The 58,071-nt window shown below is 41.2% G+C and overlaps 4 protein-coding genes across 4 annotated transcripts; 1 reads left to right on the forward strand and 3 right to left on the reverse strand.

The window, feature by feature from the left end:
* Positions 1 to 36,117: 36,117 nt before the first annotated feature.
* Positions 36,118 to 39,088, forward strand: LOC104101570 (mitochondrial import inner membrane translocase subunit Tim9). Its single transcript, XM_009609050.4, has 2 exons — positions 36,118 to 36,304; positions 38,605 to 39,088. Exons 1-2 carry the CDS (start codon positions 36,210 to 36,212, stop codon positions 38,789 to 38,791), a joined length of 282 nt encoding a protein of 93 aa, XP_009607345.1. The 5' UTR covers positions 36,118 to 36,209; the 3' UTR covers positions 38,792 to 39,088.
* A 3,621-nt stretch (positions 39,089 to 42,709) lies between these two features.
* On the reverse strand, positions 42,710 to 43,189 carry LOC138904547 (uncharacterized). The gene has a single exon (XM_070193052.1). The coding sequence runs from the start codon at positions 43,187 to 43,189 to the stop codon at positions 42,710 to 42,712; it is 480 nt and encodes a 159-aa protein (XP_070049153.1).
* Positions 43,190 to 43,946: 757 nt separating this feature from the next.
* LOC138904548 (uncharacterized) lies at positions 43,947 to 44,288 on the reverse strand. Its single transcript, XM_070193053.1, has one exon. The coding sequence runs from the start codon at positions 44,286 to 44,288 to the stop codon at positions 43,947 to 43,949; it is 342 nt and encodes a 113-aa protein (XP_070049154.1).
* Positions 44,289 to 45,282: 994 nt separating this feature from the next.
* Positions 45,283 to 48,044, reverse strand: LOC138904549 (uncharacterized). The gene is made up of 5 exons (XM_070193054.1): positions 47,275 to 48,044; positions 46,866 to 47,187; positions 45,978 to 46,754; positions 45,538 to 45,884; positions 45,283 to 45,424 (listed from the first exon to the last, which is right to left on the reverse strand). The coding sequence occupies exons 1-5, from the start codon at positions 48,042 to 48,044 to the stop codon at positions 45,283 to 45,285; spliced, it is 2,358 nt and encodes a 785-aa protein (XP_070049155.1).
* Between the last annotated feature and the right edge of the window lie 10,027 nt (positions 48,045 to 58,071).

Raw genomic sequence — 58,071 nt, forward strand, 5'->3', positions numbered from 1 at the left:
TACATTAGTTTTGTTTGGGTCCTTGAATATTGTCATTATTGTACACCATCATAACCTTCGGAATAGATCTACGTGACATTTATCATAATACCGAGAATTTCATATTTATGATATTATTATTAACCAAGATTAACCCTTATTTGCATAAATCTAATTAGTTGAACTTATCTTAGTTAATTTTTTAGTTTCCTTTAGATCTACAGCTAACGCAAGTTACTAACCTCACAAACCCCAATATCTTCTTTTTTTCTTTGTACGTACAAAAACCTACATGGTAGGTAACCAAGGAGAGAGGACCAACCTCATGAATGCTATCAACAAGAGCTGTGCAACCCTAGGCAAAGACGTGACGCCCACTACCTCCCCTAGGCGCGAGAGGTCGCCTCCTCCCCATTGTAGCATAACAAAACCCAACGAAAAAGGGGCATCCACGTCCATAGAAGAAGGGACCTTGCTAGACGTGAAAAAGCTCCTCGAAGCATGGATGACTGATGCGCTAGTAAGCATACTCAGCAAGCCCGTTCCATGCACAACTGCAGAAATCGCAAGAACCTGCACAGTACAACGAGCAGACGAATAGAGCGACTGACCAGACCCTCCAACACCAGGTATAACTCACAATGTTACTAACAATATAGGTGATAGCGCCCTTGCCGCTGTTCTTAAGAGGATGGAGGAAATGGAGAATGAAAATAAAACACTCAGAGATCGAATGAAAGAACACCAAGAACGAGTCGACAAGATACCAGGCGCCCCTAAGCTATTACCAAAGAGGGACACAGGAAGGTTTTTAGAACAGCCGTACAACGAAGAAGCAGCCCCGCATGCCATACCAAATACCTTCAAAATGTCGCCCTACCTCAGGATATACGGAATGACCGATCCCAAAGATCATGTGACTCCTTACGTCACCGCCATGAAAGGCAATGATCTCACCAAGGAACAAATTTCCTCTATTTTGCTGAAAAAATTTGGCGAAACCCTCACATGAGGGGCATTAACATGGTACTCACAACTACGAGCCCGCTCCATAGAAACTTTCGAGGAAATGGACGATAAGTTTGTAATGACACATGCCGGAGCCAAGAAGGCCGAAACAAGGGTAAACGATATATTCGCCATCACGAAGACCTTGGAAGAAGGACTGAGGGACTTCCTCGCCCGATTCAATAGGGTAAGAATGACTCCACAGAACGTGTCCAAGGGGATGGCCTTCACAACCTTTCAGAATAGGATGAGTAGAGATGGTTCGAGAGCAACTAAAAATTGTTGACTCGATTGATGAAATATCCTCCAACCATTTGGGACGAGATCCATAATGCTTACTGTGCTGAAGTTCGAGTAGATGAGGACGACCTTAATGTACCGACCCATCGGCTCGTCTCAGTACAAGCCGAGCCCAAAAAAGAACAAAGTGACAACATCAAGAGAGATCACCCGGGCTCACGACCCAACAGAGAATGACACCAGTCATATGTCAGGGCCCACGCCCCACCTTTCCTCAGCTATGAGGAAGGCCCATCCAGCCGAGGACAGGGATTCATCGGAACGAGTGAGGTATGCCCCCTTATTATTTGCGTACAATTTTTGTGTATCACCTACATAAATAGTCTACGCTCTGGAGAATCTCAAAACGAAGGTAAAATGGCCACCAAAGATGAGGTCCGACCCGAGCACCAGAAATCGGACGCCCTATGTGAGTTTCACCAAGAACGAGTGCACAAAACAGAAGATTGCATCACCCTCAGGCAAGAAGTTGTGATCATGTTATGGCAGGGATACCTCAAAGAGCTGCTAAGCAACAAGGGGAGAAACAATTTTGCCATAAGACGTGAACACCAAGGTCCTCCGAAGCCGCCATCACCAGCTCGTATTATCAACATGATCATCAGAAGCAGTGACGATGTCTATATCAATAGCATGAAATTCACCACCACTTACAAGCTCAAGCGATCTATCACCCGCGAACGGTACGACGGACTCCAAAAAAGTATCATCTGCGACGAGTCAGATGCCGACGGTTTGACTTTCCCTCATAATGATGCCTTCGTCATTACTTTACGCATTTTAAATACTTCTGTTAAACGTATCATGGTGGACGATGGAAGTGGAGCGTGCATTATCCATCCCGAGTCCTCACCCAAATGAGACTCGAGGACAAGATAATGCCATGCTGCATCACGCTAATCGATTTTAATAATACAGTTGAGCAGACATCAGGAGAAATTACACTCCCCATCTTGGTCGATGGCATAATGCTTGAGATGACATTCCACATCATAGACCAGGCCACCGCGTACAATACCATAGTGGGACGACCGTGGATACATCCTATAAGAGTCATCCCCTCTAGCCTATACCAAGTAATCAAATTCCCAACACCTTGGGGAATATTCAGCATATGCGGAGAACATCATACATCCTGGGAGTGCTACCGCATTGCCTTAGACAGCATGACAACCCAATAGAAAAAATACAAAGAAAAAGAGGCATATCAATCAACAGTGTTGAGGTCGACACAAGATGAGACCGAGGACGTCATCATGGATCCCGAAATGGTCGAGGCTGCGGACTCGACCATAGAAGACCTCGACCCCGTTCAATTAGACCCCAATGAGTGTAGCAAAAAGGCCTACATTGGCTACAAACTCCGAGAGCAGGTAAATTCCGTCAATTCTTAATAACTAATGCAGATTTGTTTGCCTTCAGCCATACAGATATGCCAAGCATCCCAAGGAGATTACTTCACACAAATTAAACATCGACCCGTTCTACCCCCTAGTAAGGCATGTCAGACATAAATTCAATCCTGCCATTAACGATGTCATCCGCGAGGAGGTGGGGAAACTATTAGAAAATGGTTCCATCAGGGAGTCAAAGTACCCTAATTGGATCGCTAACGTAGTGATGGTCAAAAAGATAAATGGATAATGGCAGATGTGTGTGGATTTCACGGACTTAAAAAAATCATGCCCGAAGGACTCGTTCCCATTGCCACACATGGACCAAATCATCGAAGCAACGGTCGGACACGAGTTGCTGAGTTTCTTGTACGCGTACTCAGGTTATAACCAGATACTTATGGAAGAAGAGGACCAGGAGAAAACCACGTTCATCGCCCACCAAGGAACATACTGCTATAGGGTCATGCCATTTGGGCTAAAGAATGCAGGATCCACATATCAAAGATTGGTCACGAAGATGTTCAAAGACCAGCTCGGCAAGACCATGGAAGTATATATAGATGACATGCTGGTCAAGTCCGTAAAGGCAGAGGATCATATCAATCATTTGAAGGAAGCTTTTGACATACTAAGACGGTATATAATGAAACTATATCTAGAGGAATGCGCATTTGGCGTAGCCTTTAGAAAGTTCTTGGTGTCACATCGGGGGATCGAGGTCAAACCAAAACAAATCAAACCTATCAAGGGGATACCGGAACTCTTGGCTACCAAGAAGCAAGTCCAAAGGTTGACTGGTCGGATCACCACTTTATCGAGATTCATCTCGCGGTCGTCTGATAGATGTCATAAATTTTTTGGCATGCTTAAAAAGGACAACGGTCTCGAATGGACTCCCGAGTGCGTCCAAGCTCTGCGAGAACTGAAGGCATATTTATCATTACCACCTCTGCTTTCGAAGCCCGAACCTGGGGAATACCTTCTCATCTATGTTGCCATCTTCGAAGTAGCAGTAAGTGCAGTCCTGATCCGAAAAAGTAAAGGTACGCAATCTCCCATCTATTACATTATCAAAACACTCATCGATGCAGAGACGAGGTGCCCGCACCTCGAAAAACTAGCTCTGGCATTGGTCATAGCTTCACGAAAACTTAGACCCTATTTCCAGTGCCACCCTATCTCGGTCGTTATAACCTTTCCCTTGAGAAGCCTTTTGCATAAACTCGAGCTATCGGGGAGGCTGGCCAAGTGGGCCATCGAGCTAAGCGAGCATGATATCATATACCAGCCGCAAACAGCGATAAAGTCACAAGTGCTCGCTGATTTCATCGTATATTTCAGTGCAAAGATAATGCCTGAAGTCGAGAAGGAAGTCGTCCAAGCTTCTCTCGAAACACAAAACCTCTGGGTCCTATATACCATTGGTGCATCCAACGCTACAGGGTTCGAACTAGGATTCGTACTCGAGGTCCCTACAGGCAAAGTAATTCGCCAGTCTATGAGGTGCCCTAATATGACTAACAACGAGGTCGAGTATGAGGCCATAATTGCAGGATTAAGGCTATCACTCAAGTATGGGGTGAAGCATCTAAAACTCTGATGTGATTCCTAACTCGTGGTTAACCAAGTTACATGGACTTTCCAAATAAAAGAACAAAGATTGCAAAAATACCATACCGAGATCTGTAAGTTGTTGCCCGAGTTCGACGAATGCTAGCTCGACCAGATCCCGCGTGCGTAGAATGGCGAAGAAGATGGCCTCGCCAAGTTTGCCGCAGCTACCAAGAGCATCGCAACCGGAGATAAAAGTGTAGTCCACCTCCTCAACTCATTACTAGACCAAATCGAGGTAAGAACCGTAATCTTAACTTTGGATTGGCGCAATTGTATTATCGCCTATTTGTAGGATGGCACACTCCCAAACGACAAAAACAAAGCCAATAAACTAAGAATTCAAGCAGCCAGATATAGTCTCCTCCACAGCGGCCTATACAAGAGGACTTACGGTGGCCCTCTAGAAAATGCTTGGGCCCAAACAAGTCCCAGCGCGCCCTCGAAGAAGTCCTTGAAGGCTATTGTGGTACTCACTCCGGCAATCAAGCACTCGTCAGATGCCTCATACGGGCTGGATACTATTGGCCCACTATGAAAAAAGGACACCTCAGACTTTGTGAGGAAATGCGAACAATGTCAAAAGTACGCCCCGATGATTCACCAAGTAGGCGAGCACCTCCACTCAGTCACCTCCCCGTGGTCGTTCATCAAATGTGGAATGGACATCGTGGGCCCTCTCCCAGCAGGGCGAGGTAATGTACAATTCCTTTTGGTTTTAACTAATTATTTCTCTAAATGGGTGAAAGCAGGAGCGTTCGCCCAAATACAAGAACAAGAGGTAATCACCTTTATATAGAGGAACATCATATGCCGATTCTGCCTACCTAAATAGATCAGCTGCGACAACGAACCCTAGTTTACGGGAAAGAAAACCGCCAAATTCTTCGAGAAATAGCACATCGGGAGGATACTATCGACCCCATATCACCCCGCGTGTAACAGACAAGCAAAGTCCTCCAACAAGTCCATATTAAACATCATGAAGAAAAAGCTCAAAGATGCCAAGGGATTATGGGCAGAGATACTGCCAGAAGTATTATGGGCGTATAGAACTACCCTGAAGACGATCACAAGAGATATGCCCTACTATTTGGTCTATGGGACCAAAGCAGTTATATCAGTCGAAGTCAGGGAGCCTAGCCTAAGATACTCCCACAAAACGGTACTAGTAATGATGAGAGTAGAAGACATGAACTCGATGAATTTGATAAACGAAGAGATATGGCGTACATAAGGATGCTAGCCCAAAAGTAGCAAGCAAAATATTATTACAACAAGAAAGCAAAGGTACAACCGCTCAAAGTCGGGGACTACGTACTCAAGGCAAAAACTCAAGCGAGCAAAGACCCACGAGCTGGCAAGCTGGGAACAAATTAGGATGGTCCGTATAAAATCACAGCCAAATCAAACAAGGGTTCATTCCAATTAAAAACAATGGAAGGAAAGCAATTACCAAACAATTGGAACATCAGCCACCTCAAATACTTCAACTTATAAGAGAAAAGGTGTCCTCCAAGCCGCACTCTTTTTCCCTCACTTGAGTTTTGTCCCATTAGGGTTTTCTCAAGGAGATTTTTAACGAGGCAGCAAAGGGAACACTTCTAGTCGAAGTATACGAGGGAGTGACTATTTTTTGTCTTTCATTGCCCGACTCCTCAATACTCTCCAAGTCAAGTAATGTAGGGACTAGATAGACCGGGACTAGGGACTGGAATGACAGCCAATGCCCAAAATATTTGTAACTCTCTCCAATCATGTAATCATAGCAACATCATCAAAGTAATAAGAAACTTACGTTCATCATAAACACCTATTGTCCCTCGGCCACAACTACGAAAATGTTATGTTCGACCCCGCTCAAACAACACATATCGTCCCTCGGCCACGACTGTGAAAAGGTTATATTCGACCCCGCTCAAACAACACTTATTGGCCCTCAGCCACGACTATGAAACGGTTATGTCCGACCCCGTGATCTCGTCCAAGCCACACTACTATTCGGGGTTGTGAAACAGTCGATTGCAATAATAATACCTAACAAGGAGTCTGGATTGAATCCACAGGGAGCTTAGATGGAATTAGTGGTATATATTTGGGTAAAGCACGTGAAGTATCTTGGTTGCACTTCCACAAATAGGGTTTTGTTTTTACTTCTAAAATTACGTTAAGGATTACAATTCTAAAGATATAAAACTAGAAAATATTATTTTTGGATGGTTTTCAAATATATAAAAAGTCCTGGGGGTATGATCTTCACCTAGGTGTTTGCCTAACGGGTTGTAAACTTTAAAGCTTGTTTTGTTGGTCGGGGTGTATTATAGCAATCAACACTCAAATACCCACTCAATACCTCTCGGTAAGACAGTGATTTTGCCCAATTTGGCTTTCTCAAGTCCAAATGGGTATTAAACAAAACAGTTGATAAAATGCTCAAGTCGGGTTTTACTATCTCTAGGTTCAACCCTTTAATTGGGACTATCAATATCTTGATTTTATCTAAAATTCTTGTTAGCCAAATTTTCCTAGATTAAGTCTCTTTCTCAAGTAGAGACCAAGTCAAATAGGCATAAACTAATGTTTGCAACCATTAATTCTACAATTAAAGGCAAGAACAAGGCTAAATAATAAATACCCAGCCATAAACAAGCCATAAATCAAATACCCATTAGGTTCACACACTAGGGTTGGGTCATAACCCTAGCTAAAAATCTAGCTACTCATAATGGGTATAGAGAAGAAAAGATGAAAAAACTCATATTGCAAGATTAAAAGATAAAAATCCAATGTTAAATCACCAAAGTAAGCTAAAGTTGCCTAAAGGGTAAAGAAAAATGGCTACAGGACTTTCAATATTCAAAACTTAACCTAATTTCTTGAAAGTAGTCTATTTATACAAAGCTGAAATTTTTGGACAAAATTGCCCTTTCTGAGGTTCTTCGACCGCACAATTATATGTGCGGTCCGCACTTCTCTTTAGATCTTGACAGGACTCTGCGGCCGTATTTCTCATGTTCTACGATCCGCACAATTCTGGGTGCGGCTGCACTGGGCTCTTCTGCAGACCGCACTTCTTGGTGCGGCCGCATTGGGCTCTTCTGCGGATCACACATTTCCTGAGTGAGGTCACATAGCTGTTTCTGCGGCCGCACAATTATTGTGCGGTCTGCATTTCTTCTTGAGCTTGAAATGAAACTCTCTGAACTTTGGCTCTTATGTAGCTTCTGCGGCTGCACAATAATTGTGCGGTCCACACTCTGCACTAGGGCTCTGTTGATTTTCCTTCACATTCTACGGTCACAAATAGAAATTTGCGGTCCGCATTTGAGCTTCTGTACCTGATTTTTGTCCTTGTTCAGATCACTCCTCCTCGAGTTGGATTTTATCATAGTGGCTCATTTTTCAATACTCCTGCAGATAAGCATATTTCATCAGTTTTCGGGAATACAATTAGACACTTTTATACTAGAACGAATGCTAAAAGGCGCTAATAAGTAGTTAAAATTCCCACTTATCAACTCCCCCAAACTTAAGATTTTTCTTGTCCTCAAGCAAATAAGGTAATTCCCACCTCCATAAGATAAGAGCTATTCCAGCTAATCGAAGGTGAATCAAACACATATCAATTGGGACCAACAATTACCCACAACACTTATAAATTATCAACAAGGCAATGATTTGAAGTTTTAAGCACAAGTAGTTCTAATGTGACACTAGAGCATCAAGAGTTGACTTTACTCATCAAGGAAGTTCGCTCTTTCATGTAGGTCATTATGGATCCCAAACTCCTCCTCATCTACTATCTGTTAGCATATCTCACTTAAGAATGTAGCACTCACTTCAAAGATTTGTGAAAAGTTCGCTCATCTCTCTCAAAAGAATATCACAAGTATGGCACTAAGTACCATATGCTTGCCCCACATGTAAATCACCACTAATGTAAGTTCACACGGCTTGAAATCACGTAGGGCTTTTTCGGAATGTAATGAAGGCTTTTGGACTAAGGTAGGAAATATTGGAATAGAACGGGTTTCTCTTTCCTTAAGCACTCTGTTTTCTCTTTTTGGCTCATGCTTTGCCGACTCTTTGAGTCATTTTCTTTTTCCTTAGGGTAACTAGAGAGACTTAACATCACTCTTTCTTGGTCATGATATTCGTTTTCTCCTTTGTTTTCTCCATGCATTGCATTTTTGCTTTTCTTTGAATCCCTTCAACTCTCCAACTTATGCACTTTCTTTTTGCACTTTGCCTTTCCTTTTCTTCATTTCTTTTCTCTTTTTGTACCTTAATACCACTTTCAAATTTCTTGTCTCTCCCCCAAACGTATGTTTTAGCCAATTGTTTCTCAAGAGTGTTAAGGAAAGCCCGGGTGCCAAGAGAGGATCACTACAAAATGGGTAAAGGCTTGTAACATGGTTATCAGATGAGAAATTTTTTAGGCTCAAAAGGGTTGACTAGGGATAACAACATTGGTGGGTCATGAAAAATTTTAAAACGAGTCAAGGAGAACCTACAATCACTTCTCAAGCCAAGCAAAACTTAGAATTTCGCCTCGAAACACATTCGGGACAAGTTCTAGACCATTCGCACGGGTACTTGGACTTGCAACAAAATATCTCACCTCTCACACAACTGGATTGTTCAAGAGGATAGAGTCGAGGGCCCACAACAACCATATTCGAGATTGAAAATCACTAACGGTTCAACTAAATCACTCGATGATTGCTTAAGTCAACACAAGAGTCAAAAGGTCACTAACTAGAGTTATTTCTCTCCAAAAACTTGTTTTTAATCATAAGCATGCATTTAAGTGTGTTAGTACCCAGTGAAGCATGCTTGACTCTTCTAGTTCGACTCAATTAGGTCCTCTTATTATTATTACTACTATTCTTACTTAAACAATTAGGTCCTCATATTCATTATTACTATTGTTCTTACCTAAACATCAAAAACGGACTCAATCCCTTAAGAAGGTTGTCACACCATGCATCATTTGGAAGAGTCACCCGGTTCACACAAAAATAACCTTTGGAAAGAATTGTGGCATTAAAAAAACTAAAGGCTTATTGACCACTTAAACATGAAAAGAAACTACTAAATTAAAAAGAAGTTATTAAAGTAAATAAGAAGCTATTAGACTAAACATTGACTAATGAGAAAACAAAATAAAGAAGCTATGAAGTAAAGTGCTGAAAGCATAAATGCATATACAAACTAAGAAAGGGAAAGAGAATATATACATCAATAGAGAGAGCAGAATATGTACATAATGAAAGTAAAAATAAAAAGAGAATGTTATCAGTTATTACAGGCCAATATCAAATGTCAAATCAAAATAGACCCCACTCCCCTGAATAAAAATAAGCATTGTCCTCAATGCTTAACAAAATAAAACAAGGAAGGGAAAGAGTAGAGATGACTCCATATGTGGTCTCAATGTCCATAGCAGCATCACCTCCCTCAGGCTCCTCCAATTGGATCTCATCATCCTCTGCTCGGGGAGTAGCTGGGTTGGTGAACATCTGTAGCACAGTCTCAGCCGTGTGGACAGCGAGGTCTGGCTCCTCAGATTGGCCAGCTAGTGCCACTGGTACTGATGGTGCTGCTGGGTCTACTGGTACAGATGGATCTGTCTCCATCAGTAAGTCAAATGGAAGATCTCCAGCAGCTATTATCTTGGTCACCTCTCGTCTCAATTTGTCAACTGATTTCCTCGAAGCTTGAGATTTCCTCATCTTCTTCACCTACTTCCCAAGCTCCTCAATTGTTCCCCCTTGTGCCACCAAGGTGTCCATGATGGTCTTCTGATTCTCCAATATTTTCTTCAAAGTTTCCTCCACTAACTGAGGAATCTAGGGTGTTAGGGTAGAAGTTTGAGCTGCAACAGCACTGGATAGGTCAGACAGCTTTGCAGTAGCTGTCTGTATCTAATTGTTGAGACTCGCTAGTGTCTGGGAGACTCGCAACGCAGAGAGTGGATAAGTAGAGGAGGAAGACACTGATACTGATGGCCTTGGAGATGGAGGTAGAGGTATGGTAACTGTATCAGTGGAAGGCCCGGCTGCTGTGGAAGGCATGGTAGCTGAATCTGCAACTACCACCGATGGATCATCAGACTCGCCTACGGCAGTAGTCGACTTACCCTTGTTATTCGGGTTCCTTGGGTCCTTCAGAGAGTACCAGAAGAAGGGCTGCTTAGCCCTAACCTTCATATCAAAGCTCTTGGGCTCCACCCCCGCATTCGTGAGATACTCCATGATAGTGTTGGGATACAGATAGGAGCTTTCACCCTGCCTGACAACCAGAGACATGTTGGCCGACATGATGGCACCCACATTGATTGGATACCCGGCCATGATGGAAGCAACTAGGACTGCCCGAGGGATTGGGAGATTGTTTTCATTCTGGCTTGGGTCTATACGACTACATACAAATGTTTGCCACCCTTTTGCTTCAAAGTTGAGGGTGTTTCGTAGAATGGGAACCCCTGCTGTGATCCATGGTAGTGGTCCTCGAGCTGCTAGTATCTCAGCTGTCCAAGGGCGAGCTACATCACCCAGTGCGGACTTCTCTAAAAACTGCACCGGCTCCATATCCTCGAGTCCCAAATAAGTGTTCAGGGTGCTCTGATCAAATCGTACTTTCAAGTTCTACACCTTAGTCACCTTAGTCCCCTTCTTGATGTGCACCACATTGGCGTAGAACTCTCGGACTAAGTTCTCCTTGGCATCCAATACGCTTTTTATGAACCACTTCCACCCTTTTCTATCCCGAAATTGTCTTAACACATTTGGATTGTACCTATCCAAGTCTTTCAAAAGAAACTAATGCTCAAGTGTGAGCAATCTCTGAGGCCACCACTCTCGAAACCTGTTGAATGCAGTCAGGCTCACAAACCTATCTTCCCAAACTTTCTTCTTCTTTGACCTCTCCATGCCTGCAACTCTGGTATCACCCCCTGACCAGCATCCGTAATATCATCATCATCATCATCAACTGTGACTGGTGCAGCGGGGGCATGAGTAGATGAGGGCTCCAAAGCCTGGTTGTTCCCTTTCGACCCCTCAGAAGTACTCTCATAATATGTAGTCTCATCTCTCAGTCGGTATCTGTCCTGAGGCAGTTGTGGTTGCGATTGCACAGTAGGATGCCTTTGCACTGAGTCACCCTCCAATGCTTTCCTAGACGGGGCATATGAACTTGATTCGGAGGGCTCCATTTGTCTACCTCGGCCTATTGTTGCCTTCTTACTGATTACTTTTTGCACGGAGAGTGGTAGGGTACCCCTGCCTCGACCTCGAGAGGGTTCACCCCTCCCCTTGGATGTATCACCTCGTCCCCGTGATCTAACCATTGTCTGCAATATATAGCAACAAGAATCAGTTATAGTTCAAATCTAAAGTATCAGACAGTTGTAGACAAACAGTATGCAGGTTGGGGAAAGTGCAGTACGCACATTTTTGGGTGCGGCCGCAGATGGGCTTGTGCAGGCCGCACAATTTTGGAAGTGCGGCCGCACTGATGGTTCTGTGGTCCGCACAATTTTAAGTGCGACCGCACAATTGAAGTGAGGTCCGCATAATTTTGGGTGCGGTCGTCACATTGAAACTTCAAAAATGACAACTCTCTAAAGACAGAGAATTGCTTGATCTGCGGCCGCACACACTTTTCTGCGGACCGCACAATTTTGAGTGCGGTTCACACAATCAATGCACACATTTGCCTTAGCCTAAAGATTTGTGGACCGTATAATTTTTTATGCGGACGCACAATTTAAACACCAACGGCAATGAACTAAGGGCTTTTCAATTTAGCATAATATAGACATGGTATTGGCAATTTAGACATGATACACAGTTTGCCCATCCCCCAATTAGCAACTAGGAAGTTACCCACACAAATTTAAGCACACACGATGATGAATTTGACATTAGGCCTAAAAATAACTACACAATCTATGAACAAAATTAAGAAAATTGAAAATTTTGAAGATGAATTGAACCTACCAGTGATGTAGTGATGCAAAGAAGAATAAAGGAAGATGAAATGAGTGTGAGATGCTTGAATCAATTTAAGTGAACTATGCTGGCCTTTGTGTTAAGTGTTTAGAGTGTGTAAAGTTTGACCAATGTGAGGGGACTGTTATTTATAGTTTGACCGACTAGGGCAAAAATGCTACGTTGAGTGCGGCCGCACAATTTTATGTACGGTACGCACTCCTTACCTGTTACCCCTTACCCTTTTGATGATCTGCGATCCGCACATTTTTTAGTGCGGCCATAGATTTTTTTGTGCGGCTGCATTTTGGCCATTTCTCTGACATGCACAACTTCAGAGAGTTTGCAATTTTTGATCTCCAGTTGTGTGGCCGCAGACTCCTTTCTGCTGTAGCCTTCAAAATTATGCGGTCCGCATGTTTTTTCACACTTAGCCATTTTCACTAAGCACAGTTCCTGCAAAGTACACCCATTCCTGCAACACACTTCAAAACCAGTTAACATAAAACAAGACCTATCTAAAGAAGAAGAAAAAGGAAAAGAAAAAGAAACATGTGTTGCCTCCCAAGAAGCGCCTGATTTAACGTCGCGGCACGACGCAGATTACCATCAATTACTTGAAATGAATCACTGCCACTACATGGCCATCACCAACTTTTCCCAGGTAGTGCTTCACCCGGTTACCATTGACTCTAAACACTTCATCATTTTTATTCTTCAAGTCCAATACACCAAAGAGTGTCACACTCACAACTTAAAATGGTCCACTCTATTTAGACTTCAACTTTCCCGAAAACATCTGTAACCGAGAATTGAACAATAACACAAGATCACCTTTTTTAAACTCCGTGTTCCGAATGTACTTGTCATGGAGGTACTTAATCTTCTCCTTGTATAAGGATGAACTTGTATATGCATGGTACCAAAATTCATCTAGCTTATTCAATTGTGCCACCCTTAAGTTGGAGGCGACATCCCACTCAAGATTTAGCTTCTTCAAAGCCCACATGGCCTTGTGCTCAAGTTCCACCGGAAGGTGACAAGCTTTCCCAAACACTAATCGGTATGGATATATCACAATCGGTGTTTTGTAAGCCGTCCTATAAGCCCATAAAGCATCATCAAGTTTCTTTAACCAATTCGTCCTGTTGGCATTCACTGTTTTTGACAAAATACTCTTGATCTCCAGGTTGGAGACTTCTACTTGTCTGCTTGCTTGAGGGTGATAGGGGGTCGTGACTTTGTGAGTGACACCATACTTGCTAAGGAAGATATCAAAAGCTTTGTTGCAAAATTGTGACCCATCATCGCTTATAATGGCATGCGAAGTACCAATCCTTGTGAAGATGTTCTTTTTCAAAAATGCCACCACACTTCTAGCTTCGTTGTTGGGTAGAGCAACGGCCTCAACCCATTTTGACATATAATCCACGACTACCAAAATGTAGGTGTTCCCATAAGAGCTTACAAACGGTCCTATGAAATCAATATCCCACACATAAAAAATATCAATTTCCAAGATGGTGGTGAGGGGCATCTCATTTTTTTTTGAAATCCCATTAGCCCTTTGACATTCATCACAACGCTTGACTAGATCACTTGCGTCCTTGTAGAGAGTAGGCCAATAGAATCCACAACTCAACACTTTGGCCGTCGTTCTTTCTCCCCCATGGTGACCACCATAGGGTGAAGAATGACAGCCCCAAGAATTTCAACTTGTTTCCCCTCCGACACACATCTTCTAATCACGCCATCGGTACAAATTCGGAAGAGGTACGGTTCATCCAATAATAGTCTAGGAAATCCCATTTGAGCTTCTTCCTTTGGTTTGAAGAGAACTCATCCGGTAAAATACCACTCACAAGATAATTTGCTAAATCAGTTAACCATGGCATCTCAGTCATTGAAATGGCTAGAAGTTGCTTGTCGGGGAAGGAGTCATTGATTTCAAGGCCGTCATGTGGCCTCCCCTCCTCCTCCAAGCGAGACAAGTGGTCTGCTACTTGGTTTTCACTACCTTTGCGGTCTTAGATGTCTAGATCGAACTCTTGCAATAAAATCACCCATCTCATTAATCAAGCCTTTGAATCTTTCTTGCTCATAAGGTACCGAAGTGCCGCATGATCCATGTGAAAAATCACCTTTGTACCCATCAAGTACAGGCGGAACTTCTCCATAGCAAAAACAATAGCAAGGAGCTCTTTTTAGGTCACAATGTAATTGACTTGGGCATCATTCATGGTCTTACTAGCATAGTATACCGGATGAAAGATCTTGTTGACACGTTGCCCCAAAACTGCTCCAACTGCCACATCACTAGCGTCACACATGAGCTCAAAAGGCAAGCTCCAATTCGGGGCGATGATAATAGAAGTAGTTGTCAATTTAAACTTGAGCAATTCAAATGCCTTCATGCAATCCTCATTGAAATGGAATTTGGCATCTTTCTCCAAAAGCTTACACAAGGGGTTCACTACTTTGAAAAAATCCTTGATGAAATGCCGGTAGAACCCCGCATGACCCAAGAAACTCCTCACTCCCTTCACGGATGTTGGAGGTGAAAGTTTAGAAATCACCTTTATTTTCGCCTTGTCGACCTCAATGCCACTCTTTGAAATTTTGTGGCCAAGGAAAATGCCTTCCGCAACCATGAAATGACATTTCTCCCAATTCAACACCAAGTTCGTCTCTTCACATCTTGTCAAGACCTTATCCAAAATTTTCAAGCAATCATCAAAATAATTCCCGACCACCGAAAAGTCATCCATGAAGACTTCAAGGAAATCCTCCACCATGTCCGTAAAAATAGCCATCATACACCTTTGAAAAGTCGCTGGTGTATTGCATAACCCAAATGACATCCGCGAGAATGTGAAAGTACTATAAGGACATGTGAAAGTAGTCTTCTCTTGATCCTCTGGAGCAATAAGAATTTGATTGTAGCTGGAATACCCATCAAGGAAACAATAGAAAGCATGGCCGGCCAACCTATCAAGCATTTGATCTAGGAAGGGAAGTGGAAAATGATCCTTCATTGTGACTTTATTGAGCTTGTGATAGTCCATACATACTCTCCACCCGGTTACCATTCTTGTAGGAATCAACTCGTTGTTGTCATTGGTAACCACCGTCATGCCCCCTTCTTTGGGACACATTGCATCGGAGAGGTCCACGAACTATCGGAAATGGGGTAAACAACCACGGCATCCAACCAATTTATGATCTCCTTTTTGACCACCTTTTGCATTGCTTCATTGAGTCTCCTTTAATGTTCAATGGAAGGTTTGGCATCTTCCTCCAAATTAATCTTGTGCATGCAAAACGCAGGGTTTATTCCCCAAATATCCGTCAATGTCCATCCAATAGCTTTCTTCCTCTTTTGTAGAAGCGCCAATATGGAGTCTACCTCCACGTTAGTCAAACAAGAGGAAAGAATAACCGGTAAAGTAGAACAAGGGCCAAGGAATTCATACCTGAGATACGGAGGCAATGGCTTTAACTCTAAAGTAGGGGGCTCCTCGATTGAGGGCTTTGTTGGAGGAGTCTTCCGATTTTCAAGATCCAAGGACAATTTGTGGGGTTCATAAGTGTACGACCTCATTCCTTGCAATGAGTTCACGCATTCCACATAGCCATACATCACGTCATCATCAAGGTTAAGAAAAATGGCCTCCAAAGTATCATCAACATTCATCGTGGCACTAGTATCATCAATAATCACATCGGTCACCAAGTCCACAAACGAACACACTTCATTGTTATTCGGTTGCCTCATAGATTTGCACACATGGAAAACTGGCTTCCACATCAATAAGAGCCTTCCCCGTAGCAAGGAAAGGTCTACCTAGAATAATCGGCACCTCATAGTCCACTTCACAATCAAGAATCACAAAATATGTCGGGAGAATGAATTTATCAACACGAACCAACACATCATCAATTATACCCAACGGTCTCTTCATGGTACGATCCGACATTTGTAATCTCATAGATGTGGGTCTTGGTTGACCAATTCCCAAAGTCTTAAAAACCGAATAGGGAATCAAATTGATACTTGCCCCAAGATCACAAAGAGCTTTAGCATAGTCGGCACTTCCAATGGTACAAGGGATTGTGAAAGCGCCAAGATCTTCCAATTTAGGAGGCATTGAGTGCACAATAGCACTCACTTGATGAGTTATCTTTATAGTTTCACAATTCATCGATCGATTCTTTATCACCAAGTCCTTCATGAACTTTGCATAACCGGGCATTTGTTCCAAAGCCTCAACCAATGGTACATTAATAGATAGACTTTTCATCATGTCAATGAACTTTTTGAATTGATTCTCTCCATTTTTCTTGGCAAGCCTTTGAGGGTATGGAGGAGGAGGCCTTGGTATTGGTGCCTTAGCCTTTGGCACTATCGGTTCCGGTATGTCAACAATGTGCTCCTTAGACTGGTTTACTTCCTCTTGAGTCTCCTCCACATTATCTTCAAGATCAATTCTTACTTCATCATTTGCTTACACCACATTGTTCGGGATCTCATCTTCCTGTACCACTTTCTCATCATCCACAATTTTCCTTTGACTTGAGGTGGGTGCATCCCCACCTTTTCCACTCCTTGTAGTGATGGCCATGGCATGTCCCGCATTGTTCCCACCCTTTGGGTTCACCACCGTGTCACTTGGTAGTGCCCCTTTAGGACGAGTGTTTAAAGCTTGCGATATTTGCCCCAATTGAACTTCTAAATTGCGAATTGAAGTGTTGTGAGAGGCTAGTTGGGCGAGTCGGCATTCTTATCCATCATTTGTTTTAACATGTTCTCAATTCATCCCATCTCACTATTGGAAGAGCTTGGACTATTGGAAGGATAAGGAGGCGATTGCTCGATTGTTGATACATCGGGGGCCTTTGAAAGCCCGACCCTCGATTTCCTTGGTTATTGTTCCACCCCCTTGTTTGTTGCCTCCCCAATATCCTTGACTATTGTCACTCCAATTGCCTTGGTTATTTTGACCATTTTAAATTCCTTGATTGTTTTGATTGTTCCAATTCTCTTGGTTGTTTTGATTGTTCCAATTCCTTTGATTACCATGAGGTCGCCATTGTTGTTGATTCGGGCCTTGAGAGTTGTTTCTTTGCCCTTGGAAGTTGTTCACATATTGTACTTCCTCCTCTTGGTCATTGTAAGATTCATCTTGATCAAACCCACTATCTTTTTGCACATAATGTTCCGCACGGTTTTGCACTTGAGGACCCTTTTGCCTTGTACTGTTTACCATCATATTAACTCCCTTCATTGTATTTACTTGCTTAGGACCTTGCACTTGTTGAAGTTAAGCCTTGGCTAATTGATTCATTGTGGTGGTCAACTCGGCAATTGCTTGCCCGTGATCATGTAATTCTTTATGTAGGTGAATCACGTTTGGATCACCTTGAGGAACATTTTCTCTACTTTGCCATGTCGATGAAGTATCCGCCATTTCATCTAAGATCTCACAAGCTTCCACATATGGCGTTGTCATGAAATTTCCACTGGCAAGTTGGTTGACCACGCATTGATTTGTAGTATTGATCCCCCTATAGAAAGTTTATTGAATCGTAGCCTCCGTCATGTCATTGATTGGGAACTCTTTCACCATAGTTCGGTACCTCTTCCATATCTCATGCAAAGGCTCATTGGGTTCTTATTTGAATGCTAGAATCTCGTCTCTAAGAGTAGCCATATGCCTGGGAAAAAAGAACTTGGAAATAAATTTCTCCGCCAATTCATCCCATGTATGGATGGAATTGTTTGGCAACCTTTCTAACCAATCCAAGGCTTTCCCTCATAGAGAGAAAGGAAATAGCCTCAACCTTAAATCATCCTCGGAGACGTTTGTCTGTTTACTCCCCCAGCAAGTGTCCACAAACCTTTTCAAGAGTTTGTACGCATTTTGATTCAGAGCCCCGGTGAAGAATCCCCGTTGCTCTAACAATGTGAGCATAACATTTGTGATTTGAGAGTTGCTCGCCCTAATGTGAGGCGGGACTATGGCACTTTCATACCCTTCATTTGGCAACACCCAGTGTGGAGCCGCTCTTGGTGGATTTGGGGGTGGAACGAGAACGTTGTCTTGAGGCGGTCGGCCTCGGCTATTTGCTTGAGGTTCAAGAGGAACCTCTTCAACTTGGTCATCTTCCACGTCCACATCCCCCAAAGGCATGTTTCCGAGAGGATCATTGTTGTTGAGATCCAATTTTTCACCTACAATTGTTTCACCAAAAAGATTAGTAACATGGAAGGAAAAGAAGACAATTCAGACACAAAACCAAATATATAGCTAAATCCATTTTTATGCTCCCCGACAACTGCGCCAAAAATTGATATCGTCCAAGTCACATCTCTATTCGGGGTTGTGAAACTGTCGATTGCAATAATAATACCCAACAAGGAGTCAGGATCGAATCCACAAGGAGCTTAGATGGTGTGATGACCCAAAAAGTCATCTTTAAATTTAATAATTAATTATGTGTTCTAAGACCTCGAAAAGTACTATTTATTATTCCTCGACTTGCGTGCACAATCCGTAAAATTTTATGGAAAGTCTTTATGTGAAAAATGGATTTAAAATGTGGATTAGAGCTTTAAAACTCAATTGAGTTGACTTTGGTCAATATTTTGAGCAGACGGACTCGGATCAATGTTTTGACAATTCCGGTAGGTCCGTATCGTGATTTGGGAATTGGGCGTATGTCCGGAATCAAATTCCGAGGTCCCTAGCCCGAGATATGGAATTTTGAAGAAAAATTAAAATGTTTAAGTTCGAATAGTGACCAGATGTCTAATTATGTGAAAACGACCCCGGAATAGAATTTTGATGATTCCAACAGCTCCGTATGGTGATTTTGGACTTAGGAGCATGTTCGGAAATTTATTTGGAAGTCCGTAGTTAAATTAGGCATGAAATGGCTAAAAATAAGAATTTAAGTATGGAAGTTTGACCGATGAGTTGACTTTTTGATACCGGAGTCGGAATCCAGTTTTGAAACTTTTCATAGCTCCGTTATGTAATTTATGACTTGTGTGTAAAATTTGAGGTCAATCGGAGTTGATTTGATAGGTTCCGACATTGAATGTAGAAGTTGAAAACTCTTAGTTTCATTAAGCTTGAATTGGGGGTATGATTCATGGTTTTGGCATTGTTTGATGTGATTTAGAGGTTCGACTAAGTTTGTATGATGTTTTAGGACTTGTTGGTATATTTGATTGAGGTCCCGAGGGTCTCGGGTGAGTTTCGGATGGTTAACGGATCAAAAATTTGAGTTAAAAAGCTGCTGCAATTTTTCCTCTTCTGTTGGGCATTCTAGGCTGTGATCAAGCCCAGATATCGAGCCCACGATCAAGCCCTGAGTCAAAGCCAGGGACGAGGCTCAGTATCAAAGCCTTGATCGAAGGCAAGGCTCGAGGGCATGATCGAAGGCAAGGCTCGAGGGCATGATCAAAGGTAAGGCTCGAGGGCTAAGATCGAGACCCAAGCTCGATGCCCTGAGCGAAGGCCCAACCTCGATGCCCTGATCGAAGGCACATGTTTGATGCCCTGATCGAGGCCATGACCGAGGTCCAGGATCGAGCCTGTGATCGAAGCCGCGATCGAGGCCCAGTTCGAGGACCAGTTCCGAAGGCTGCTGGGCAGTTTTATAAAAAGAGGGCATTCGTCCCATTTGCCATTTTTAACGAACTTGAGCTTTAGCAGAGACGACTTTTGGCAGATTTTCAAGGGAAAAACATTGGGGTAAGTGATTTTAACTCAGATTTGGTCTACATATACAAGTATATCATTGTTTTCACAATTTAATTAGTGTTTTGAGATTGAAATTTGGTAAAGTTTAGAAATCTCATAGAAACGAAATTTTGGGATTTCGGTATCGATTCGGAGTCGGATTTGAGTGAACCTGGTATGGTTGGAATCATAATTGAATGGGTTGTCGGATTTCATAACTTTCGCCGGATTCCGAGATGTGGCCCCCACGGGCGAATTTTTAATTAATTTCGGGATCTTTTCTTAAAAATGTAGTATTTCTTATAGAATTGATTTCTACAATATTTAGTGATTGTATAGAATTATTTTGGCTAGATTCGAGCCAGACGGAGTTGGATAATCGTGGAAAAGGCCTTATAGTGGATTAAATTGGAGCAAGACGAGGTAAGTCTCTTGTCTAATCTTGTGAGGGGGAAATTACCTCATAGGTGATTAAAATTAAATAATCATTGCTAATTGTGGGGGGCTATGTACGCACGCGGTGACGAGAGTCCATGCGTAGCTACTATTAATGCTAAAGTTCGGGTAGTTTAGGACTCAAAGCATGCCTTACTTGTGAAAATTATATTCTTTGATTTATTTATATTAATTGATATCTCTATGAATATATTGTGAATTGTTAGATAAAGATATTAAAGGATGGAAATCTCGCAGGCTTGATTGTTTGTTTAAATCAATTAATTATTAAAAGAAATTATTCTCTTTCCGAATTTACCTTATAAAAAACATATTCTCCTTACGGAGGCACATAAGAAAATGTCCTCCTTTCTTGTGGAGCGGGCCGAACGCCTCGGCAGGATAGATGCATCTATGGATCGTGCCACACGTCCCTCAGTAGTGTACACGACACTCTGGATCGGGCCGTACGTCCTCGGCAGAAATCGTGCTTAATAATAATAATTACACGATACTGAAGCTAATTAATAAATTGGAAAATCCTTGAAATTTAATGAATTATTATTCTTGCTTGTTTAGGAATTAATTGTTACTCCTGTAAATGAGATTTAATTGATAAATTAGAATTTATTTGAATTGAAGGAATTTAATTAATATATTGAGAATTGTTACATTTGAAGGAATTTGATTATTTTTGCTGATTAAATAAATTATTGTAAATTCTGTAAATCATGCTGATTTAAATATCCTAGTCTTATTTCAATTATTATTGACCCATAGTGAGTGTCAAGGTCAGCCATCTCGTCTCTACCACTTCGAGATTAGGCTTGATACTTACTGGGTACACGTTGTTTACGTACTCATATTACACTTGTTGTACTTTTTGTGCAGGATCTGAGACAGGTACTAGTGGAGGACCATTCATCACATACCCACGTCATCCCAAGGCATAGTGGTGAGCTGCCTTTCTGAGCCGTTCTGTAGCTACCAATGTCTCTTCTGATATTTATATTCTGTCTATTTCATTTCAGGCAGTATTTGGAGTTTTGTATAATCTACTAGATGCTCATGCACTTGTGACACCGGGTCTTGGCACACACATTGGTAGAAATTGGTATTTTATTATTTTTTTGGAATAAAAGTTTAACCAATGTATGTTTGACATATTAGTTGGCTTGCCTAGCTCTAGTGTTGGCCGCCATCACGACCTATAGGTGAAACTGGGTCGTGACAACATGGTATCAGAGCACTAGGTTCACGTAGGTCTCACAAGTTATGAGCAGACCTAATAGAGTCTTGCGGATCGGTACGGAGACGTCTGTACTTATCTTCGAGAGGCTATATGGTGTTAGGAAACTACCTTTCTTCATATTCCATCGTGCAATTGATGTTGTACTAAATATCCTTCTCTTATTCTCTCACAGATGGTGAGAACACACTCTAATGAGATTCCAGACCAGGGAAGAGCTACTCCCCCAGTTGCTAGAGGCCGAGGCAGAGCCCGAGGGAGGGCTCCAGCCCGTGGTAGAGGACGAGGACGTCCCAGGACTATTCCGGTTATGCCGCCAGTGGATCCAGCAGAGAATCCCATTATTGAGGAGCAGGGTGAGGTGCCTGTGGCAGAGCCAGCTCCGATGGACTTCATATCTGCACTAGGATTTCAGGATGTCATGGGTCGTATGTTGCGATTCATGGACAATATGACTCAGGCCGGTTTATTTCCGGCAGACCCAGCCACATCTCAGGCGGGCAGGGGAGCACAGACCCCTACCGCGCAGGCTCATGGACAGGCACCTGCTGTATATCAGTCCCAGGGTGCACTACCTGTGGGTGGAGTCCAGCCAGTGGCAGCAGCTACACGTGAGCCCAGGCCAGTTGTAGCCGCCGATCCTCAGAAACTATTGGACATATGGACTAGACTACATCCTCCTATATTCGGGGGTGAGTGACATGAGGATCCACAGGATTTCATTGATCGTTGCAAGGATAGACTGTATAACATGAGGATATTGGAATCCCATGGGGTTGATTTCGCGACTTTTCAGCTAGAGGGTAGAGCCCGTAGATGGTGGAAGTCTTATGCTCTTGGCAGACCAGCAGATTCTCCTCCCATGACTTGGGACATGTTCACCTGTATCTTCTTGGACATGTATATTCCACCCTCCCAGAGGGAAGAGTTGCGGTTTCAGTTTGAGCAGCTCCAACAGGGTCAGATGTCAGTGACTGATTATGAGGTGAGGTTTTCTGAATTATCTCGCCATGCACTAATGATACTCCCTACTGAGGCGGAGAGAGTGCGAAGGTTTGTAGCCGATTTACATACTGGTATCCAGGCCACTATTGCTCGAGAAGTTGAGATGGGTACTTCTTACGAGCGAGTTGTGGAGATAGCCCGGAGGATTGAGGGTGTACGTCAGCGGAGCCGAGAGCAAATTATGAGAGATAAACAGTTCAGGTACTCTGGAGAATTCAGAGGTGCTCCATCCGGGGGTAGAGGTCAGTTCGTGAGGGGACAGTCCAGCAGACCCCCATATCCAGCACCACCACCTCCTCGAGGTTCTCCAGTGCGGCCTTATCTCAGTGCTATCCCAGAGAGTTCTTAGCGCCCACCAGCTATTCAGGGTCCTCCCAGTGGTTATTCACGTCCCCAGGGCCATACACTTAGTCAGCAGCCCATCGCACCGAAGAGTTATTACGAGTGCGGGGATCCTAGTCACATGCGGAGGTTTTGCCCCAGGCTTCAGGGTAGACCAGTATAGCAGGGTCAGCAGCCTATGCTTACCGGACCAGTTTCTCCACCAGTAGTCCGACCACCAAGAGGTGGAGGACATGTGGGTAGGGGCCGTCCTAGAGGTGGAGGTCAGCCAGGCGGAGGCCAGACAGTTGGCGCTTCAGCTCGGTTCTATGCTTTTCCGGCTAGACCAGATGCAGAGGCCTCAGATGTCATGATTATAGGTGTTATTTCTGTTAGTGGCAAAGATGCCTCAGTATTATTTGATCCAAGATCTATGTATTCATATGCGTCATCTCTATTTGCTCCATTCCTGGGTGTTTCTCGTGAGTCCTTGAGTACTCTTGTTTATGTGTCCACTCCTGTGGGCGATTCTGTTATTGTGAACCGGATCTACCGGTCCTGTATTATTACATTTTGTGGTTATAAAACTAGAGCAGATCTCATATTGCTTGAGATGACCGATTTTGAAATTATTCTGGGTATGGACTGGTTGTCTCCATATCATGCTATTCTAGATTGTCATGCCAAGACTGTTACCTTGGCTATTCCACCCTTGCCTAAGCTGGAGTGGAAGGGTTCGCATGTTAGTTCATTTAATCGAGTTATTTCTTTTATAAAGGCTCAACACATGGCTGATAAGGGTTGTTTGGCTTATCTAGCCTATGTTCGGGATACTACTGCAGAGACTCCGGCTATTGGTTCAGTGCCTGTAGTTTGGGAGTTCCCTGATGTATTTCCGTCAGATCTTCCAGGTATGCCACCTGATCGTGATATTGATTTCTGTATTGACTTGGCTTCAGATACCTAGCCTATATCTATCCCATCGTATCGCATGGCTCCGAAAGAATTGAAAGAACAGCATGAAGAGTTACTAGCCAAAAGGTTTGTCAGACCGAGTGTATCGCCTTGGGGGCCAGTATTATTTGTGAAAAAAAAGTATGCAACAATGCGGATGTGTATTGATTATCGCCAATTGAACAAAGTCACTATTAAGAAAAAGTACCCGTTGTCGCGTATTGATGATCTATTTGACTAGTTGCAGGGTGCTAGGGTATTCTCTAAGATCGACTTGAGGTTGGGGTACCATCAGTTGAAGATTCGGGATTCGGATGTTCCGAAGACTGCTTTCCATACTAGATATGGTCATTATGAGTTTCTGGTAATGTCTTTTGGTTTAACTAATACCCCGGCATCGTTTATAGATCTGATGAACAGGGTATTCAGTCCATATATTGACTCATTTGTCATTGTCTTCATTGATGACATTTTGATCTACTCACGTAGTAAGGAGGAGCATGAGCAGCATATGAGAGTAGTGCTTCAGACATTGCGGGAATAAAAGCTATATGCTAAGTTCTCTAAATGTGAGTTTTGGCTAGAGTCTGTAGCATTTTTGGGACATATCGTATCGAGCGAAGGTATTAAAGTTGATCACAAAAAAGATTGAGGCAGTTCAGAATTGGCATCGTCCCACTTCGGTGACGGAGATCAGGAGTTTTCTAGGTTTGGCAGGTTATTATCGTCGGTTCGTGGAAGGTTTTTCATCTATTGCAGCACCTTTGACCAAATTAACCCAGAAGGGTGCTCCTTTCCGATGATCCGATGATTGTGAGGTGAGCTTTCAGAAGCTCAAGACATCATTGACTACAACACCAGTGTTAGTGTTGCCTTCCGGTTCGGGGATGTATACAGTGTATTACGACGCTTTGCGCGTTGGATTGGGTTGTGTATTGATGCAGGAAGGGAAAGTTATTGCATATGCTTCACGTCAGCAGAAGCCCCACGAAAAGAATTATCCGGTACATGATTTGGAGTTAGCTGCGATTGTTCACGCAGATTTGGAGGCATTATCTTTATGGGGTGTCTTGTGAAGTTTACACTGATCATCGCAGTTTGCAGCATTTGTTCAAGCACAGGGACCTAAATTTGAGATAGCGAAAATGGCTAGAGTTACTAAAAGATTATGATATTACTATCATGTATCATCCGGGCAAAGCAAATGTGGTTGCAGATGCCTTGAGTAGAAAGACGGAGAGTATGGGTAGTTTGGCTTTCATTTCAGTAGAGGAAAGACCATTAGCCTCAGATATTCAATCCTTGGCTAGCAGACTTGTGAGGCTGGATATTTCAGAGCCCAGCCGAGTTCTTGCATGTGTTGTGGCCCGGTCTTCACTATTTGAACAAATCAAGGCCTGCCAGTATGATGACCCACACCTGGTGGTTCTTCGTGAAACGGTACTACAAGGTGGTGCCAAGGAAGTCACTATTGGTGCAGATGGTGTTCTACGACTCCAGGATCGTCTGTGTGTTCCTAATGTGGATGAACTGAGGAAAAAGATCCTGGAGGAGGTACATAGTTCTCGATATTCTATTCATCCAAGTGCTACAAAGATGTATCGTGACTTGAGGCAGCATTATTGGTGGCGACGAATGAAAAAGGACATAGTTGAGTATGTAGCTCGGTGTCTAAATTGCCAGCAAGTTAAATATGAGCACCAGAGGCCAGGTGGCCTACTTCAGCAGATGACCATACTAGAGTGGAAATGGGAATGAATTAATATGGATTTTGTAGTTGGGTTGCTACTGACCTTGAGGAAATTTGATGCAGTTTGGGTGATTTTTGACAGGTTGACTAAGTCGGCACATTTTATTCCTATTGTGACTACGTATACTTCAGAGTGGTTGGCCCAAATTTATATTCAGGAGATAGTTCGGTTGCATGGTGTGCCAATTTCCATCATATCAAATAGAGGTCCTCAATTTACTTCACATTTCTGGAGAGTAGTACTGAGTGAGTTGGGGACCCGTGTAGAGCTCAGCACAGCCTTTCATCCGCAGACCGATGGACAGTCAGAGAGGACAATTCAGATTTTGGAGGATATGCTCAGGGCATGTGTGATTGACTTTGGAGGTCAGTGGGATCATTTCCTGCCTTTGGCCGAGTTTGCTTATAATAACAGTTACCAATCCAGCATCGAGATGGCTCCATTTGAGGCTTATATGGTCGGCGATGTCATTCACCTATCGGATGGTTTGAGCCAGGTGAGGCTAATTTATATGGTACTGATTTGGTGAGGGATGCCTTAGAAAAGGTAAAGTTGATTCAGGAGCGACTTCGTACAGCATAGTCCAGACAAAAGAGTTACGCGGATCAGAAAGCGCATGATATATCATTTATGGTAGGTGAAAAAGTTCTCTTGAAGGTTTCGCCGATGAAGGGAATTTTGAGATTCGGGAAGAAGGGCAAGTTAAGCCTAAGGTTTATAGGCCCATTTGAGGTGTTGAAACGAGTTGGGGAGGTTGCTTATGAGCTTGCATTGTCTCCCAGCCTATCGGGAGTTCATCTGGTTTTTCACGTATCTATGCTCCGGAAGTATCATGCCGACCTATCACATGTGTTAGACTACATCACAGTTCAGCTAGATAATAGCTTGGGTTATGAAGAGGAACCAATTGCCATTGTTAATAAACATGTTCGCCAGTTGAGGTCCAAGAGGATTTCTGCAGTAAAAGTCCAGTGGAGGGGCCAACCAGTCGAGGAAGCGACTTGGGAGGCCGAGGAAAATATGCGGAGAAGATATCCAGACCTATTCAGCACTTCAGGTATAATTCTAAACCCGTTCGAGGACGAACGTTTGTTTAAGAGGTGGAGAATGTGATAATCCAAAAAGTCATCTTTAAATTTAATAATTAATTATGTTCTCTAAGACCTCGAAAAGTACTATTTATCATTTCTCGACTTGCGTGCACAATTCGTAAAATTTAATGAAAGTCTTTATGTGAAAATGGATTTAAAATGTGAATTAGAGCTTTAAAAGTCAATTGAGTTGACTTTGTTCAACATTTTGAGCAGACAGACTCGAATCAGTATTTTGACAGTTTCGGTAGGTCCGTATCGTGATTTGGGAATTGGGCATATGCCCGGAATCAAATTCCGAGGTCCCTAGCCCGAGAATTAGAATTTTGAAGAAAAATTAAAATGTTTAAGTTTGAATAGTGACCGGATGTCTAATTATGTGAAAACGACCCCAGAATAGAATTTTGATGATTCCAACAGCTCCGTATGGTGATTTTGGACTTAGGAGCGTGTTCGGAAATTTATTTGGAAGTCCGTAGTTAAATTAGGCATGAAATGGCTAAAAACGAGAATTTAAGTATGAAAGTTTGACCGATGAGTTGACTTTTTGATACCGGAGTCGGAATCCAGTTCCGAAAATTTTTATAGCTCCGTTATGTAATTTATGACTTGTGTGTAAAATTTGAGGTCAATCGGAGTTGATTTGATAGGTTCCGACATTGAATGTAGAAGTTGAAGACTCTTAGTTTCATTAAGCTTGAATTGGGGTATGATTCATGGTTTTAGCATTGTTTGATGTGATTTAGAGGTTCGACTAAGTTCGTATGATGTTTTAGGACTTGTTGGTATATTTGGTTGAGGTCCCGAGGGCCTCGGATGAGTTTCGGATGGTTAACGGATCAAAAATTTGAGTTAAAAAGCTGCTGCAATTTTTCCTCTTCTGTTGGGCATTCTGGGCTGTGATCAAGCCCAGGTATCGAGCCCACGATCGAGTCCTGAGTCGACGCCAGGGACGAGGCTCAGTATCGAAGCCTCGATCGAAGGCAAGGCTCGAGGGCATGATCGAAGGCAAGGCTCGAGGGCATGATCAAAGGTAAGGCTCGAGGGCTAAGATCGAGACCCAAGCTCGATGCCCTGAGCGAAGGCCCAACCTCGATGCCCTGATCGAAGGCACATGTTCGATGCCCTGATCGAGGCTATGACCGAGGTCCAGGCTTGAGCCTGTGATCGAAGCCGCGATCGAGGCCCAGTTCGAGGACCAGTTCCGAAGGCTGCTGGGCAGTTTTATAAAAAGAGGGCATTCATCCCATTTGCCATTTTTAACGAACTTGAGCTTGAGCAGAGACGACTTTTGGCAGATTTTCAAGGGAAAAACATTGGGGTAAGTGATTCTAACTCGGATTTGGTCTACATATACAAGTATATCATTGTTTTCACAATTTAATTAGTGTTTTGAGATTGAAATTTGGAAAAGTTTAGAAATCTCATAGAAACGAAATTTTGAGATTTCGGTATCGATTCGGAGTCGGATTTGAGTGAAACTGGTATGGTTGGACTCGTAATTGAATGGGTTATCGGATTTCATAACTTTTGCCGGATTCCGAGATGTGGGCCCCGCGGGCGAAGTTTTAATTAATTTCGGGATCTTTTCTTAAAAATGTAGTATTTCTTATAGAATTGATTTCTATAATATTTAGTGATTGTATCGAATTATTTTGGCTAGATTCGAGCCAGACGGAGTTGGATAATCGTGAAAAAGGCCTTATAGTGGATTAAATTGGAGCAAGACGAGGTAAGTCTCTTGTCTAATCTTGTGAGGGGGAAATTACCTCATAGGTGATTAAAATTAAATAATCGTTGCTAATTGTGGGGGGCTACGTACGCACGCGGTGACGAGAGTCCGTGCGTAGCTACTATTAATGCTAAAGTCCGGGTAGTTTAGGACTCAAAGCATGCCTTACTTGTGGAAATTGTATTCTTTGATTTATTTATATTAATTGATATCTATATGAATATATTGTGAATTGTTAGATAAAGATATTAAAGGATGGAAATCTCGCAGGCTTGATTGTTTGTTTAAATCAATTAATTGTTAAAAGAAATTGTTCTCTTCCCGAATTTACCTTATAAAAAATATACTCTCCTTACGGAGGCACATAAGAAAATGTCCTCCTTTCTTGTGGAGCAGGCCGAATGCCTCGGCAGGATAGATGCATCTATGGATCGTGCCACACGTCCCTCGGTAGTGTACACGACACTCTGGATCGGGCCGTACGTCCTCGGCAGAAATCGTGCTTAATAATAATAATTACACGATACTTTAATAATTTATTTCAGCTTGTGAAGCTAATTAATAAATTGAAAAATCCTTGGAATTTAATGAATTATTATTCTTGCTTGTTTAGGAATTAATTGTTACTCCTGTAAATGAGATTTAATTGATAAATTAGAATTTATTTGAATTGAAGGAATTTAATTAATATATTGAGAATTGTTACATTTGAAGGAATTTGATTATTTTCGCTGATTAAATAAATTATTGTAAATTCTGTAAATCATGCTGATTTAAATATCCTAGTCTTATTTCAATTATTATTGACCCATAGTGAGTGTCAAGGTCGGCCATCTCGTCTCTACCACTTCGAGATTATGCTTGATACTTACTGGGTACACGTTGTTTACGTACTCATACTACACTTGTTGTACTTTTTGTGCAGGATCTGAGACAGGTACTACTGGAGGACCTATCATCACATACCCACGTCATCCCGAGGCATAGTGGTGAGCTGCCTTTCTGAGCCGTTCTGTAGCTACCAATGTCTCTTCTGATATTTATATTCTGTCTATTTTATTTCAGACAGTATTTGGAGTTTTGTATAATCTACTAGATGCTCATGCACTTGTGACACCGGGTCTTGGCACACACATTGGTAGAAATTGGTATTTTATTATTTTATTGGAATAAAATTTTAACCAATGTATGTTTGACTTATTAGTTGGCTTGCCTAGTTGTAGTGTTGGGCACCATCACGACCTATAGGTGAAATTGGGTCGTGACAGATAGGATTAGTGGTATATATTTGGATAAAGCACGTGATGTATCTTGGTTGCACTTCCACAAATAGGGTTTTGTTTTTACTTCTAAAATTACGTTAAGGATTGCAATTCTAAAGATATAAAACTAGAGAATATTATTTTTGGATGGTTTTCAAATATATAAAAAGTCCTAGGGGTATGACCTTCACCTAGGTGTTTGCCTAATGAGTTGTAAACTTTAAAGCTTGTTTTGCTGGTCGGGGTGTATTATAGCAATCAACACTCAAATACCCACTCAATACCTCTAGGTAAGAGAGTGATTTTGCCCAATTTGGCTTTCTCAAGTCCAAATGGGTATTGAACAAAACAGTTGATAAAATGCTCAAGTCGGGTTTTACTATCTCTAGGTTCAACCCTTTAATTGGGACTATCAATCTCTTAATTTTATCCAAAATTCTTGTTAGCCAAGTTTTCTTAGATTAAGTCTCTCTTTCTCAAGTAGAGACCAAGTCAAATAGGCATAAACTAATGTTTGCAACCATTAATTCTACAATTAAAGGCAAGAACAAGGCTAAATAATAAACACCCAACCATAAACAAGTCATAAATCAAACACCCATTAGGTTCACACACTAGGGTTGGGTCACAACTCTGGCTAAAAATCTAGCTACACATAATGAGTATAGAAGAAAATCGAGAAGAAAAGATGATAAAACTCATATTGCAAGATTAAAAGATAAAAATCCAATGTTAAATCACCAAAGTAAGCTAAAGTTGCCTAAAGGGGTAAAGAAAAACGGCTATAGGACTTTCAATATTCAAAACTTAACCTAAATTCGTGAAAGTAGTCTATTTATACAAAGTTGAAATTTTCGGACAAAATTGCCCTTTCGGAGGTTCTGCGGCCGCACAATTATATGTGCGGTCCGCACTTCTCTTCAGATCTTGATAGGAGTTGACTCTGCGGCCGCACAATTCTGGATTGCGGCCGCATTTCTCATATTCTGCTATCCGCACAATTCTAGGTGCGACCGCACTGGGCTCTTCTGCGGACCGCACATTTCTGGGTACGGCTGCACTGGGCTGTTCTGCGGACCGCACATTTCCTGAGTGCGGTCGCATAGCTGTTTCTGCAACCGCACAATTATTGTGCGGTCCACATTTCTTCTTGAGCTTGAAATGAAACTCTCTGAACTTTGGCTCTTACGTAGCTTCTGCGGCCGCACAATAATTGTGCGGTCCGCACTTTGCACTGGCTCTATTGATTTTCTTTCACATTCTGCGGGAGCTTCTATGCCTGATTTTTGTCCTTGTTCAGATCACTCCTCCTTGCGTTGGATTTCATCGTAGTGGCTCATTTTTCAATACTCCTGCAGATAATCATATTTCATCAGTTTTCGGAAATACAATTAGACACTTTTGGAATAGAACGAAAGCTAAAAGGCGCTAATAAGTAGTCAAAATTCCCACTTATCACCCCGCTCGAACAACACCTATCGGCCCTCGTCCACGACTAAGACAAGGTCACGTTTGACCCTGCTTGAACAACACCTATCGGCCCTTGTCCATGACTAAGACAAGGTCACGTTTGATCCTACTCGAACAATACCTACCGGCCCTCGTCCAAGATTAATAAAAGGATAAGTTCGAACAACACCCACCATCCTTCGGTCGAGATTAATAAAAGATAAGTTCGACCAAGTACGAATAACACCTACCAGCCCTCGGTCACGATTCAAAGAAGTAAAGATTCGACCAAGTTCGAATAATACCTATTAATCCTCGGCCTCATTCCGATAAACTTTGATATATACAAGGACAACGACAAAAGCATAAAGGAGCAAAATGTGCAAAGTACAGAAACAAAGCGCAACAAATAAGAAAGGTGCAAATAAAAGCAAAAGCTAACTCTGATATTATAAACAAAGGTTTCTTACAAAGGCTCATAAAGACACCAAAAAAAATACACAAAAACTCCAGAAAAAGCAAAAACGAACTACTGCTGATCACTACCATCACGACCTGCGACACCCTCATCGGTCTGACCCTCAACGCCCTCTCCATCCTCGCCAAGAGGGTATACGGAATCATACCAGGCCTCGTCCTCGAGGCGATCTATAACATCCTCACCGTCCTCATCTTCCTCACCATGACGAGGAGTAGTCGGATCATAGCCATAAGCAATCTGAGCCTCGCAAGTCTTGACACGAGAATCCACAAAGTCTATGGCAGGAACGGAGCCCGCTACATGCAACTCACGAAGCACATCCAATCAGGCCTCGACATGAATCCACTCTTCGTACAACTCGCAAGGAATGTTGGGGAAGCCAGAAGCCGTAGATAAAGAAGGTCGTTCAAGTAGTTTGGCCTTCTCGGCCTCCAGAGCAGCAACCCGATCATAAAGGTCATAGGTTTCTTTCTCCAACTCCCCAATACTTTCATCAAGCCTATCTTCTTTAAGCCTTACCGTCGTCAAGTCATTTTCTCGCTCGGAACAGAGAGTTAGGATCGCCACTTTAAGGGACTCCACCCTCCTCAGAGCTTCCAACCGAGCAGACTCCGCCTTCTCTAGCTCCTCTTGCTTTCGGCGACCTCACCACTAAGAGCCTCCGCTCTGAACTGATATTCTTCGAGTTGGCCTCGCAACAGGACCACTTGGTCTTGGAGATCACTGAATTGGGCTTCTACGCCCCTGCTAAGATCAAGATCCTCCTCTTTGCCCCTCAATGTGCCTTCCAAGACCCTGCATTTCTCCACGACCTACATTAACTCCTCTTCCCTCTCCTTCTAATCCTCCCTCAACTGGCGCACATCGCCGCCCTCGCAGAGCCGACACCGAAGCTCCCGATACTTCTCAAGACATTTAAAATACTTGTCTTTCAACTTTACTTAAATATCTTTACGTTTCTGCTCCTAGCGAGCACTCTCGATCTCCAAAATAACCGTCTGCAAAATAAAGAAAAGAAATTCGAGCTTACCAAAGAAAGCAAAACATAAAGAAAAGAACGGACAACAGTTATACTTACTCGAAGAGTAAGGCCAACAATGTTATTAGACAAAGTGTTGTCATCTATCATCTCGAGGGTTGTACCCTCAATTTCAGAACAAAGAGGACCAAGGGCATAGACTATTTCTTCGGTGTTTACAAGTAGGTTACGATCCATCGGGATCGCAATAGTCCTTGAACCCCCTTCCAACCTCATTTCGAGTTGAGTGAGTCCCTCATCGATCATTCTCAACTCGTCCATATCCATGTCAAAGTCAGATCCAATGTCCTTCTCAGTGATGAGCTTCCCTCTACCATCAGTCAAAGAAGGGACGTCCGTCGCGACCCCGAAAGATGAGGCCTTCTCGTGCCTTGGAAGTGCAGGGCTGTCATTATGGACCTCGCCCTCGATCGTGTTCCCCACAGGACGCATGCTCGTTTCCTCCAAGTGAGGGGCCTAGGGACTTGCCTTGGGGATCTCTCCAATATGCATTGTGGTCGTTTCTCGAAATACAAAGCCACAATCTCCCACATCAACGGTTGCCGGCCTCTCTCCCCCAGTATCTACTCCTCTCCTCTTACGAGGCATTAGACCACCATCATCAGGAGATGCGTCATCCTTAGATGGAACGGAGATAACCTCTCGAACTACGGCTGCTGAGGTTGAGACTAGTACGGAAGACGTAGTAGTCACAATAGGAGCAAAAGCCAAAGATACAACAGTCGTCCTTCGAAAAGAGGGCACTGGTGCGCGGCTCCTCCGAGAAGATCACCTGCCTGGAAAAAAAAGACAACATCAAGTTAGAAAAATAAATCCATACACAATAGGAAATGGAGCGGCCACGATCAAAGAAAAGAAATTACCAGTCGAAGGGAGAGCAGGCTTGAATTTGTTGAAAAAACTTGGCCAATCACGGATCCCTACGATATGAGGGATGAGTCACTCAACCCAGTCAGAGATGTGAGAGACCAGAAGAGGAGGTTGGCCGTTGGCTACAAAAGAGAAAAGTAAAATCAAAATCCAAAACAAAAAATGAACGCAGAAAGAATCAGGGCACTCACGAGTGTAGTTCCAAGCTTCAGGAAAGCCGTTGATGTTGGCCACGACGTCCTCGGTCCTGACGAAGAAGAAGTTAAGCCAAAATTGACGATTGGCTTTGTCGTCCATATTCACCACCAGACATTTGCCTCCTCGGTGGTTAAGGTTCAGCATTGTCCCCCTATAAAAGCCAGGGGCGAATAGATGTATCAAGTGCCGCAGCGTTAGTTCGACCCCGGTCAGCTCGATGAATTTGGTCAGCATCTTAATCACCTTGTAGACGTACGATGCAAGCTGAGCCGGACAGACGCCGTAATAACGACAAAATTCCTCCACTAGCGGGAGGAGGGGGAAAGAGTAGCCGATGAGGAAAGGGTAGGCATAAAGAGCGCAGTACATAGTATGATGGACCTATACTATGTCCCCCTCAGCCGGGATCAGCTCAACATGGTTTGGAAGACCGAATTTGGCCTTAAGTTCTGCCAATTCCTTAGGCGTCATCATTGATTTAAAGACTCCAGGCGCGGGGTCCGGTACGTTGGTAAGGTCAAACCTGGATTCGGGATTACGCGGGATTATTTCCTCCAATGATGGGAAGGTTTCATCCTCAATAATGGCTAAAACGCTCTTCCCATGGGAGGGTAACACTACTTCCAAGGGAGCAACACGACTCCCCTCACCAACATCAGAAGATATGTTAGACATGATTCATCGTAGTGGAGGAGAGCAACAAACGAGAGAGAATGAAGAATAATATAGGTCAATGAAACAAGAGGACAGAAATTTGGAGAAGAAGAGAGCAAGAGAAAGGTATGGTGTTTCGGAACATTAGAGGGTTTAAACTCCAAAATCAGGTTCAAAGATCTCTATTTATAAAAGTCATAGCACCAAAACCGAAAACGGTTCATCATGATTGGTACCAGAACCGAAGCAGCAGGTCTAATCAAAAGTCACACGCGAAACTAAGTGACGTATCGGGAATATAATGCATGACATCATGACGTTATCCTAACCTGTGGACAACATAACTCCAGCAAATCATCTGGGAAATTCGAAGCATTTGAAATATGCGGCCCACAGAGAGCCACGTCGCCTGCTCACCGCAACAACCACGACTCGTGTAGTCCGCTTGATTATCTCGATCACCAACAACATGATCCGCTCATCGAACCCGCCCGCGAAGTCAGCCTTAATAAGCGGAGGGACTAACTGTATGGGTCAAAATCTATCTCTAGAATAGTTAAGTCAGAATGGAATTAGCGAAACATTCCCAGGCCGCCACATGTCGAAGTGGTTTAAGGAACAATATAAGTTGTGGTCGAAGAGTTAGCAAGGACTGAGGACGAGGAGTCGTCAAGGATCAAGGCCGAGATCGAATACCCTTAATAGAGTTAGAACGACTAGTTTCAACTTTCAAGATAAGACATTAAAGAGAATATTCTAGTGGATATTCTCTGCAATTGTACTATTAGGGTTTCTAGGAATATTAAAAAAAAAGACACAATAATAGGAGACATGAGATATTCACTTGTAAAATATACTTTGACTTTATATAGAGAATCTGGTCTTATTATAGGCATACAAAAACAACCTTTTCACTAAGATTTTTGTTCACATTTTTTTATTGGATCCGAGAATAACTCGAATATTCAAAGGCTTATCCATCATTCATCATTGTTAGAAAGAACATCCACTGATTTCATCCTTTCTCGGGTGACTCGTTCGTTTTATTTACATAAATGCCATTTATTGCTATTCATCACTATTTAATGCTACATTACTTCTGTTGGGTCCTTGAATATTGTCATTATGGTACACCATCGTAACCTTCGGAATAGATCTACGTACTATTTACCATAATATCGAGAATTTTGTCTTTAGGATATTATTATTAACCAAGATTAATCCTTATTTGCATAAATCTAATTAGTTGAATCAAGATCTATATTTTTTGTCAAACAATATTCATATCATAAGTATAAATACATATTTCTTAAAAATAGGTATACTTACAATACATTGACATTGCTACAATAAATTACTTAAAGTAAATATATAAGAAATAAAATCGTAAAAGTTAAAACTACCAGTCCTAGACCCAAATTTACACTGCTTTTGCCAAACTTGCAAACTTTACTAGGGTTACAAAATTAAATAATGAAGAATAATGGGGAAGAACTGTAATATCGAAAAGTCGGAGGGTCTAAAGGACACGTTATTGGGCTTTTTTCCAATCTCAAACACTGCTAGGGTTTATATATATTTTTCCGCTTAAAAACGCAGTAGCTGCTATTGGTCTGGTTCTCTCCCCGAAACACAAGCAGTAGTTGCATATAGTATTGGATCAGATTCAGGAATCAAGATGGACAAGAGTATGATTGGAGATTTGGATTCACTACCTGAAGCAGATAAGCTTAAAATGGCCGCCATGATTGACCAGCTCCAAATTCGTGACAGGTTCTTACCTTTCTCCTTTCTGTTTGATGTTTATATGCACGTTTTCACTTTGTACAATAAATAGGAAATGAATCTCCTAATGGTGGCAAAATAAATTAGCTTAATTAATCCAAAACCATGATTTACTGCTTACTGCGCCACAAATTCATGCTTATATTTTCTTAGCAGGTTTAAGCTAGCATTTAGAATTTTAACCTATGCACCTTTTCTTATTCCCTAAAGCTGATTTTATAATTCTTTCCCTTGATATTTAAATTAAGAATGGAGAGTATTTGGTAATTAGTTCCAGCGGTGATATTGGCAAGCTTGGATCAATATGTAACCGTGAATTAGGCAGTTTATTTGGCATGGCGTTAGCTGGGCTGATACTCATAGGAGCAGCAATCAGCGCTGAATTGTGTTGGATGGTTAGACTGCTAGTCTTATACTCATAATGCAGATTAAGTGTTCACAACTTAACTTGAATCTAGTTGTTCTGGAGGCAGAGAAAATGATGGTGGACAGAAGCTAGTAATATATTGAGATAACGAAGCAAAAATTGAGGATAACTCTAGGGCTTCAGAAGCATAGCTTTCCTAGAGAGTTGTGATATTTATAAATGAGAGAGAGAGAGAGAGCACTATGATGTGTGTGTGTGTGTGTGCGCGTTTGTCCGTGCGCGCGCATGTGCATGAATATACATACACACACACATATTAAGTGAATAGTTACTGTCTAGTGCTACCCTCTTCACGGCGGAGCTCATGTGCAATGAGAAGCACGCTTTTGCACCTTGGTGCCTAAGCTGATATGCTGTCTAAGCGAGGCAAAGAACTCAACCTATTTTGCACCCAGCTTCTGGGTTTAAGCTTGCCTCAAGCAAACATTTTGCATCACCCCACAGCGTAAGTCTAGTTTCATTAGTTTGAATCCAAATAAAGACTGAAAATGTACACATCATCTGCACTATTATGCAATTAGCCATGTAATAAGCTAGTGTAGGTAATTTGTATTTTTGGGTAGTTTATTCTATCATATTAAACTGATTAGGCGGATTCTTGAGAAGAATCCATGGAGTAATGTTGGAGTAATGTGTTCCTAGAGATGATTTTATGCCTTCTAAGAATTTGCTGGATGGGATTTCCTTGCTTCGAGCTCATTAAGTAGGGGTTTGTAGCGTAGTTTTGAGTTTAAATCCTTTGAAATAATCAGTTAAATTCTGTTGTGACCTATGAGGTCGAGATCTCCAATGTGTGAGGTTGAAACATCTATCAAGTTATTTTATTGGTTCAATAAAGTTTTTGCAAGGCATGCCTCGTTGATAAGCAACAAACTTATTCGTGTCGTACCTTTTGAGAGTAATAAGCTGATTTTTCTGGATTGAGTATTTTTATTGGAGGCCGTATCTTGGTAGTGAGCCATATTACCTATTCTGCTATTCGTGTCATGAGTTCTTGAGAGTCCAAGCCCTTTCTTGAAAATGAAACTACAGAAAGATAACTTTTATGAAGCCTTCTCATGGTATTAGAAGGCTTCTAAAAAGTTGTAACATTTTTGTTCAAAATGTTGAAATGCTTCTGGACAAAATAGTAAGCACAGTTAGTCAAACTTGGTGGAAAACAATTGAAGATTCAACCAAGAGACACCTGCACATCTTGTACATAATTTTTTGATGCCACCTTCATGTTTATTAATGAAATTTGTTGACTTGTCAAAATAATATTGGAGTACTCTCTGGGAAGGATTCTGTTAAGAACACAAGGCAAAATATGATTAAAAGAATTAAAAATTTGGGAGGCTATCTGAGCTTTACGTAGATCACATCAAATGTGTATACTATGTGATAAGTAGCAAATAAAATTTCTAATCAAACATCCAACTGTATTGATCTTAAGTTTGTACTGAATATGCAATTGGCAATTCCTGTTCGGATACTGATACACAAGGGAAAGGACATAGGTAAGTTGCAACATATCACCTCCGTTAGCTCGTCTATCAGTTCTGCTTCACTGATGTGCATATTTTGTGGCATATGCTGGAAAATAGTTATTGGAGAAGAGAAAATGAAAATAATATTTACCTTGATAGTCATAAAAATAGTAACTTCAGAGTAGTTAAAACTGCTATATAGTAATAGGAAATTCAAAAAGGATTGATTCTGTAAACAAAAAATGAAATAAACTAAAATATCTTAAAGCACACAATCTTGAAGGAAATTGAAGACATTATTTTATTTTCTTACTGCCTGTCTCTATTAATACTTTCTCATGATAATAGTATTGTAACTCTAAAGCCTCGTCTCTTGTCTCGAACAATTGCAGTTTGAGAATGTATAATTCCCTGGTTGAAAGATGTTTCACGGACTGTGTAGATACCTTCAAACGCAAAACTTTGGACAAACAGGAGGAGACCTGTGTCAGGCGATGTGCTGAGAAGTTCTTGAAGCATTCTATGCGTGTGGGTATGAGATTCGCAGAGCTTAACCAAGGCGCACCAACACCAGATTAATATGCTTCTAGTTTATGCCTGCAATTCAATTTCTCATTACCGTAGGCATTGCCTATTGCGGATTAGTGAAGAAAATGAGTGGAAGCTCCTTGCATATCCTTCATTTTCCGATGTCAACAGCTATCCTCGTCAGATGAATTAGTATAATGTACTTTTGCTTCTCAATCCCATAGAATATTTCGAGTAAAAAATATTAGAAACTTGAACAGTAGAATTGCAGGTCATTTGCTGTTACCATAGCATTCTTTTGTGGCAGCATTTTGGAAAATAATTTGGTATTCAATTTCATCAAGAATACATATCTGTTGCCCTTTTCGCTGTTTATGCAATTTAATGAACTTGAAGTTGATAGAGCTCAATTAATAAAAAAATTAATTAAACAGAGCTTATGGAATTAAATTCTTCTATCATGCCTATCTTCTTCAACACACGGGTTGTCAACTAAACACGGTTGCCCTTGATAATCAACTTTATTTTGGTTTCGGATTGGCAAAATACATAGAACCATTAAACTTGTCCAGAAAACATGTTTGAACACTTAAATTAAACGGGTGATTTTTTATTCTCCTAAACACATTGTGAGTGAATTTTATTCCATCCTAATAGCTGATGTGGTAAAAAAAAAAAAAAAAATAATTAAGCGCATAAAAGGTGGGCCCTTTCTTTTCTATTCTTAAGATTTCGTCAACCACCCTCTTCTTTCTCCTTCCCCCTTTGTTCTTCAGATCTGTGTTCGTTTACCTTTTTTCTTTTTTCTTTTACTTCTTTTCTTTAATAAGTTTAACAAAAGTTTTTGAATTAAAATGCAGATCTACTAATCTGTTAGACAAATATGAGAACTAATCTACAGGAATCCAGAATTTGATTTATCAAATTAACGAAGCAAATTGAGGAAAAAATGAAATGAATGAACATAGTGTAGACAATAAATTGCGTCGAAAAAATAAAATCAAGACCGAAAAATATTGCAACAATCGTAGTATTTGATTTCAAGTAATTTGAGTGTACAATCTCTATGAATCCTCTGATTCTTCTTTTCAATAGTAAATAAATTCAAGGGCCTTTGAGCTTGATCTTGAACTTATATTTGTTGTCACGAACGATGATCTTGAATTTAACTAGCACGAACTTTGATTTGAACTCGTACTCCTTGAATCTTGATTTGTTCTTCGTTCTTGAGCTTGAACTTGATTTGTTCTTCGTTCTTGAGTTTGAACTTGATTTGTTGAACTTGAACTTGATTGCTTGAAGCTTGAAACTTATGGAGGAATTTGCAACGTTTGATCCATGAGCTCTTTCTTGCTTCTTGTTATAACTTCTGGTGTCTTTTCTGAGTTATGAAGACCCCTATTTATAGTTGTGGAAGGGAAGAGTTATGATAAGAACAAACTCTTTCCGACCAATCAAATTGAAGTGTGACAAGGCCACATTTGATTGGCCGAAACATGTCACTTGCACATGTGGCGCGGTTTCATTGGCCTTTTAATTTGACTTGGCATGCCTTGTTATTTTGACACGTGGCACGACCCTATTGGCTCTCTTGTTTGACTTGGTGTGCCACATCATTTGACACGTGGCACCAAACTGGGCCTTGAGGAAGATGATATCTTGGGCTTAATGAAGTGGGCTTATCGTCTATAGCCCAATAAATTTGGACTCATTTATTTAACCCATACGTATTTGGACTTATATAATTAATCTAATTAATATTAGCCCAATAAATTTACTTGAACTAATATATCTTAAATTTAAAATATAATCTAAATTATTTTATGGATCTAATTTCAATAAATTTTAAATGCCTACAAATGCCCCCTACTTCAAGACTTGTCAAAGACATTAACTTTGTTTAGTTCGAAGGCTAGACTTGAAGTATCCGTGAATTAATACAGCAACCTTCGAAAATAACATTTTATTTCTTGCTAAAGTTGAGAGCATGTGCTAACAGATTCTTAGCTTCAATTTCTTAAAGCTTGCACTAGTCTTATAGTATGTTGGATAAAGAAAACCACGTAACTGGAATTGATTTTGCATTTGGATTGTCAAATGGAAATTGAATTTGGTTTCTTTTGTTCTTTTTGGCCTTTTTACACGCTGGCAACAATATGGTAAGAACTCCACTTGACATATTATTGTCTTGCTAGGATTCCATCCCACGCCAACTCTAATTAGAGTAACTGTTGCCGCCCAACAATCCAAGTCCTTTCCAAAGACCAATTCTCGCAACGTCCCACATCGAAATTACTGTTTGACAGCCACCTTTTGTCATCTATATAAATCCATGCTCCCACGTTCAATAGGCATAGATTTGTAACTTGCACACCTGCTCGAATTCACATCTGGCAAGTAAAGTAATTTTTTTTGGTTCGGTTTTTTTTTTGGTCATTTTTTTTTGGGTAGGTCAATGAGGATATGTTCTTGATTAATAAGATGATCTATGCATGAAGAATACAATCATAGGGTGTTAGGGGATGGATACTCATTCTTGTCCAAATATTGGAGAGATTACTCTTAAGGTGGCCCGATTATCGGAGAGATTACTTTTAATGTGGCTTGACTATCGGAAAGATTACTTTCAATGTGGCTCGACTATCGGAGAGATTACTCTCAATGCGGCTCGACTATCGGAGAGATTACTCTCAATGTGACTTGACTATCGGAGAGATTACTCTCAAAACGACCCGACTATCGGAGAGATTACTCTCAAAACGACCCGACTATCGGAGAGATTACTCTCAAGGTGGTCCGACTATCGGAGAGATTACTCTCAAAATGACCCGACTATTAGAGAGATTACTTTCGAGGTATGAATGAATGGATACTCATCCCTGCCCAAAAGAACTGGAGGCCATTTCAGGACGAAAAGGTTCATATGGCATATCGAAGTACAAGTCTATGGCAACAAATAGATGGACAAATCCTCAAACATCATATGGGAGGACAAATCCAAGGGGCTAAAGATGCAAAGGGGCTTACATGTCCACCTTAAGATTGGAAAGTTATAGTTCCTTTTAAGGATAAACCAACGATGAGGCCAACTTAAGGTGCAAAGAGATTTAAATGTCCACCTTAAGATTGAAAAATTAGAAAGTTTCAACCCGAACACTCGGTAAACTTTGAAGATTTGGCGGACTTTGCAGACTTTAACTTGAAGAGTGATGGACTTTTAAACTTCAACATGAAAAATTAGAAGGCTTGAAGACTTCAACTTGAAGATTTGGAGGACTTAAATAATTCAACTTGAAGACCGACAGACTTGAAGACTTCAACTTGGAGACTTGGAAGGCTTAAATATTTTAACTTGAAGAGCGGCGAACTTGAAGACCGATGGACTTGAAGACTTCAACTTGGAGACTTGGAGGATTTAAATATTTCAACTTGAAGAGCGGCAAATTTGAAGACCGGAGGACTTAAAGATTTGGTGAACATGAAGACATAGTGAATCTCCGGGCTTCAATGCAAATACTTATTAGCCTCCTAAAAGACTAAAATCATTCCATTGAAGATACCAATTTATCACAGAAGCTTGCCCCTTTAAATCAAATGGGATCTAAAGTTTAACACAAGAATGGTATCTCAGCTCGATTTTCAAGTGCTGATTGAATGGATTACATTCCATCGTACTTCATTTGGACAACGATTGGGGGATTACGTATCTTTTGAACTTATGCGACTGAACTCAGAATGAAACTCTAAGTTGCCTACGTACCTCGATGAAGAGGATCAAGTCATACCGTAGTTCAGAATGGGTTATTTTTTTTTAATGTCCTAACTTTTGCCTAGGCCGCCTCTTTGGAGGTTTTCAACCTAGCGGACCCTTTTTTCTTTTTGTGGTGGGCCGTACACAGTTTAGACTCATGCGGTCTAGGAGTGTAGGAACATGCAGTTTAGGCTCATGCGTCAAGGAGCATTGCAACTTCAAGGATAATACTTCTTAAAAAACTTACCATTGATAGGGCCGATTCTCATGCCATCTGCATCAACCAGCTTGTAAGCCCCACTTGAGTAAGCTTCTTGTACGACATATGGCCCATCCCATTTCGAAGTAAACTTCCCTACAGGTTTATGGGAAGTAATAATGGGTCTTCGTATGGCAAGAACTTGATCTCCTACTTGAAAGGATATCGGGCGAACTCTTTTATTGAATGCACGAGACAATCGAGCTTGATAACATTCAAGACTTTGTTGAGCTTCCAACCTCTTCTCATCAAGAGCCTCCAACTTTGCTAATCTAAGTCGAGCATTTTCTTTAGTGATCCCTTCTTGAATAGCCAGTCGTAATGAAGGTATTTGACGCTCGAGTGGCAAGACGGCTTCGACTCTATAAACGAGTGAATAAGGAGTCGCTTGTGTTGGCGTGCAATGAGTCGTCCTATATGCCCATAGAGATTCTTCCATACGGTCATTCCAATCTCGTTTGGATTTGGAGACGACTTTTTTTTAACAATTTGCATAGAGTTTTGTTGAATGCCTCAGCTAGACCATTGGCGGCAGCATTGTACATCGAAGAGTTACGTTGCTTGAAGCCAAAGAGATCACAAATCTTGTTCATCAATCTATTATCGAATGGCTTTCCATTATCCGTTATTATGTAACAAGGAATGCCAAAGCAATAGATTATGTTTACTCGGATGAAACTTGCAACATTTTCCTTCTTTACCTCTTTAAGAGCAACATCTTCAGCCCATTTTGAGAAGTAGTCAGTTGCAACCAAGATGTATAGGTGCCCACCAGAGGATTTTGGCAGTGGTCCAACAACATCCAACCCCCAAGCGTCAAACGACCAGGATGCCACAGTCGAGTGCAACACTTCAGGAGGTTGATGAATAAAATTCGCATGGAATTGACAAGCCTTGCATCTTCGAGCGTAGTCCAAGCAATCTTTTACCATCGTTGGCAAATAATATCCCATCCTTTTTATATGGAAATGGAGCTTTGGTCCAGACTGGTGTGACCCACATACCCCAGAATGTGCTTCTTGCAAAGCTTGGGGTGCTTTTTCTTCCCCTAAGCATCGCAAGAGTACTCCCTCGAATGACCTTCTGTATAGAGTATCTTTGTAGTAAAGGAAGCGAGGTGCACGACGACAGATTTCAGTCCTTCTCCTCGGATTTTCTGAAAGTATCCCATAACTTAAGTAGTCGATAATGGGTTGTCACCATTCTTCTTTCTCAGCTTCAAAAACAACGACAAGATGCTTGAGTTCATTTCCTTCATCTTCAACCTCATTTGGCGGCGGTACTACCCATTTTTGGCAGACAGTAACTTGCGCTTGATCATGCAGGGTTAACGATGAAGCTAGGGCAGCTAAAGCATCAGCCTTCTTGTTTTCTTTCCTTGGAACATGTTGAATAGTCATGTCACCGACCCATCCCATTAATTTTTTAGTATAATCATGATATGGGAGCAGTTCAAGTTTCTTGACCTCGTAACTACCTAAAAGCTGGTCGATCACCAACTGAGAGTCAACAAAGACTTGCAATTGTAACCGCTTCATTTTGACAGCTATTTCAAGCCCAAGTATTAGTGCTTGATACTCAGCAACATTGTTAGAGCAGAGTTGCGTCAACATAAAAGAGTAAGGCAGAACTTCACCTTGAGAAGTGACAAATACTACACCAGCACCAGCTCATCCGCGATGTGCAGCACCATCAAAGTACATCTTCCATGGAGGTTGAACTTCAATGACCATTGCGTCCTTATCAGGTAGTTCATCAGTTAGCTCCCAATCATCAGGTATAGGGTGATCTGCCAAGAAGCCTGCCAATGCTTGTCCTTTTACAACCTTTTGAGGGATGCACAAAATCTCGAAATGTTGAAATTGGAGATACCATCTCGCTAGTCGATCACTAAGAATAGGTTTTGATATCACGAACTTGATGGGATTTGCTTTAGAAACAAGACGAACAACATGAGCTTGAAAGTAGTGCTTCAACTTTTGAATTGAGAAGACTAGCGCCAAACATAACTTTTCAATTGGCGAATAATTCAACTCGTTTGGTGTCATCACCCTGCTCAAGTAGTAAAGAGATTTTTCTTTCCCCTTACTATTTTCTTGGGCCAACAACGCTCCAACAGATCTTTCTTGTGCTGAAATATATAGTATCAGCGGCTTTCCAAGTATAGGGGCTGCTAAAACCGGGGGCTTTATCAAGTAGGATTTAATGCTCTCAAAGGCATTGCTACATGCTTGGTCCCATTTGAAAGGGACACCTTTCTTCATAAGGCGACTGAATGGTTGGCACCTCCCAGCTAGGTTTGAGATGAATCTCCTAAGGTACGCTAACTTTCCTTGCAGACTTTTCAATTCGTGAATATCCCGAGGCTCAGCATTTTCAAGCTTGCATCTACTTTGGCTTAATCAATTTCAATCCCTCGATGTCGGACAATGAAACCAAGGAACTTTTCGGAAGTAACTCCAAAGGCGCATTTCAATGGATTCATCCTAAGTTGGTACCTCCGGAGCAACTCAAACACCATTCTCAAGTCTTTCAAGTGGTCGCCCTCTTTCTTGATTTTACCACCAAGTTGTCCACATAGCATTCGACATTTTTGTAGAGAAGGGCGTCAAAAATATTCTGCATAGCCCTTTGATAAGTAGCACCAGCATTTTTCAAGCCAAAAGGCATTACCCTGTAGCAATAAATACCCTTGGGGTGCGGAACACAGTAAGCTCTTCATCTTTTGGTGCCATGAAAATTTAGTTATAGCCTGATAAACCATCCATAAATGACATTGCCTCATACCCAGTAGTAGCATCGATCATAAGCTCTGGAATAGGAAACAAGAATTCATCTTTGGGACACGCATTGTTGATATCCCTGAAGTCGACGCACACTCGAATCTGGCCATTCTTCTTCCTTACAGGGACAATACTTGAAACCCACGTTGGGTATTTAACTTCCCGAATAAATCTAGCTTCAATGAGTTTGTTAACTTCGGTTTCAATCAGGGGAACCAAGTTTGACCTAAAGCGCCTTTGAGCTTGCTTAATAGGACGAGCGCCATTCTTGACCACAAGGTGATGGACTGCTACTTTATGGTCCAATCCAGGCATTTCTTTGTAACTCCAAGCAAAGACATCCCTAAACTCCTTGAATAACTCAATATAAGTGCTTTCTTCATCAACTTCTAGTAAAGCACTTAGGTAGGTGGGTCTTGGTTCTTCGTCAGTGCCAAGGTTAACTTTTTTTAAGGCATCAATCGTTGCCTTCACCCCTTCTTCAAGTTCCGAGGGAGCATTTTTTGCATCTTCATCTTCTTGAGGGTCCCCATCATTGAAGGATATGTGATAACATGGTGAAATATCGTCCAATTTCTCGTCATCCTCCATTAGAGATAAAACACCATGCTCGCCTTGTGCAGTAACATGATACAAAGAACCCACGCTTTCTTCATCTTCATCACATTCTTTAGTGTAGAACATAGTGTATGGCTTCACCTTCAGTACCTCATCACACGAAACCATGACTTTTGTTTGTCGCTTCATTCTAGAAGGAACCAAACTTTGGAAATCTTTAGAGATCTTCTGAATTTTGGGCAAAGCGGGTGTTCTTGTATTTCGATAATTTCTCTGGAACTTATTCCCCTGCTTTAATGGACCCAATATCTCAAATACAAAAGTTCTCGCAGTTGATTTTCCAAGTCGATCAAAGACAAAAGGCCTGTTAGAAGCAGTAGATTCGTCTTCTACAGTGATATAATTGCTGCTCGCCCTTCTTATGGAGATGCGCATTGGTGACAGTTTCTTGTATCCCAAACCTTCACGTGGTTGCCTCATCGCAGCTTCTGATGGGAGATTCCCTAACTTTGATGGCTCATTGGGATTGTATCCAGCTTTTGCAAATAGCCTGTAAGCGTTAGGATCAAAACCTTCACATGTTCGCTGTGTAGGGAGTGCCATATTCTGCAAACGATTTTGGGCTACAAACCCTGCAAGTGGCTTTGAGGACAACTTTACTGCCTAAATTCGTTTTACCGGAAGAGTTTACTCATTTAGCATGTTAGTTTGGAGATTAGATAATTCGCCTTCATCTTTCTTCCTTTTAGGGACATATTGGAGCACATGACTTACTTTCTTACCATAAGACGCAATATCCCCTCTATGAGATTTATTCGCGTTAGGTTGTACCTCCTCAGTAACAGCTTTGGCGCTACCACCAATCACCTCAGCTATTGTAGTTGTGGGCTCGTCATTCTTTCTTTTGATGCCATCATCAGCTTTTGGCTCCTTCACAATGTAGTTCTTCGAGTAAAACTTTACATCAACGAAGTGTGACTCAGCCTCGGTAAATGGCTCATCATCAACAATTATCTTCTTCTCGATTTCACCTTCGTAGTATTTCAAACATTGATGGTAGGTAGATGGAACCACTTTATTCTCATGTATCCAAGGCCTTCCAAGTAAAATGTTGTATGAAGTCTTTGCATCGATCACATACAGCCATGCACTTGATTACGTATCTTCAATGTTGATTCCCAACCTGATCGTACCTATGGCTCTTTGCCCCCCTTGGTTGAATCCTTGGATCATCACACGACTTTCTGAAAGTTCATTCATGGGAATACCGAGTTCTTTCACAGCACTAATTGGCAAGATGTTCACTGAGGATTCTCCATCAACCAAAATTTGATTTACCCTTTCATCACCCATATAGCCAACCAGGTACAACAGGCGGTTATAAAGAGTGTCACCTAGTAGAAGGTTGTCATTTGTGAACGTAACTTTTTCCTCGCACGCGTTAACTTCTTGAGGAATGGACTCGATGAACTTTTCCGAAGATGGTGCCGATGGTAGGTCATCACTCTTTTCTTCCTCTTTGTCATCATGGCAACAATATGCATTAATACCCTCATGGGAAATCTTCGCGTGGAACCAACTTGGTAAGAACTCTTCCAAGGTCACTAGATGTCGTGGCTTTTGAGGATGGTGCACCTCCACTTTTGCTTTCTTCAAATGCTTAACCAGATTCCATATCCTTGGTCTTTTCACCATCATTTTCCTTTTTTGTTGTTCTATTGATTCTTTTCGTGGGCTCCTTTTGTGGCGCCTACAATGAGTCACCAACGTCCAACCTTCATCATTATCATGGTGGTCTACTTCGACTTTGTTATTCTCCAGTAATTTTTCATCTTTGATTTCTTTTAAACTGCATAACACATCTAGACTAAATGCGCCAAAGGTGATAGAGACTTGGTTTGCGCTCGCCTTCTCATCTTCAAACACGATCTTCCTTTCACGGACCAAGTCCATAACTTTGTCCTTGAAGACAAAGCACTTCTCTAGAGGGTGGCTTACAAGTCGGTGATATTTGCAGTAATTTAGGTCATTCGTTTTCCCAGCTTCATTTGGTCACTTCATTTTCGGAAGCTCAATGAGATTTAACTCGAGAAGCTCTTCAAAAATTGCTGGCACATCAGAATCCAGAAATGGGTACTCATTCTCTTGCATTTCTTTTAGAGACAACTTCCCACTTGGTTTATCTTGAAAAGAAGTAGATTTCGTACTCTGCTTCTTGATCACCTTCGTTGTGAACTTCACAGGTGATGTGTTGACATTCATAGGTTCTTTGTTTTTAGACTTGGGTACAAACTTGCTCCATTTCCTTACTTCTTTCTTGTCGTTCCCTTTGCGAGGCTCGTAGATAGGCAGCCTTTCGTTTCCAGCGGAGGCCATGCTTAACTCCATGTCGTGGGCACGAGTCACAATTTCTTCAAATGTGCTAGGCTTGATACCTTGCAAGATATAGCGGAGTCCCCATTGCATGCCTTGGATGCACATCTCTATGCCAGAAGCTTCACTAAGCCTCTCTTTGCAGTTAAGACTTGCGTTCCTCCAACGATTAATAAAGTTGATAACTGGTTCACCCTTTCGTTGACGAGTATTTGTAATTTCTATCATACTCACAGTACGTCTCGTGCTATAAAAGAGATTGAGGAACTCTTACTCTAGTTGATCCCAGCTATCAATAGATCCAGCCTTGAGGTCTGTGTACCAGTCAAAAGCATTTCCATTTAGCGAGCGGACAAACTACTTGACGAGGTAATCTCTATAAGTCCCAGCATTGTTGCACATCTCAACGAAGTGCGCCACATGTTGATTTGGATTACCTTTACCATCAAACTGTTGAAACTTTGGAGGTTGATAGCCAGCAGGCATCTTCAACATATCGACCCTTGCAGTGTACGACTTTGCATATATAAGGGAGGACTTGGCAGCAACTTCATACTTGTTCTTAATGGTTCCTTCAATGAACTCCTTCAGTTGATCGATTGGAATCATCCCTTTAGATGAGACATAGATAGCCTTAGCGGATGCTACTTGTCTTGGGGGAGAATCAATCTCTGGAATTTCTGGGAGCTTGCCCGGTGCATGGGTGGATTCTTCTTCCATCAAGATTCCCACCCTGTTTGTTAGCTTGTCAATTCTAGCATCTTGATTTTGCATGCACTTGGTCAAGCCAATGATTGCTTCCATCAAGTTTGCCACTTCTCCTCCACAGATGAAGTGTTTGTTACCATGGCTTGCATGATTGTCGTGGACGAGGGAGAGTAGCATGGATTGTCACACAGATTGATCCTCGATTGGTTCACGCTATGTGGTGTAAGTAGGGGAGATCCATCACTTGAAGAATCATCATTTTCCTTCACATCAGAGTGCTTGGATCCGGAGAGGTCAAGCAGGGCAAGAGTTTTCTTGATCTTTTCAGCAACATCGCTTCCTCCTTCGGGTGTGCTTGTGGAAGATCTTGGTCCTTTTAAGGATGAAGATCCGAGTTATATGAATCCTATGAATCCTGGAATAAGTAATTTGAGTGTACAATCTCGAATTCTCTGATTCCTCTTTTCAATAGTAAATAAATTCAAGGACCTTTGAGTTTGATCTTGAACCTATATTTGTTGTCACGAACGATGATCTTGAATTCAACTAGCACAAACTTTGATTTGAACTCGTACTCCTTGAATCTTGATTTGTTCTTCGTTCTTGAGCTTGAACTTGATTTGTTCTTCGTTCTTGAGCTTGAACTTGATTTGTTGAACTTAAACTTGATTGCTTGAAGCTTGAAACTTATGGAGGAATTTGTAGCGTTTGATCAACTAACTCTCTCTTGCTTCTTCTTATAACTTCTGGTGTCTTTTCTGAGTTATGAAGACCCCTATTTATAGTTGTGGAAGGGCAGAGTTATGATAAGAATAAACTTTTTCCGACCAATCAAATTGAAGTGTGATAAGGCCGCATTTGATTGGTCGGAACATGTCACTTGCACATGTGGCGCGGTTTCATTGGCCTTTTAATTTGACTTGGCATGCCTTGTCATTTTGACACGTGGCACGACCCTATTGGCTCACTTGTTTGACTTGGCGTGGCACATCATTTGACACGTGGCACCAAACTGGGCTTCTAGGAAGATGATATCTTGGGCTTAATGAAGTGGGCTCATCGTCTGTAGCCCAATAAATTTGGACTCATTTATTTAACCCATACATATTTGAATTTATATAATTAATCTAATTAATATTAGCCCAATAAATTTACTTGAACTAATATATCTTGAATTTAAAATATAATCTAAATTATTTTATGTGTTGTACCCCATGTTTTCGTACGTGAAAGTACGTCATAAGTAAATTGATGAAACCTCGGAAATGAGATGTTACATCCCGCATTTTTGTACGTTAAAGTTTCATCGTAAGTTAATCGACGTAAGTTCGGGAATGAGATTATTTTGGGATTACAAGTATTACGCTATTTCAAACAAGTGATAAGTAAACTCGTAAAGGTGAGAGGGTAAGCGAATCAAATAAAATGAGTTTTGTTGAAGGTTGTCATTTTGAGATAAAATACGGTCCAAGCTATAATACCCCGTATTTATGGACTAGTGCCATACAAGGTACCACATGACCATGATAGTAAGGTGTATAAAGTGTGTTAAAACTGAGTAGTGTTTTAAGTAATTTGAGATCCCACCATTCCAATTAATCACAAATTTTGGATAAGTCTAAATCCCCCAATGTGGCAGCCCACCATTCCAATTAGTGACTCTTCAATTAAATTGCAAGGTGGCACATTTGAGATAGTTTGGTGGCTAGGTCATCACCTAGTGGGGCCTACACCCACCAAGGTTTTAAAAAATCCCTCTAAATCATTTACGGAGAATTGATGTCTTTACAATATGAGGGATTAAAGCTTTAGTCAATTCATACAAGGATTCATATGGTTGTGACATGATTCTCTTGAAACAAAATTCAAACAAATTTCTTACCATTTTAGCAACGTGAGATTTTACAATTCTAAGGGAATACGGTACAATCTTTATCAAGAATATCATACGAATTTTTTCCTACTTCGATCCGCCGTTACGTGTTATAGCAATTGACGTGTGTTATAGGGATTGTCAAGAGAATCGGCTCAGGTATGTTAAGGCTATCCCTTCTTTATTTTTGGCATGATCCATGCGATACAAACGAAACGAGTAAACACACAATTTTCATAAATGACTCTATTCATAGAACTATCAGGGGTGTCTATATTATTGATTCCCCATGTGAATTATTATTATATCTTCTGTTCATGGGTCTCAGAAAAATACATATTTGAGAAAGTTTATCCGAAAGGCATATTGATTTTATCATATTTCGAGAAATCTTATTAACGTATTTCTTATGCATTTTATGCATTTATACATGTACATTGACCCATGACCAGATGGCGTTATATACGCGTATATTATATGTATATGGGATATGGAAAAAGGTTACGGCGTTATATACGCACCACCACCTGATCAGCTCGTATACGTTGATGATTTTGCCCACAGTAGCCGAGATGATATGATGGGATGCCCTCAGAGGCTTGATGATGTTATGAACACATGTACCTATGCACGACATGACATTCATACGCATATGCATGACACTATAAGTATTTCATGATTTACAGAGTTACTCAGACTTACATGTCGAGTCTTTTACTCCATATTTCTCTCATGTCTATTATTTACTGATTTTCATTCCTTACATACTCGGTACATTATTTGTACTGACGTCCCGTTTGCCTAGGGACGCTGCATTTCATGCCCGCAGGTCCCGATAGACAGGTCAAGAGTCCTCCAAGTAGGCTATCAGCTCAGCGGAAGATGTTGGTGCGCTCCATTTGCTCCGGAGTTGCTATTGGTCAGTATGATTAGGACATGTGTTGATTGGTATGGCGGAGCTCTTTCCCGACCTTTATGACATTTATGTATCCTTAGAGGCTTGTAGACATATGTCGCGTACGTGAAAGATTGTACGGCCTTATCGGCCTATATTGAGTGCAATTTAGGTCTTATAGGCCCTATGTCACATGAATAAGTTTTTATGTTAGATTGGGTCACCTTATATTGAGTATTCCCTTATGTTTATTCTGGTTAGCCCATGACGGCCTGTTTGCCCCATTTGCCAATGACAATACTTTAAGAATGATATGTAACGTTGGTACTTAGTTGAGTAAGGCACCGGGTACCCGTCGCGGCCCATTGGTTTGGGTCATGACAAAAGTGGTATCAGAGCAGTTCTGTCCTAGGGAGTCTACAAGCCGTGTCTAGTAGAGTCTTGTTTATGGTGTGTTGTACACCACACTTATAAGCAGGAGGCTACTGGGCATTTAGGATTGTCACTCTTTCTTCTTACTCTAGATCGTATGGTAGAGCTCACTTGTAAGAATTTAGACTCCTAAATTCTATTCGTAATAAGATGATACCTACATCCAGAAAGACAGTTGGTAAGAGATTACATGTGGCTGTGGAAGAGTGGAGTCAGCGGAACTTGATTCTGCATGATGCTTATGATGAGTATTTGTAAGGCCTTCAGCAGATCATGTGTGTACTAAGACGTGTAAGCTTCTTGATAAGGAGCCTTAAGGCAAGAATATCTATCCACCCATATGGTAAAAAGCAATAAGAGATTCAGAAGGTAGATACAAGTTTCAACTAAAAGAAGCCAGGTGAAGAAGGGTACGAGGCACCCAATTAATAAAGATTATCGGTACTTACAATTCAGGCAGAAAAATGAGCATTTTGAGTTGCCTTTAACAATGATAGAGGTATGTACAATTGGCCACACCCATCTCGGTTATGCCCTACGGGGGCTAACAGATATAGTTTAAAAGAAGGACAGGTAATCAAGATCCGGCTGGGGTTAGAGTAACCCAAAATGGTGGATCGATTGTTTGCGTTCGTTGATATTTCCAAAGTATATTGCAAATGTACTAATAGATCTCCTTGTGAGACACCCAGATGATGCACTCTAAAATAGTACAGCTAGATATGAGTACTACAAAGATAGGCACTGGAAGCCTGGAAGGGATAAATATTACCTTAGTGTGGCTCTCGTCCCTAGTAGAGCGAGAATGTTAGGCAACCCGAAGAGCCAGTGGATGGAGCAAGGGGAGCTAAAAGCAAAAGAATGTCTTATTGAAATTTTCAGAATAAAGTGATAGGCAAAAATATTAGCAGGTAAATAAGAAGAGGGATAATAAAGCATTAGGAGTAAGATGTGATACATGGATGACAACGGTATATCAAAAAGATAAATGATGATATTACAGAGTTTATAGTCAAGTGAAGGAAAATACGAAAGGTGACAGGCCTTGAGACCACAAAAGAGTAAAGGCCATACAGTAATACCCTCATTTCGAGAAATAAGTTCGTGACTCTAACGTGATTACCAGAAGGAAAAGCTAGACCCCAGAGTAATAGAAATCAGTATGGGCTGGTGAACAAGATAAACTAAACATGAATTAGGGACTGAGTGATGTGATAATGGTCGGCATTATGAGAATTTCAGATTGTGTTCCGGTGATAATAGAATGGACATCAGAAGAAGATTCATGAGAAATTCAGAGAATGGTCATTCAGGAAGACGCTTCCCTAAAGCAAGCAATGTGAGCAAAGTTAAGCTTAAGGGACGGTATGTGAAAGTTACACTAAGTGTCACCCTCGCGAGTAAGGAAATTTGTTATCCTTGGTCCAGAAGGATTACTGCAAGGCGAGTAAGGGTCATCGATGATGTGAAAAGATGCCAAAGATAAAGAGGTAAAACATCTATAGGTAGATCGTCGTAGCACTAAATCTTAGTACTTCCCTAAAGGGGGGAATATGGAGTGATGTGGCATTAAGTCAGAATTAGGTAGTTCTAGTAACTATGGAATGGTAAAGGAATAATACGATAAAAATGAGAAAGGAATGAGATTGCACTTATCCGAATCCTACAGATATGCTACGATTCCATAACATTATGCAAGCACGACGTCAAGGAAAGGAAGTAAGGGTTCCTGCCCGGGATATTATTGATAAATAAGGAACTAGTGTGAGAGGTAAGTTAAGATAAAGGAAATAACCCAAGAAAGATCACGCGGAATATTGATATGAGAATGGGCCAATGAGTAGTTAGTAGTTTATTCAGGAATAGCCTAGTTATGGCTAGACAAAAGGTTACGGACATATCAACAAATCATGCAAGATAAACATAGTGAACCCCAACATGGGGAATTCAGTCTCGCAGATATGACATCGTGACCCTTGAAAAATATTCAGATAGGAGTTGGTGTAGTTAAAGGTACCGTATGAGTATTACGGAAATAAAAGAGAGTCCCACTGGGAAGATAGTCAAAACTTCAGTTCAGAAGCAACTATACGAGCACATGAGTGTGGAGGTATGTAACTAAGGATAATTATAGGTGAGTACGAACATAAAAAATTCTGTCGAGTATACGATGTAATAAGCTCGTAGCTTTACAAGAGTCAGAAGGTCTTCCCTAAGTACTACAATGAAAGACTAGCTGAGGAAATAAGGAATAAGGCTTCAACCTAAGCACAATGACCTAAAGAGAAAATGGTCTTGTAACAACAGTCTCACAACAACAATGTATGCACTCCATAAGAAAGTGACACCTATCATGGCTAATGAATGGGAAGAAGAAAAAAATCAAAAGGTGATATTCAAGATCATATGGGTTGTATGGAATTTTAATATTGTGGGCACTAAGATAAGACAAGTATTCATACAATAAGTGGCAAAACGACCAGGAAAAGTAATAGCCTACGTTTAAAGAAAGCTGAGAAGGAACAAAAGGAATTATTCGGTCAATGATCCAGAGTTAGTTACGTTATGAACGCACTTAAGATTTCGGAGTATTATCCATGCAACATATATGTTGACAATCATACGGCCATAGAAGACTCCGGTGTAAGTTAAAAGAAAGAATTGAGCCTAGGTCATAGACAAAGGATTGAATTGTTAGAAGATTGTATCATGGATATTCCATAGCGCCCATGAAAGGCTAAAGTAATAACTAATACCAGGAGCCGTAAATCGGAAGATAGCTTAAGCCTACATAAAGGCTGATCAGAAGGAAGAGGAAACTAAAGAGTTACATTAACCAAGTAAATCAGGAGTCTGATTATTGGACCCAGAAAATTATAGAAATTGTGATTGAAAATATTGCAGAACCACTCTTAGTATCAGAAGTACAAGAGTACAACAACCATATTCTATGAAGAGTACCAGCCTCATAAGAAGTCAGTATGTGGATGTGAATTATACCTATGTGGAAGGAAGGTCATGAAAGAGATAGAAGATGTGATGTGATATTTTAGGGTAAGTAAGGTAAATGTGAACAACATACGAGATAATCAAATGCAGAAGGTTGCGAATAATCCATACTGCATATAGAAAGCTAGAAGTGCTGGGATTCAGTATCCAAGAATGGTAGCAGCATCGTCAGTGGCATATCTTCCAGCCTATGGGTTCTAGGTATCGAGAGGCCTAGTCAAAAAGAGTTAGAGACGATGTGATATCTCGCTTGATGTTCCAGAATAACATAAGGAAATCTATGGTGCAAGCAAGTTGAAGGAAGGCTGCAAGTAGTATAAATAGATATGTGTAGGTCGCAAGTTAAAATATGGTAAAGCGACAAGGTTTTTGGAAGACATGAGTAAGGATAAGAAAAGGTAAGTAAGAAGGTGACGAGAATGGATAAGTTCTCGGTATTAAACCCATAAAAACAAGAAGAGCTGATGGTTTCTCTAAGTTATAGAAAGCTCAGTATAGCCTGAATGAACTCAATGGAGTCTAAGACTAATAGCATTTAGAAGAGATGGAATGCTGCCTTGGTAGTAGAATGATGGTGTAATTGTGATAGATAAAGGATGACGTTTGGCCCTTCGATTGAGTTATGATTTGAAGAAAAAAAGGGGGATTTCATGAGTTGTACGGGATTAGAATAACCCCCATAGGATGAATCACGTTGAGATGTTATGAAATACGGTTATGGAAGCATGGTATCTCCCCCAGGTGGATCAGTCTAATCATTTAAGATGTTCCCCGATGAGACGTGAACCCTAGCTGCAGTATTACATAAAAGGTCAAGTTATCGGTATTAAGGTGAATCAACAATGGATGGATAAAAGTTACAAAGTATGAGATGAGATTAGACCATCATTCTTAAGATGAACAATAATGAGGAAATATTAAAGGATTTAGATTTATACATATAGGATAAGCAACGAAAGTAACCTGGAGTTTGGTAGCAGACCTCAGTAACGATAAATGAAAATAAGAGTTATGGTATAATATGATTTACCTAGATGCAGTAAAGTCATACGAATGGATAACCCGGTCTATAAAATAAGATATAGCAATATCCATAAGTTCAACAAAGTACTGAGCGAAGAACTTCAGTATACCTATAGATGCCCAGAGAGACATCTTATCAACCTCTGTATATGCTTACAAAGTGAGGCTTAAAGATTGGATAAAAGCTGTAGGAAAAAGGAGAGAAGAGTCACATAGGCACGTCAGAGTCGTACAGGCTGCGTGATAAAAGGTAGCAACAGTTACGAGATTGGAAGGATTCCGACCACGAGTCGTGGTGTGAGAAAGAGGCCTAAAGGGGGGAATGACCTGGCCTTTGGATTTATTCACATAACAGTTGCCTAGATGGCAATGAGAGTACTAAAGTATTCGCAAGAGCTATAGGTTATGATAATGATAAGTGCGTCAGTCAACATTCGAGGACGGATGTTCCAAAAGGGGGAATGATGTTACACCCCATGTTTTCGTACGTGAAAGTACGCCATAAGTAAATTGATGAAAGCTCGAAAATGAGATATTACATCCCGCATTTTTGTATGTTAAAGTTTCGTCGTAAGTTAATCGACGTAAGTTCGGGAATGAGATTATTTTGGGATTATAAGTATTACGCTATTTCAAACAAGTGATAAGTAAATTCGTGAAGGTGAGAGGGTAAGCGAATCAAAGAAAATGAATTTCGTTGAAGGTTGTCATTTTGAGATAAAATACGGTCCAAGCTACTATACCACGTATTTATGGACTAGTGCCATACAAAGTACCACATGGTCATGATAGTAAGGTGTATAAAGTGTGTTAAAAGTGAGTAGTGTTTTAAGTAATTTGAGATAATTTTTAATTATGTGGATAATTGGGTAGTTAATAATTTTTGGTGGGAGATTAGTTAATTAATCACAAATTTTGGATAAGTCTAAATCCTCCCCCCCTCCCCCCCCCCCCAAACATGGCAGCCCACCATTCCAATTAATCAAAAATTTTGGATAAGTCTAAATCCCCCCAACATGGCAACCACAATTCCGATTAGTGACTCTTCAATTAAATTGCAAGGTGGCACATTTGAGATAGTTTGGTGGCTAGGTCATCATCTAGTGGGGCCCACACCCACCAAGGTTTAAAAAAAATCCCTCTAAATTATTTACAGAGATTTGATGTCTTTAAAATATGAGGGATTAAAGCTTTAGTCAATTCATACAAGGATTCATATGGTTGTGACGTGATTCTCTTGAAACAAAAATTCAAACGGATTTCTTAACATTTTAGCAACGCGAGATTTTACAATTCTAAGTGAGTACGGTACAATCTTTCTCATGAATATCATACGAATTTTTCTCTACTTCGATCCGCCGTTACGTGTTATCGCAATTGACGTGTGTTATAGGGATTGTCAAGAGAATCGGCTCAGGTATGTTAAGGCTATCCCTTCTTTCTTTTTGGCATGATCCATACGATACAAACGAAACGAGTAAACGCACAATTTTCATAAATAACTCTATTCATAGAAGTATTAGGGGTGTCTATATTATTGATTCCCCATGTGAATTATTATTATATCTTCTGTTCATGGGTCTCAGAAAAATACATATTTTAGAAAGTTTATTCGAAAGGCATATTGATTTTATGATATTCTGAAAAATCTTAGTAACGTATTTCTT

The sequence above is a fragment of the Nicotiana tomentosiformis genome, chromosome 2, assembly GCF_000390325.3.
Source record: "Nicotiana tomentosiformis chromosome 2, ASM39032v3, whole genome shotgun sequence".
In the NCBI taxonomy this organism is placed as follows: Eukaryota; Viridiplantae; Streptophyta; class Magnoliopsida; order Solanales; family Solanaceae; genus Nicotiana; species Nicotiana tomentosiformis.

Bases quoted from the DNA above. Each gene is read 5' to 3' on its own strand.
- LOC104101570 (XM_009609050.4), top strand. From the start codon at position 36,210: ATGGACAAGAGTATGATTGGAGATTTGGATTCACTACCTGAAGCAGAT. The intron at 36,305-38,604 runs GTTCTTACCTTT...GAACAATTGCAG, and splicing joins CAGCTCCAAATTCGTGACAG to TTTGAGAATGTATAATTCCC.
- LOC138904547 (XM_070193052.1), bottom strand. From the start codon at position 43,189: ATGGAAGAATCTCTATGGGCATATAGGACGACTCATTGCACGCCAACA.
- LOC138904548 (XM_070193053.1), bottom strand. From the start codon at position 44,288: ATGAAGCGGTTACAATTGCAAGTCTTTGTTGACTCTCAGTTGGTGATC.
- LOC138904549 (XM_070193054.1), bottom strand. From the start codon at position 48,044: ATGGACTTGGTCCGTGAAAGGAAGATCGTGTTTGAAGATGAGAAGGCG. The intron at 47,188-47,274 runs GTTGGGAATCAA...TTTACTTGGAAG, and splicing joins AGAGCCATAGGTACGATCAG to GCCTTGGATACATGAGAATA. The intron at 45,885-45,977 runs GTTAACCTTGGC...GAGTTATTCAAG, and splicing joins CGATTGATGCCTTAAAAAAA to GAGTTTAGGGATGTCTTTGC.